At 34.3% G+C, this 72,089-nt stretch overlaps 2 protein-coding genes and 3 pseudogenes across 2 annotated transcripts; 4 read left to right on the top strand and 1 right to left on the bottom strand.

Annotated features, from left to right (window-relative positions):
• Positions 1-12,742: 12,742 nt before the first annotated feature.
• LOC120129258 lies at positions 12,743-14,542 on the bottom strand (annotated as a pseudogene).
• A 17,471-nt stretch (positions 14,543-32,013) lies between these two features.
• On the top strand, positions 32,014-38,120 carry LOC120129188. Its single transcript, XM_039146763.1, has 7 exons — positions 32,014-32,103; positions 32,185-32,405; positions 32,470-32,615; positions 37,276-37,340; positions 37,478-37,563; positions 37,639-37,727; positions 37,855-38,120. The coding sequence occupies exons 1-7, from the start codon at positions 32,014-32,016 to the stop codon at positions 38,094-38,096; spliced, it is 939 nt and encodes a 312-aa protein (XP_039002694.1). The 3' UTR covers positions 38,097-38,120.
• A 4,718-nt stretch (positions 38,121-42,838) lies between these two features.
• LOC120129279 lies at positions 42,839-44,672 on the top strand (annotated as a pseudogene).
• A 693-nt stretch (positions 44,673-45,365) lies between these two features.
• On the top strand, positions 45,366-47,775 carry LOC120129192 (probable polyol transporter 4). Its single transcript, XM_039146767.1, has 2 exons — positions 45,366-45,772; positions 46,102-47,775. Exons 1-2 carry the CDS (start codon positions 45,553-45,555, stop codon positions 47,463-47,465), a joined length of 1,584 nt encoding a protein of 527 aa, XP_039002698.1. The 5' UTR covers positions 45,366-45,552; the 3' UTR covers positions 47,466-47,775.
• Positions 47,776-48,176: 401 nt separating this feature from the next.
• Positions 48,177-55,442, top strand: LOC120129257 (annotated as a pseudogene).
• The last annotated feature ends 16,647 nt before the right edge of the window (positions 55,443-72,089 follow it).

Raw genomic sequence — 72,089 nt, 5'->3', positions numbered from 1 at the left:
TCTACTAATCTTAATAGTTCAGTAGGCACATCACATTCCAGTTCATCCTCACACCCATTGATTTCTTCCAGACATATGGGTTGCTCTAAATTTATCTCTTGATTAAATTTAGGAATAAACATGCTATTAACATGGTGACACCTGCAAATTTAAGTCGGACATATTTCCGAAAGAATATAGTAAATTTATGAAATAAATAAATGTAAAAACGTAAGAAAATGTAAATAATGATTGCTATCTGAAAGTTTTAAAGAAAACTTCTTATATTTAACCTAATTTCCTTTACAAGATAACAAAAAGTTTTCATACTTTTGAACTAAACATAAAGATTAGTTCTGAATATTACTCTGCGTTAATATTAAAAACTATAGGAAGATCTTCAGTAGTCCAATTGTTGAGTGTTTCTCCAGGAAAACATGGGCGAATCCTATCCAAGTATTTGCCAGTCTTGTTGTCATTCATGATCATGTTGATAAATAATCCATTCATAGCTTCTTCAACTATGTTTTGATCTTTCGTCAACTTTTTTTCTTTAAAGGCTTCAACAAGCTGCTGTTCTACATTAATTGTCCCCCCTGATCTGAATGTGGTCTTTAACTGTGGGAAAAACATGTGTTCCCAAAGGATTTCTTTCCCTTTCAACCTTGCCTTTCTGTCTTCACATCTTCTTTTCATCTCTTTGTTCTTTTGCTGAAAATTGGGCTTAAATCCAAGCCCAAAACGATCTTTCTTCATCTGTATATTTATAGGAACCGAAATCCCTTGAAGACTCTTTCCTAAACCTTTCCCAGATTTAGCTCCGATGCCTAAAGTTTGTCGTACCGTCATCTTGGTGCAATCAGATAATCTGGGATATGGAATTTTGCTTCCTTCTGCAATGAAGGTTGCATTGACAAATTCAAGAGCTCGGAAAGAGCATTCAAGTGCATCATCATTGGTTTCAATATATGGAACATCACTTGTTATAGACGCAATGATTTCTTCTTCAGCTCCTACGCATATTAGTTGTCCATCAACAACATATTTCAATTTATGATGTAATGAAGAAGGAACGGCTCGTGCTGAATGAATCCATGGCCTCCCTAATAAACAATTATATGTAGGGTGGATGTCCATCACCACAAAGTCAATATTGTACACGACTGGTCCAATTAACAACGGTATTTCCATTTTCCCGAGCACCTCTTTTTGAGTACCATCAAAGGCTCGCACTACATTCTGATAACTCTTCATATATGTGATTGATCCACAGGCATTCTTTGAAGTATGACTAGAGGCATCAAGTTGAGAGCGGATCCATTGTCAATCAATACTCCTGGCAACACATGACCATGACAATGTGTCGTGATATTCAAAGCTTTTACTGACCCCATTCCGCCTTCCGATATTTCATCATCCGTGAACGTTATGTAATTGTCAGTGGCTATATGTCCCACAATTCTGTCAAGTTTATTGAGGGATATATCTTCAGGGATAAATGTTTGATTGAGAATTTTCATCAAAGCATTTCTATGTGCTTCTGAATTCATCAATAGATCAAGAATAGAAATTCTCGCTTGTTGTTTGTGTAGTTGTTCAACCACACTATACTCACTATGTTTCAGGAATTTTAAAAATTCTTGAGCTTGTTTTTCTGTCACAGGCTCATTGAATGCTGAAGGGGATTCATCCTCAAATACCTTCTGAGGTATTACCATGGCTTTTCCTTTTGCTTTCACTTGTTCTGAAGCATTGGATGTTTCGGGAGAGTAGCATCTCCCACTTCTTGTAAAGAACCCGACTTCGCTCACTGCTTCAGACGTCGATGTTGTATCCAAACTCTGTATTTTCTCTTATGTTTTTCTAGAGAAACAAATCCTCCTACCATTGAAACATTGGTAGTATAATTCCAAGGTACCCTGCGGGTATCTTTGTATGGAAATGGTAGAGGAGTGGTGATAACTACTTTCGGCTTTATTGGTGAAGGAATCACCGTAAATGATTTCACATTAATGATCACAAGATCATTTATTCTTTGACTAGGTTTAGAATCCTCTGATGAGCAAACATCATCTTCTTTTTTCCCTGGTTCTTCTTCAAAGAATTCTATTTCTCTGTTGTTCATCAATTTTTGCACCAAATCCCTAAACTCAGGACATAGTTGAATTTTATGCCCCTTCTCTTGATGATATTCACAATAATTCTTGCCTTCATTCTGCTTTGGCCCGAATTGTCGTGGAATTATACCGGCTAAAGAGAGTTGTTGGAATATCCAAACAAAAGGGGATTTAATTTCAGAAATGTCAGCTTTTGCTTTCTTTCTGTTCTCTTCCTGAATTGCATTCACGTTTTTATCTCCATGATTTGACAATGGATGATTTGATGCAGATGGTGTATTGAATTCCAACTTTCCAGTGTTGATCAAATTTTGAACCACCCTTTGAATGCCAAACAGTTTTCAATAGAATGACCCGTAATTCCTTCATGGTAAACACAGTGTGCCTTTGTATCATACCAAGGAGGGAATGGTGGTTGCATGGGAACCAAAGGATAGGGCCGTATGACATCTGCTTTTAACAGCGAATCATAGATCTCCGCATATGGTACTGGTAAAGGTGTAAAAGATAAAATTTCATTTTCCTTTCGAGATCCTCTGGACTCTACTCGATTAGTGTTTGTTTCCTCTTTCTTAACCCTTGGCTGGGTTATTGTAACACTTTTCGATGAATCCTTGTTGTAAGAGTTTGCATTGTTAACTTCATTCTCTTTTTTTGGGTACATAGGTATTTTGGAACTAGACCCCTCATTTGATTCAATTTTGCCACTTTTCAAGACATTTTCAATGAGTTCTCCAGAAATGACCAAATCTGCAAAATTTCTGGTTGCATTCCCCCATTAAATGATTTAAATAAGGAGCTTTCAATGTATGGACAAATATTACTGTGGCCTCTTTTTCTGACAAAGGTGGTTGAACTTGGGCTGCTGTGTCACGCCATCTCTGGGCATACTGTCTGAACGTTTCGTTATTCTTTTTCTCCAAATTTTGGAGAGTCCATCTATCAGGGACCATGTCTGTTACATGGCGGTATTGCTCTAGGAATGCTTTAGCCAGATCTTTCCAAGATCTAATGTTGGCTTTGGTCAATTGAGTATACCATTTTAAGGCTGGTCCTGTCAAACTATCCTGAAAGCAGTGAATTAACAATTTCTCGTCCTTCACATATCCTGCCATTCTTCGACAAAACATAGTAATGTGGGATGAAGGGCATGTAGTACCGTCATATTTATCAAATTCGGGAGCTTTGAACTTGATGGGGAGGATTAAGTCTGGAACCAAACTCAACTCACTAGCGTCAAACCCATAGAATGATTCAGTTATTTCCACGGATTTCATTCGTTCTTCTAAGCTCTTGATCTGTCTGGTCAATTCTTTATTTACTTTTTGTTTCTCATTCAGCTCATTCAAATATGGGATTAGATGCTCAGCATTAAAATCCCCTATTTTCACATCTGATATAAGTGGATTTTTGCTTGAAGATGCAGGATCTTCTTGTCGATTTTCATGTGGTTTGGCTTCTTGAAATGCTGATGTACGAGCATTGATTTGTATAGGTGTAGTACCAGAGTGATAAATTGGTTCTGGTGGAAAACCTAGAGGATACATAGGTTCTTGGTCGAAAGATACAGGATTTTCATGCATTTTTCCAATGATAGCCTGTCTTTTAAACATGTCCTCTATTTTCTGCATCATGCTGTCTTGTGAATTTGCAATGTCTTCAATTTTTTCCAGCTTCATTCTCATTTCTGCTTGTTCTTTATTATGCTGTTCCTCAATACGCTGTATTTTATCCTCCATAATTCTCTTAGTAGCTTGTCTAGTACCGTAGTGATGTGTTATTTCTCTTTTGGCCATAATAACTGCGATTAAAAAATCTTTTGATATTATTTTTTCCAAATTTTAATTAATGAATTTTATCTTAATAATAAAAATTATACATAAAGAAAATCATGAAATGAATAATGAATGTATGCAAAATGCATGTATGCAAAAAGGTATTGATCCCAAAAAGTTAACTGTCATAGAACAACTTTCATCGGCATACAAAAGTTTCTTTATAATAGTTCATAACTACAGATAAGGCGTAGCTTTCCTATTAAGCTCTATAATTTCTTTCATTAACCATGACACCTTCTTTCCGAACTTAGAAAATGGATCAACGTGATGCTCAATTATTTTAGCTTCAAGAGCTAGTTCCCCAACATATCTAGCAACTTCGCTCATTTGTACCATGGCCTCGAACACCATATTACTTCTTTCTTCACTTCTTTCAACATAGAAATCAGTTGACTTTTGCCATTGTTCATTCGTTCCTTCAAGAGTTTGCTCTAACTCAGTGATTCTGACTTGACAATTGTGCAGAATTTTTTCAAGATCTCTAATGCGTCTTCGCAGTGAAGCACTTTCCTCATTACTTTCTTTGAGGTCATTAGGTCCTAGACGAACCTTTTCTTGAAATAATGATTCTTCAAGTTGCAAAATGTAAGCGTTAAACTCTGAGTTTTTGTTTCTAGACTGATTCAGATCTTCTTCAAGTTTTGTTCGTGCTTCTTGCGTTCTTTGATTAATCTTCTGGATTTGAACATTCTTGTTTCTGCATCTTTGCATCCAATTACTAGCCACTTCTTGTTCTATTTCAAGTTTGGTGTTGAAATTCTTTCTTTCCAGCTCCCATTTTTCTTTTTCAACATTGAATTCTTCAATCTTTTGGCCCCTGACTTCAAGTTCAGCAATCAGCTGGTTCATTTCAGATTCAAATCCCTGGAACATGATATTTTTCTCACCTTCAAATTTATCAAGGATGTCATTCTTCATTTCTTCTAAATCTTTGACTCGATCCCTTTCTCTTTGCATTTCATTCATGATCTCGCGGTGTTCAGCCTTGTGTTTTATAATTCGCTCTCTTCTGTCGACCTCAAAATCTTCCATTTTTTGCTTTCCTTTCTCAAGGCTTTTGAGTAGACGGCTATTCTTTCCTTTCAGATCTTCAACTCGACTTTTCTCGATGTTCAATTCTCTGGTCATCTATACCGTCGATTGGCTTGGTCCTGATGCTTTCCGGGATTTATATAACTCTTGGTAATTTTTCTTTAATGCTCTAAATTCACTATCAACTGTTTCTTTGTTTTCTCTCAACATTGCACATTGTGATGATTGTGATGAATGAAAGTCAATATCAACACCCAACATAGCTTTATCTCGTCTCATTTGCTCTAATTCTTTCGACCAGCCTTCTCTTTCTGCTTTAAACTCAGCTCTCAGGATTTCAATCTCTGATGGAACCACCTTAATGCGATCTTCCATAGAGATATCCTCTTTTTGATCTGGTAGAGGAATATTTTCATTTTTCCTGATAGATCTCCATTCCTCATAATCAGGAGTTAGCATTTCTTTTACTGCTTTAGCTCGGATACAAAAAGTTGTTTTCCAAGCTGTAACGGCTTCCATGATATTTCTTTTATAATTTTTGCTGTGGAATGCGAACTCAGATGACTGTAATCCAGCGGTGAGAGGTACAAATTGACGACCTTCATACTGTCTTATGACCAGAAGTGGTGCATATCCAATTCCTCCCCATAATCCGAACAACATTATCCAATTGTAATCTCCACATTTGTAAAAGAATTCCCTTTGGATTTGCCACGGGGCTCGCCAAACAATGTCATTGCTTTGCAGATTTCGAAAGGCATTAATCCACATATCTTTCTTAATTTCTTTCGGCCATTCCTGCTCCAGAAATTCTTTTAATGGTGAGTAATCCGTATTAAAGCGTCGGTATGAAACCTTTTCTGTTCTCCAGAAATGACTACGGATCCAAACATATAACAACTGGGTACACCCTGAGAATCGTCCACCTCCTAGCTTTCTACAAGCATTTAACGATCTGAAAGTCTCCGCTAGGATTGCAGAAGCAGGATTAATCTTTTTCGGTAGCTGTTCAAACAAATCTACCACTGCCGCTTCAACATATCCCAATACTTTTGGGAAGATGACCATATCATACATACCCAGAGCAAATAGATCGAATCGTACTTTAGTATCTGGATGATCTGAATAAGTTCTTTAATGTTGGTCCAAGCAATGCCTTCACTTTCGCCTTTTTGTTTTGTACGGGATGCCACCCATTCTTCTCGTACCCCGACAATCTTTGCTAATTTAACTCGAAAGGGTTGAGTTTTAATTGACTTTGAATAGATTCGATTCTCCAAAGACCCTTCGATATGTAACAAAGTTGTGTACTCTTCAATAGTAGGGACCAAGTCCTCTTTATTGAGAGTGAAGCAATTGTACCATGGATTCCAGAATTGAATTAGGGCTCTGAGTAATTCATCATCAACTTCGACAGAGAGCAAATATGGGATGTCTCCGTAAGTCTGATAAAACTGCAATTTTTTGTTTGAATCCCAACTTTCCCAAATATTTCGCAAATCTTGCATATCATTTCTTTTTAGCGAAACTGGAGCATAACTGGACAAGTCAGATACATAATCATCCTGCAGACTGTCTCCTTCATGTCTTTGTAAGTCCTCAGCCCACTGTCTTACTTCTGAGTTTAGAATTACTTGATTTGAACACTTTTTATCCATGGATGAAGGCTTTCCAATGAGACAATTAACACAAGGATCAATGCCTTTTATCCTGTATGATGCTATGCAAACAGAAAAGATAAAGAACACACACACACAAAAAATGAATTAGTTTACATAATAAAGAAATTTAATAATAACATTTACCTAAATATTATTATTTAAACATACTTTTTCATAATTTAAATAATTTAAATATACATGTAATTTAATCAGTAAAAAAATAAATTAACAGGAAAATTAGAATTCATTTCTCCTGTGTGTACACCTATTTTGGACAAAATTTCGGCATGACTTCAGATCGGAAGAGTTTCTAGGGTTTATTATATGTAAGGTTTCAGATCTAAGAATAAAGGTACCCGAATTGTCCTTGTTAGTGCCCCTTGGGTTGCTAACCCTCAATCCTAGTCCATCACAGACTAAAATGGATCGAGTTCAATTCGAGGGGATATATTTCTCTATGCCTGACACGGAGAATAAATTCTCACGAAGACATAGAGCATATGAACCCCGAAAGTTACTTGCTAGGTCTGACACGGAGAATAAATTCTCACGAAGACGTCGCTTTCACTCCCACTTAAAAAGGACAACTCAATTATAGAGCTTTATGTTATGCAATGCAAGTGTTGTGTGAGGAGAAATGTTCAACCTCTGACAGAAAAATAAATAATGAAATAAAATACTTGCAAATAAAAATGAAATATTAATAAGAAAATATATACATACTATGAAAATAATAAATAAATAAAAATTTTGAAAAGGAAAAATCATAAATTAAATATATAAATTTTAATTTATAATTAATAGAGACAATTTATAATTGATTTTAAAAGTTTGACCGGTCCCCAGCAGAGTCGCCAAGCTGTCGTAACCCGTTTTCGCCCGGGCACGAAATATTTATTTGGCGGAAAAATTGATGTGAATAAATGGTTTTTGAAAATAATTTGAGAGTCGCCATCGGCCTTTTGGGTCAGGTAGGTCGAATACCTAAAAATTATTTTTTAAAAGAGTTTTAAGAAAACATCAATTAAAAAATGAACTGATCTGCGTTTATAACCAAAAATTCGTTCTTTTTAATAATAAAAAGGGATTCGTGGTCGGTTACGTTTAGGGAATGATTAGCACCCCTACAACGCCCAAAATTGGTACTTTTTAATTATAAATTGTCTCTATTAAAAAATTTCAAAATATATTTAATTTATAATCCTATTATTTCAAAATTATATAAAATATATTTTATTTAAAAATATCGGAAAAGGACTTCTAGGTGCCTTAAGACAGTTCTTTTCTTTGATATTAATAAATATTAATTAAATAATATTTTTTATAATATTTAATTTTAAAATACTAGAATAGGACATCCAGTTGTATTAAGACTGCCCTTTTCTTCGATATTGAAAAATAAATATTTATTTAAAAAAAAATTTATTATTTATTATATATATTTATGACTTCATAATAAAAATATATAAACAAGTAAAATTAAAACAATTAGAACAATATATTTAAAAGCAGTAAAACATTTAAAATTAGTGACTAAATTATAGTAAAATTAAAATTAAAAACCTAATTCATAATTAATCAAAATTATAGGGATTAAACATGCTATTTTCTTATTTTATTAATTTAATGACTAAAATAAAACTATATAAAATTCGGATATTAGAATAAAATAAATTAAAACATACTATTCAGATTAAAATATTAATTATTAAAATTATAGGACTAAATCTGTTATTTATCCTAAATATATTATTTTAATAAAAAGGACTAAAATAAATAAAACTAAAATTTAAAGATCAAATTAAAAGGATTATAAATTCGATTTAGTGACTAAATTATAAGAGTTACAAGTTGGAATGGCTTCGGACGGGGTTTACCCTTTATGAAATTACAGAAATACCCTCCCCAAAACGACGTCGTTTGGGAGAGGGTATTAATACCCGAAACCGGCTGGCCCTACGGGCCAGCCTCTCATTTCTTCCTTTCTGTTCTCTCTCTAACAGAGAGAGACAAATTTCTCTCTGGCTTCTCTCTAGCTGAGGGAAGCCGGTCGTCGGCCGGCAGTCGTTTGCCGCCGCAATCTACGCCGCCGGCCACCGCATCCGGTGGCCGGAAAATTTTTTTTTACACCTAAACGTAGATCGGACCATCCTATTGATGGTTCCGATGATCGTTTTCTTTAAAACAATCCCTATCAGAGCAAATCTACAAAAATACCTTCGGTTTCGAAGGTTTCCGATGATGTATGAGGGCTTCGGTAAGTATTTCTCCGTCTTCTCCTTGCTTATTTTTGGGTTTTGGGTTTGCTGGTTGTTGTGAGTTGGTCACTATTTTTGTATCTTTGCTCTCGGGTTTTCTTTGTTTTTGCTGGTTATTGGTTGCTGTCTCTCCGTTCTTCCTCTTCTTTTTTCTTTGCAGGTTGGGTGATGGCTTTATAGCCATCACTGGTGCTCGTTTCGGACCGGTCCGAAGGGTAAAGTTCAGTGAGTCACCGGACTCCTAATGGTGACTCACCGTTGGGAAAGACGTGTGCGGCTACGGCCGGCCTTCTGGAGCCTTCGGTAGACGTGGTGGCAACAGCTGGTGGGAAAGAGTGTCGGCAGCGGTGATTGGAAACTGGGGCGGCGCCGCGTGGCCCTAGGGTAATGATACCCTAGGGTTTCATCTGGAACCTTTCTGTGGACCGTTGGATCAAAATCAGATCCAACTGTCATGAGGAGCTGACGGCTGCTGGTGATGATAGAAACCCTAAATTGGGTTTAGGGTTTAGCTGGGCCATTTAGTCGGGCCTAGTTGTAATCGGGCCAGAGTTGGGCCTTAGGTTGTATCTGTAATAAAATAATAATATTAACAATAATAATATTAATAACAAAACTAATAATAATAATAATAAAAATAAAAATAATAAATATAATAATAAAACCAAATGTAAAAAAAACTAGTGTCTTCAATAAGTAACAGAAATCTTCATCTTGTTTTAATTAAATCACTAGTTGTAATTTTTAACGATATACAGTGACATATTAGGTGTAACTTAACGGGAAACAAACAAACAATATTCACCAAATAAATGTCATATACAATGAATATAATCTTTATGTAACAGAAACATAATTGATTTATCTTGTCCTTCTAAGACAAAACCACCATGCCATTGTCACACCATATCAATTTGTCTACGTTTGAAAAGTAAATCTTTCAAAAATGACATTGTTAGTTTCTTCCAAATCGTTGCTTCTATGCTCAATGAAGGAGAAGAAGAGCTACATTATTGAAAACAACAAATCCTATAACGAAATCTATTAATTCTAACGTAAATAATTCCAACTGGAAGCTGAAATGAAACAGATCAAGATATTTAGTCAATGAGTCACCAAAATCCAACAAAACCTTTCAAAAACGACTTTATCAGTTTCTTCCAAATCGTTCCTTCTATGCTCAATGAAGGAGAAGAAGAGATACATTATTGAAAACAAGAAATCCTATCTCGAAATCGATTAATTGTAACGTAAATAATTCCAACTGGCAGCTGAAATGAAACGGGTCAAGATATTTAATCAATTAGTCACCTAAATCAGACAAAACCTGACAATCAAATATGGAGAAAAAAGGATGGAAAGTCTGATAGGAGGAGGAAAGGAACTTACGGCGAAAGGATTGACCTCTTCCTCGGAAAAAGGGTTGGTATCGACGTGACTCATTGAATGACGAAAAACGAAGCTCCAAACACTAGAAGAATGCGAAATGGAGACGCTGAGGAAGCGAAGATTTGGTGAAAAAAAATTAGTTCTGACGCGGAAACAAAGGAACGAAAAGATGGAATTGGAGAAAACAGAGAGAGAATAGCAACGGGTGGATGTAGTTAATTTCTGGTATGAGCGGTGTTTGTTCGTTTGGTTGTAGAGAAAATGCAGAAGGAGAGGCAAATACAAGAGCGAAACACTTTCGCGGGCTGCGGACGGGATTTGAGTACCTCTCTCTAGTCATTAAAAAAATGTACTTTTACATTCATTTTCAATTTAGAGTATTATAGATCTTTTGGAGAAAAAAAATAATATGACATGTCAACATTTCTAAATGAAAGTTAACGACCTTGACCATAATGAAAGAAATTAAAGTTCGTGAGTTAAATTTTATAATATTAAAATAAAATTGATATAATGTATAAAGATTACGAATTAGACATTTTAAAATTAAGATTCAATTAATATAATAGGTAAATATTAAATATTAAATTTATTATTTATACTAATTCTAAGAAGCAACATGTCATCTTCTCATATGAAGTTAACAACAGGTGAATAGAAAATAAATTTACTAGTAGGATGACCAGTTTGTAATATTGTAGAATTGAGTGTTCAAAAAAGAAACGTACTCATAGTTAAAAATTACTACTACCAGTCCACGTCAATTAAATCCGACTTTAAATTTAGATTAAACCATTAAGAACGCACAAAAAAGCGAAGCCCAGATCCCTAATTTTAGTGGCAGTGAAATCCGAAGATCATCCGTCAGCTCAATGGCGAAACTGGAAGAATTAGATGAATCGAAATCGAAGATGAATAAGCAACAGAAAAGAAATCATGGTTCAACGAAGTTTTTCGTAATGGTGGACTTCCTTTTCCTCCTCGTCTTCTTCGGTTTCCTCGCTTTCATTCTCTTTAAGATACTGCATTTCTTCTGATTTTTCTTCCAGTTTCTGCCAATCAGGTCACTCTTTCCTTCCTTTTATTGAATACCCATTTCCTCATTTCAATTTAGAAAACGTATCGTAGTTTCTCTTTTCGTGGTCTTTGCCTGCACATTTAATTTTTCAGAAATTGCTTTGTTCCGGAGATTGTGTTCTTAGGTATTCTGAATCAATTGCTAATATTATGTTATCTTCATTAATTATCCCCGGTTAGATTCAATTCTTCATTCAATTATGGTTAATTTAATCATATTGATGGCGTTGTTGTTATTGATGATGACGATAATGATGATGAGTCGATGTGATTATCTGATTAAATGCACTTTTATTTATATATATACAAATGCAACACACAATTTTCAAATCATCCCTAAACTTTAAGATAACCAAATAAACATTTATTTTAGTTGTACAAGTTTTTCAAGAAATAGTACATGCTAAAGGAACATGACTCGTATATTCTTTTGTTTTTCTTCATGATGTTCCCTTTTAATCATATTTCTTTTTGCTGCATGGAGGGTCTGATAGTTTCTTTTGATTTGGGTTTGGTCGCCCTTCCCTCCCAAATGAATGTTTTAGGGCTATAATTATTTTGGTATGCCCAGTTAATGGATGAAGGGTGAGTAGTAGAGCACATAGCACACTTGTAGGCAGTGGTGGATCCACCCTTAGCCTAGGTGGGGACTTGTTGACTCTAAAATTCGAATTTTCTTCAGTTCCTTGTTTATTTTATTGATTGTGCACACCCTGAAATTTTATGTGTACATCTCATATAAAGAGTGAACCCCTCCTCAAACTTTTGGTCTAATAGTATTTTATGTCTTTATCTGTTTAAATTTAAATAAAATTATACTTTTGTCCCCTCCAATTTTTAAATTAAATATGTAATAAGTTTCTATTATTTTGAATTTAAATATTTTATCCCTCCGAATATTTGATCCTAGTTCTGTTCCCGATTATTAATGCATGTGTCCATCCGCCAGTTCTTGTAGGGAATGTTTGAGTTGCTTCTCTTTCAGTGATGGTGGCCATTTCAAATGACCAAAATCATTTTGGACCCTTCTCCAAATTTATCATCCGTTTCTTATTTGTGGATGAAATATGGCAAAGCTATTTGACTTCATGAGCTTATTATCCATGAATATTAATGATGAAAAAAAATATAAATATACTTTATTGTATAAATATTGGTAAATCAGATCTGTATAATTTATAGATCAAAATTTAAAACTTATTTTTGAATTTTAATATGTTTGTTGTGTGAGTATTAATTTTTTACTTAAGTAAAATTATTTATTGAATATTGGAGACTAAATCAATTACTTTTTGAATATGTTCTGAGATTAATATAGAAAAAAAACTCAATGACCAAGTTGAAAAGGCTATAAAATTCAAGGACTAAAAGTTGCTTTATACCTAAACACAAAATCTATTGGTTTGGCCTTTCCTCGGAAAATCTAGGAAGTTGTATGAGCGAGTTCACTCGAGTAACACCTTCCAAACCTGACCAATTTTGATCTTCACCTGAAACCCTATTCCCATTCCCTTACAACTCCTCAGGACATAGTCTTCCAGTTCCGAAACTCTCGCTTTCTTCCGATGATTTAACCGTACAATTCCTCTGCAAAGAAAGCTCCGAATTGTTTCCACCATCATCGGATTCACCTGCATTACCGGAGTGATAACTCTGAAGGGTTGCAGAAGAATAGCCTTGTTCCTCGAAATCGGATTCCGAGTCCATTTTCCCGTCCAAAAATAAGCAAATGCTGCACAATCATCCATCTTTGAAGTAGGGTATTTCAGTTTCCATTCCCGAGCAGCTGAGTCTACCAAGATCCTGGCAGCAAACGATCGGGACGGAGCCAATGATACAATCTCAACTACTTCGTTGTTCAACACACCCCATACATGTGATAACAATTTAAATGCAAAGGGAAAGTTTCCAGTTAACACATAAAATCATAAGCAATGCAGGTAAACTCGGTGTTCAGCGATTCGGAGGTGAAAAAAATTACCCCATCCGAAGCTAAGACGATAAATTGATCTCTCTCCGTAAGTATGCGATGGGAAAATTCGGGCATGGAGATGACGCCATATTCCTTCAGACAGAAATCTCCAAAAGCTCAAGCAATTGCTAGCCCTGGTGCATCATCAAATGGCAACCATACTCGACATACTTCAGGTTCTTCTTGCAATGCAAACACCCTTCCTTTGCACTTTTTAATCCTCTCAGCTTCCCCTGTCGCATAATTTCAATGTTATTTACATCCCATTCAAGCATTCCAACAAGAGAAAAGAAAATGGTATGGGAGGTTGTACTTGGTAAATCAGGCTTGAGATCAACTGTCAATTGGACCGTCACGATCAAATCGTTGCTGTCTTTTGATCCCATTACTGCTCGAGAATCCCCGACGTATCCCATGAAAAGATTGGAGCCCTGAAGTAGTATAAATCAACCCAAATGAGTTATAGATGAACACAAAAACCGACTGAAAGATGAAAAGATGCAAGCAGGGCTTGTGTTCATTAACCTGTTTCACTATACTGACTACAGTGCTACCACTGCAGAAGCAGTCCAAATTAGAATGGGACCTTAGCTCTTTATCCATGACCTTGTATGACTTCATGAATGCTTCCCTCCATAAAGATGTTAACCTCTCCTCGGCCGAGACATCCTTCTCCGAATCCCCACCGTCCACTTTCTTCTTCGAACTCCCTTTGAAACATGTCTGTCCTGTCCCATTCTGCCTTGACTGACAAGAATGCAAGGAGGACAGCAACTTAAGGGGAAGGGCGTCTCTCACTTTGCGAGCAATGAGATGACCGTATGGACCGTGGCCGTCAAATACACCACAAAAAGTCGCATCTTCCGGCATGAAATCCTATAGGAAAATTTCGAGTTCATCACAGTTCACCTGAAAACATAAATGAATACCAGAACCGAAGCAACATCTAAAAACTTACTTCCCATACAATAATGGCATACTGGTTTATTCCCTAGCGACCTTGCTGAGCGAATATGCAGGAACTGCTACTCTTTCCATTTGTGAAAATCCTGTTGGGGGCCGAGGGTAAATGCTGCAATCCGATAACATGATCCGAGAACGTTCTCGTAGTTCTCTTTGACTTGCAACATCCGACATCAAAACACGTAGGAAAATCCACTTCCCCGTGGCTCCTGGTGTTGCAATTACTCCGGCTACTTGTGGAGACACAACCCCCATTTCGTCAACTCCGAAAGATAATAAATAGACGAAGTTAAAAAGGACCAAACACTATAACACCAAAGATTCCTCCATACGTCAGACCACACATGCCAATTTACACCTCAATGTAATAAAACTGGGAATCTTTTAACACTTGGTCATACGAAATCCACTGATGGTTGACAAAACCAGCTGAAAAAAAAAACAATGTATTACTTATTGATTTGTTTTTTATTACATAGTTTCATTTAGGGGTTTCATGTAAGAAAATGTAGAAAATTGAACAAAAATGCATATACACTATCTTTCCAAGTGACATCAGAATAGAATATACTTAAAAGTCTGTCCTGATAAATTATCTTTCCAACTGAAGGAGAAGATGAACATATAATAAACCAGGAAACAAGAACTAAGCTTTAGCTTGTTTGCTCAGAAACAAAGCTCAAAAGAGAGATCAATGGGAAATTTACACATCAGATCCAAATATATTGCATCAATGGAAAGTTTACATAAACAAGACCAAAAAGAACTAAGCTTAATGAAGTTTGAACTAAAGTTGGAAACTTTGGGGAGGAAAAAGAAGAAGAATCTGGTTTTAGTTTTATCAGACAAAAACAAAGCATGCGATTTTTGACAGAGAAAAGGGAAAGAAACAGTGAATTGGGGGAAACAAAACAGAATAGAGATCAAATTAAAATAAAAAATAGAAGGAACAAAACCCAAATTCACTATGTTGTTAAATAAAAAAAAAGAAATAATGTAAAGATTAAGCAGAGTTGAAAGTTTTTGGAAGAGGGGAAAAGGAACATCCAACAAAAGGTAGAAGCTTTGGTGTTTGCATGGTTAATGGTGTAGTTTATAGATAAAGAAAGAATTAGCTTAGCTGACAGAAGAAATATGGTGAATGAGAAGTGATTGAGATTATCATTGAGCACAGGAATAAAAAACCCAGAATCAAAGAAAAGAACCTGTGTCTGTGTGTTGTTTGCAGAATTTTAGGCCTTGTAGAAGAAGCAGAAGCAAAATGCACCAGACTTGAGAAAACCAGAGAGAGAGAGAGAGATAATAATTTACAAGGCCAGCAGTAGGGGAGATGGGTGCATTCATTAATGGCAAAAGAATACCATAACATTGTAATTATAATCACTAACCATGTCCTTTTTCTAATTTGTATTTCTATATTTTTTAGGATAAAGTATAGTAATGATCATTGAACTTTTTTGATATTTGCATTTAGGTCCTTCAACTTTTAAAATTTGCAATACAATCCTCCAACATTTAGTTCATTTGCAATATAGTCCCCGACGTAACCGACCTTTTGACACCGTTACACTGCCATTAGAAGAAGATGACATGGCAGTCTTCCAACATTTAGTTTGTTTGCAATATGGTCACTGAACTTTTCAGGCGCTTGTATTTAGGTTCCCCAACTTTTAAACTTGTAACACAATCCTCAATTTTATTCTAAACCCCAAACTTCAAAATAATTCAATTATATTTTAAACCCTAAATTCTAAAATACTTCAATTTAGTATTTAGAATGTAATTGAAGTATTTTGGAATTTGGGGTTTAGAATGTAATTGAAGTGTTTTGGAATTTTGAACATGAATTTGCTATTTGATAATGTTTAATTCAATATAAAATTGAGCTTTGTTGCATGCACATCCAACGGCTGTTGCACTTTGAACTTGAAAAGTGCACCTATCACGTTTATTGCATAAATCGTTGAAGTAAAAGTAACAAGGCCAATTTGTCTTGTTCGCAGCTACCGCACTTTGGTATGAAAATCCAGTACGTTTTGATGGAACTTGAGCATGCACATCCAACGACTGTGAAAATAGTAAAGAGTTTTAGTTTATAGGACTACAACATACAACCAAACAATAACTAAAATAAACCAAGAATATAAATTAATAACTCATTCGAAAGGAGGACTTAATAAATAAAGGGAAAGAGGTTCGGTCAAAGTCATTACAAAAGCTAAGGCGTCAAGTGGGTTGTTAATATAGACATTAGATGCCAAATACAACATTACTAGTTGCGAATGCATTAATGGCCTACCCTTTTAACATATAATTGCTTCTAATGGTCCATGTTTAATGTTCCTCAATAACCAAACATGATGAGAATCTAAAGCAGATAGCGAAACTAAAATCGTAGGACCCCATAATTCCTGTAAATTCATGGCTTGTCAGCAATAAAAGACATTGTAAAACATAGAGGATATTGCAACAAACATATATATTCCAGAAATGAAGATGCAAATGTGCAATGATCGGGCAGCATATCAAGTAGTTGTTCTAAATATACTACCATGTCATGATGCCTTTCGAGTTGCGTGCATGCATAATTGTCTTCTAAAGCCTGTAAAATTTCAAAACATGTAAAAAAAATCAAGTTCTTTCACGATATATCAATCCCATAATCAACATGAACTTATTAAAAAAGAATACGAGTTCACAAGACGTCAAAAACCAAAGGTCGAATCAATACAATTCCAAGCAAACTAGTACCAGTAATCTCTTGGATTGAGCCTGACGATTTCACTATATCGATACTCACAACCAATCCTTGATTTAAAGAAAAACCAAACAAGAATGCCAAAAAAATTTAGCCTAAGACGCTCTTTCACTTCTATTCTGATGGACTAAATATCTTTCATAAGGAGTACTAAAAGCTTTGATTAAGAAGAAAGAAAGAAAATTAGATGGTTTTGGTTCAAAATTAACACTGAATATCCAGATCCTTGACATGCAGTTCCATAAACATAAAAATTTCAACAAAAAAACACAATTCTTCCTCCATTTTTCTTTGTAAAAAAAAAGTTGAAAGACAGAGCACTGCTTTGGTTTACAATTTTACATGGTAGAAAATTGAAGAACAAAAACCAAACGAGAGTGCAAGTGAGTGAAAGAGACAAAGAGCTGAAGACATTGTTTGGAATTTTATTATATTTGGTCATCTATTGGAAAATCTTTAACCACAAGGATTAAACGAAGAAATTATTATAAGTCATTTATACAAAATAATTCCAGTTTTGTTGGTGACTTTCAATAATGATACTTAGTTCATCTTAGTAGTATTTATCAACTCTGCATTTCTAACCCCATTTTTTCTCACAAGCATTTTATCGAACATATATGCTTTACCCGAGATGACATGTATCTATCATTACACCTTGAATCGTTGATGGTCCCGATAGTCCCTTGGTATGGTCTTATCTAAATGGACCCTTATTCAAGTCAACACCTCCACATAATTCAAAGTTAGATTAGAATTTTCCATGCATCCCCGACTGAAAAGTTGCACAGGAAATGAGAAGAGAGAAGCGAAAAAGGAAATTTGAGATCGAAAAGGAATTTGGGGTTTAAAATGAAATTGAGAAATATGTTGTAAGTTTTAAAAGTTGGGGGGGACCTAAATGCAAGCGCCTGAAAAGTTCAGTGACCATATTACAAACGGACTAAATGTTGAAGGACTACCCACATCATCTTCTTCTAATGGCAGTGTAACGACGTCAAACGGCCGATTATGACAGTGACCATATTGCAAACGGACTAAATATTGGAGGGTTGAATTGCAAGTTTTAAAAGTTAGGGGACCTAAATGCAAGTTTCAAAAAAGTTTAATGACCATTACTATACTTTACCCTTAATTTATAACTATATTTGTCAAATATTACATATTTGGTATCTGAATTTACCAAATAAATGTAAAATATTTGAAAGTACAGAGTTGATTTCATATTTCAATTTATTATCATTTAAAATTAATTAATTATTAGTCTAAGTTATTTAATAGGGTAAAGTATAGTAATGGTCATTAAACTTTTTTAAAACTTGCATTTAGGTCCTTTAACTTTTAAAACTTACAATACAATCCTCTAACATTTATTCCGTTTGCAATATGGTCCCTGTCGTAACCGGCCGTTTGACGTCGTTATACTACCGTTAGAAGAAGATGACGTGGTAGTCCTCCAACATTTAGTCCGTTTGCAATATGATCACTGAACTTTTCAGACGCTTGCATTTAGGTCCCCCAATTTTTAAAACTTACAACACATTTCTTAATTTTATTTTAAACCCCAAATTTATTTTCGATCTCAAATTTCCTTTTTCGCTTCTTTATTCTCATTTCCAGTGCAACTTTTCAATCAGGGATGCATGGGAAATTCTAATCTAACTTTGAATTATGTGGAGGTGTTGACTTGAATAAGGGTCAATTGAGAGAAGACCCGACCAAGGGACTATCGGGACCATCAAAGATTCAAGGTGTAATGTTAGATACAGATCATCTCGGGTGAAGCATAGATGTTCGATGAACTGCTTGTGAGAAAAAATGGGTTTAGAAATGCAGAGTTGACAAATACTACTAAGATGAACTAAGTATCATTGTTGAAAGTCGCCAACAAAGCTGAAATTATTATGTATAAATGAAATATAATAATTTCTTCATTTAATCCTTTTGGTTAAATATTTTCCAACGTATGACCAAATATAATAAATTGTCAAACAGCGCCTTCACCTCTCTGTCTCTTTCACTCACATGCACTCTCGTTTGGTTTTTGTTCTTCAGTTTTCTGCCATGTAAAATTGTAAACCAAATCAATGCTCTGTCTTTCAGTTTTTTTACAAAGAAAAATGAAGGAAAAATTGTGTGTTTTTGTTGAAATTTTTATGTTTATGGAACTGCATGTCAAGGATCTGGATATTCATTATTAGTTTTGAACCAAAACCATCTAATTTTCTTTCTTTCTTCTTAATCAAAACTTTTAGTACTCCTTATGAAAGATATTTAGTCCATCAGAATAGAAGTGAAAGAGGGTCCTAGGCTAATTTTTTTGACCTTCTTGTTTGGTTTTTCTTTAAATCAAGGAATTCGTTGTGAGTATCGATATAGTGAAATTTTCAGGTTCAATCCAAGAGATTGATGGTACTAGTTTGCTTAGAATTTTATTGATTCGACCTGTGGTTTTTGGCGTCCTGTGAGCTCGTATTCTTTTTTAATAAGTTCATGTTGATTATGGGACTGATATATCGTGAACGAACTTGATTTTTTTACATGTTTTGGAAATTTTACAGTTGATTCTGTATTGAATTATAGCTTTAGAAGACAATTATGCATGCACTCAACTCGAAAGGCATCATGAAAGGGTAGTATATTTGGAGCAACTACTTGATATGTTGCCCAATCATTGCACATTTTCACCTTCATTTATGGAATATATATGTTTGTTGCATTGTCCTTTATGTTTTACGATGTCTTTTATTGCCGACATGCCATGAATTTACAAGAATTATGGGGTCCTATGATTTTATTTTCGCTATCTGCTTTAGATTCTCATCATGTTTGGTTATTGAGGAACATTAAACATGGACCATCAGAAGAAATTATATGTTAAAAAGGTAGGCCATTAATGCATTCGCAACTGGCAATGTTGTATTTGGCATCTAATGTCTATATTAAACAACCCATTTGACGTCTTAGCTTTTGGAGTGACTATGACCGAACCTCTTTCCCTTTATTTATTAAGTCCTCCTTTCGAATGCGTTATTAATTTATATTCTTGGTTTATTTTAGTTATTGTTTGGTTGTATGTTGTAGTCCTAAGAACTAAAACTCTTTACTATTTTCGCAGTTGTTGAATATGCATGCTCAAGTTCCATCAAAACGTATTAGATTGTCATACCAAAGTGCGACAGCTGCGAACAAGACAAATTGACCTTGTTACTTTTACTTCAATGGTTTATGCAATAAACGTGATAGGTGCACTTTTCATGTTCAAAGTGCAACAACTGTTGGATGTGCATGCAATAAACCTCAAATTTATATTAAAGTAAACACTGTCAAATAACAAATTCATATTCAAAATTCCAAAACACTTCAATTACATTCTAAACCTCAAATTTCAAAATACTTCAATTACATTCTAAACACTAAATTGAAGTATTTTAGAATTTGGGGTTTAAAATGTAATTGAATTATTTTGGAATTTAGTGTTTAAAATGAAATTGAGGATTGTGTTGCAAGTTTTAAAAGTTGGGGGCCTAAATGCAAGCGCCTGAAAAGTTCAGTGACCATATTGCAAATGGACTAAATTTTGGAGGACTGCCACGTCATCTTCTTCTAACGGCAGTGTAACAACGTCAAACGGTCGGTTACGTCGGAGACCATATTACAAACGAACTAAATGTTAGAGGACTGTATTACAAGTTTTAAAAGTTGAGGGACCTAAATGTAAGTATCAGAAAAGTTGAGTAACCATTACTATACTTTACCCTATTTAATATGAATCATTTGATTTTTTTAGAGTTAAATTTATTAGAACTTTAGAACCTAATGCGTGTGAACCTATGTAAGGCCATATTTTAGGCCCATTGAAGGACCCCTTTTAAGAATCCAGCTTTGAAGTAAAAAAGATTTTAGGTGAATATGTCGAGAAAGCCCAAATTGATCTTTGATTTTTGGGTAAAGTCATTCCCCTAGTTTTTTTCCTAATAGGGCAAATATTTTAATTAATTAGTGTAAAAGGATACGTTAAAGTTTATTTTGAGATCTAAGATATTCGTTACACTATTCTTAGAATTCGTCATGTCGATGTGATGAGTTCTAATGAAAATTATTTTTTAATCAGCATATCTATATTTAATTATTTTGCTTGAAACTCGTCGCCTCAACATGACGAGTTTCATTAAAATAATATATTTTTTAACTTCGAGTATTTTGTTTTTTTTAATAAAAAAGTGGAACTTATCGTGTTGAAGTGACAAGTTCTATTAAAATAATATTTCTTTTAAAATTAATAATTGTTTATAGTCGTTGGCAAACCAACAACATGATTTTTTTTAATTAATAGAACTTGTCACCTCGACATAATAAATTTCAACGGCCGTTTTCACAAAATTTTGATTATAAATACGAGTGGGTGAGTTGATAGAGTGTATATGAGATTGAAATCATGCATTTGTGAGAATAATATTATAAAAAAATTTCAAATAGTATATTTAGGTCTGATTACTTAGACATCGATGATTCAGATTCGAGCTCGTCTTCAAATGAGGAATGGGCAAAGGAGGCTATGAAGTTGATACTTGATCAACATAAGGAAAGAAGAAAACTTGGAGAAGATAATAAGGAGATGAAAATCGAGGAGGAGGATGAGGAGGAGAAGAAAAAAGTATGAAGAGTTACTGATCCGACGTAGCAAAGGACTTATAGACAAGAATAAAAAATAGTTGTGTAGTTGTTTTGTATATTGCTTTTTATGTTGAAGAAATGTTCTAAATATATGTATGAATTTAAGTTTAGTTAAAAGTTATATATAATTAGTTTGTAATTATGTATGAAAAATTAAAAATGAAGAATGATAATGATGTTCATAAATTATCCAACGATTGATACAACAAAATAACATGAGAATAGAATAACGAAAGTTTTATTAGCCCACTCGATATTTACGAAGATGTGGACAATGTTTCATATTGTGACATTCACCTCTGTAGTCACCTATACATGACGAGTTCTAAGAACATTGTAATAAATGTCATATCCCAAAACAAACTTTAACATGTCCTATTGGGCTAATTAATTAAAATATTTTCCTTATTGTGCCAAAAAAATACTCATTCCCCTGTCACTTTAATTATGTTTTGGTTATTTAATTAAATATGTTTTAAAATATATCTAATGTTATCATTGTGCCGATGGACCCATCTCTTATTAGTTTATGTGTGAACTTGTAACCATAAATTAAGTATCCATCTTTAATTTTTTTATTTAAACATGAATTTCAAATAATTATTTTTTTAAAATATTACGAGGGATTATAAAATAGTATTTATTTTAAATTTTGTTAATGTGTTGATAATCATACACACTCTATAGATTTAGTCGTTTTGAATTCAACATCTTTAAGAAAACAACATTATATTTTACCATGATTGTCACTTGATGAGTTTCAAATAATTAATTTTAGGTTTAATATAAAAATAAGTGCTCAAATTATACTCCTTTTTAATTTATGTGCCTAAATTAATTTTTGGTCAATTCAAGTGTCTAATGTTTCCAACATTACACTTTTAGGTGCTTGGACTATCATTGCCGCTAAATTCTACTATTAAATGACATATGTCGCCTTTATAAAATTTTAAGAGTTTTATTTTAAAAAATTGAAAATATTATTTTTTTTAAAAAACCTCATTTTCCCCCTAAAATTTCAAACTATACCCTTTGCCACCGTCGACCGTCGTCAATCAACCGAAATTTCAACAACGTATGACTGAACAAAAACCCAACGGGTAAAACTTCCTACACCAACCTCTAATTGTAGCAAAAATCGACAATAAAGGTGAAATCATCGATCGTAGAATGTTGCATTTGCACCGTCGTTGGGTGTTCGATCAGTTGCAAAATAAGGGGATTTTGGTTATGGGTGATAGGCCGATTGACGCAGCAGTGAGATCGACAGTGACAAAGAGATTGAAATTACGATTTTAAAAGTTTTTGGGATTTTTTATAGTTTTAAAATTTTTTGGATTTTTTCTTTAAAAAATTTATAATTTTAAGTTTTTTAATCAAAAATAAAATTTTATCCAAGCGACATATGTCCTTTCACGGTGAAATTTAACAACTGTGATCGTCCAAGCACCTAAAAGTATAATGTTGAAAAAATTAGGCACCTAAATTGATAAAAATAATAATTTAGACACCTAAATGAAAAATTAGTATAATTTGAGCACTTGTTTAATATATTAAGTCTTAATTTTAATAAGTTTTAAAAGATTAATTTATTTTCATATATATTACAATAGTAACAATATTAAATAAATAAAAGTAATTGATAATTTCTATTCTATTCTATTCTATTCTATATATATAATTAAATGAAATGGGTTGATATAAACAAGTTTAGTTCGTCAGTTGTGATCAATTACATTCGATGATAAGATGGTCATTGACTGATAAATTTTATTAGAGAGTGAAGAAGAAGGTTTCCTTTGAAGGAGGATTAATTTGAAAGGAAGAGAGAAGAGAAGGAGAGGAAATATCTTTCTGATTACAGTCGAAAGTATAAATACTCTGATCGTAGGGTCTTTGATGTAAGATCTAGGATCGTCATAATTGTCAGTAAGACAGTCGTAACTGTCAATAGACTGTTAAATTGCAATTATAACTTTCTTTAAATAATATAAAATTATTTCAAGATATATTTGTTCATAATTTTTCTTAATTATTGACAACGCATGTACGTCATGCAAACGCAATACCTCAAACTCATATTTCAAGGGTTAACTACACGGTTGATCACTTATCTTTGGATTTTGTCCACTTTTGGTCATTAATTTCAAAATACATAAGATATGGTCACTTACGTTTTTATTTAAACAAGATTTGGTCACCCGAGCTAACTGTCATTAACAACAGTTAAATATTTTGATATATTCACACATTTTGGTCTCTGTTAGTTATATATTCTCTCAATTTAGTCATACTTTTAATAAACTAAAATAAATTATATATTTTTAAATGAAAATAAAAATAACATATTTTTAAATTAAGCTAATAGTAAAAATATTTAATAAGTTAATATAAAAATATTTTAAGTTAGTATATAAAAAATTATATTATATAAAATTTGGGTCACGGGTACCCAGTTCATATTTTTTTTTATTTTTCTTTAAATTATATTATTTTTAAAAAAATATAAAAAAATATAAAATTTAAAATTTAAAGATCTATAATATATATAATCCACACATAAAGTTTAAAAATTACAATTACATAATTGAAATAAAATTTATTAAAATTAAAAAAAAAAAGAAATATAATTAAATTTAAAATGTTTTGATGTTAAAATAAATATTTTAAAAAATAATTTAGAACGTTAATGTGAAATAATTTAAGAAATTATGAATTTAGAACATTATAGTGTCAAATTTAAGAAATTAAGATTTCAAAATGTTATAGTAAAATAATTTGAGGATTATGAATAAAAATTTAATATAAAATAAAAATGAAAAATAAAAAATATGGTACTGGGTCGAAATGTACCCGATTAACTAACATTTTTTGACCCATGCTCGACTCAAAAACCCGGTAGGGTACCTGACCCAAAAAATCGGGTTTTTTATTATAAATACCCAATATTTTTAGCTGGATCAGTGGGTCGACGGATCAGCTCAATCGAGACTGGTATTTTTGAACTACCTTACTGCATGACATGTGGCATCATTCGATTGGAGGATTAATTTATTTTAATTTATTAAAAATGTGACCAAATTGAGAGAATATGTAATAACAGGGACCAAATATGTGATTATATAAAAAAATATTTAACTAATGTTAATGAAAGTTAACTCAGGGTGACCACATCTTAATTAAATAAAAACGAAAGTGACCATATCTTTTATTTTTTAAAATCAGTGACTAAAAGTGGACAAAACACAAAGAAAAATTATCATCATGTAGTTAACCCTAATTTTAAAGAAAAACAACTCCTTTAGCTAATCAATTGATCAAATAATTATTTTTTATCAACTTTTTAGGAAATATTCACTTAATAATTTGTTACTTTAAACTATTAATTTTGGTAAAAAGAATGTACCAAGTTGGTGTTTTAGTGAGTAAAAAAGAAACACCATTTTACTCAAGAGGGATGTAAATTATAATTTAATCTCAATTTTTGATTAATTGAAAAAAGTCAATTTTTTTTTTACTAAATGCAAATTAAGATCTCTTATAAAGTAATAAATTAAAAATAATATAAGAATATAAATTTATAGTGCTTAAAATTTGATAAAATTTTCATTAAAATATTTAATTCAAAATTTTAAATATATATATAAATTAAAATATTAAATTTAAAAATGTATCAAATTCAAAGTCCTTAGAAAATATTGAATTTTTATGGATCCCCTCAACAGTGTAATAATTTATTTGGCTTAATGCCCAAACTATGCCTTTTTTTTTACAGATAAAAGCCTACGATTTTTTGACACATTCGGGTGCCTAACGTTACAAACGTTATCATTTTAGGTTTCCAAATCGTCAACGCTATTAGTTTTCCCCGTTAAGTGTCATGTGTCAACACCTGGTAATTTTGAAATTTATTTTTATAAAAAAATATTAAAAATATTATTATAATTATAAAAAAATCCTAAATTTTTTTATATTACGAAAAAACCCCAAAATACTAAATCATAACTTTAATCTGCCGTCGGCACCTTCTCCGACTACTACCACCTTCGCCGACCTAGTCCTTGATATCATCCTAGTTATATGTCGTCGTAGTTGTCGGCGATTCACCGTCAAAATCGCTTGGGATCACGATTTTCATCCTAGGATTCGTGAGATTTAAAATATCGATTTTATGGTCGATTTATCGTCAACCAATCACGATTTCATAGGGGTTATGGTCGCCTGGCAGAGGGGAGGTCAGGTGGAGCTTCTTTGATGGTAAAGGGTGGCGATCGATATGAGTTTAGGGGTTGAAATGAAAGTTTTTAAAGTTTAGGGGTTATTTTGAAATTTATGTTTTCTCTTTTTTAAAAATATATAATTTTATTTTTTTAATTTTATGTGAAATTTTTAAAATTACCAGGTGTTGACACGTGTCACTTAACATGGAAAACTAACAGCGTTGATGATATGGGCACCTAAAAGAGTAACATTTGTAAAGTTAGGTATCCAAATGGGAAAAAATTATAGGCACTTATTTGACACAAAAGAGATAGTTTGGGCACTTATTTTAGAATTAAGCCAATTTATTTCGATAGCTTAGATCGACATAAATTATAAAAGTGAAACGAAATTCGTAAATTATTATCGTCTTCAATATATACACTGTAATCATTTTCTTATTCCTTTGTCTTTGTTGAAGTATAGCTGCACATGTACATGCTGTGTGCATGGTTGGTTACTGCAGCCAATGTGTGTGTGAGTTGTGTGAGTTAGTTTGTGATTAGTCAAGATTAGTTGAGGCTGTTAGAGATTAGTTATGAGTCTGTTAAGTGAGTTAGTTGAGTTTGGTATACAAGCTGTTGTGTATAAAAGGCTGGTGTAATTTCTTGATGAATAACAAGTTCAGTTGCTTTCTTTAGTGTGCTGTTACGTTTCAGTATAAACTACAACATGGTATCAGATGCTGGTGATCTGGTGGCGTGGTGAAGGTCTGCTCGTCGATTAGCTGAACGCACGTTGCTGATATGACGCCTCCGGTGTCTCTACTCCCTAGTGGTGTTGTTAGAAGCTCTGACTGCTTGGGGTTTTCTTTGAAAGGATTCACCAACAAACGGTTAAGCGTTGTTCTAGACGAACATAATTTTCTGTTATGGAAATGACAAGTGTTGTTAACAGTCAGAAGTCATCGTCTTGAGAAGTAGTTGTCTGGTTCGATTGCTCTTCTGCCTGCGATGGTTGCACTGGATGATGGAACGACTGTTGAGAATGAAGATTATGAGGTCTTTGTCGCTCAAGAAAATGCATTGGCCTTGTGGTTGTTATCTATAGTTAACCCTTCCTTGCTGCCGCATCTAGTGGGGGCAGAAACGACTGCGCATGTATGAAACACTATAAACAAGATTTTTGCTTGCAAATCAACCATGGCAGTGATGAATTTACACTATCAACTTAAAGTAGTTCATCAGGGTAACTTAGGCATGCGCGTATACATATCTCAAGTTAAAGAGATATGTGATGCGTTAGCATTGTGTGGCAGCCCAATGTTTGATTTTGAGCATATTGCCACGATTTTGAATGGCTTGTCAGCAGAATACAGGTCGGTTGTAACGGTGATGTCGTCTAGTCGTGATGCCCTTATATTGGAAAACATAGTCTCGGTGCTTATTGATGCTGAGACTCAACAGAAGAATTTCACTCGCTTTGACAATGTAGTTGTTGCTGCTGATGTAGCACAGGTGAAGAACGTTGTGGGCGATAGGTTTGATCGGTACACTCGTCAAGATCATGTTAAGACAAACATACACACGACCTATAATAATCAGGCTGGCCGTGGTCGAGGGTGTGCCAAGGTTCAGTGCCAGTTGTGTGGGAAAAATGGTCATCTAGTCAATCGATGTTGGTACAGATTTGACAAGTCATTTTTTGGTGTAGATGAATTAGATGTGAGAAGCTCGTACAAGGAGCGATTACCTACAGCTAATGTGTGCCACTACAACTCCAGTGTTTGTCCCTGTACAAGTAAATCGAGTGTGAATGCACCAGGCTTGGAGAGTCAAGATCGATTCATACCACTTGTAAATGTAGATGCAACAAGCTCTTCTCCTGTTTCATGGTTTGTAGATTCAGGAGCTACTCACCACATTATCTCTGATGATACTGAAGTTGTAGGTGGTTCAGATTACACATGCGCTGGTAAGCTGGTTATAGGCAATGGTACTGGTCTTTCAATTGCTAAGATTGGTCGAACTTCTGTTCATACTGCATCTCGATCTTTAATAATAAGTGATTTACTACATGTACCCTCTATAACTAAAAAGTTGATATCGGTGTCCAAGCTTGCTAAGGATAATAAAGTGTTTTTGGAATTTCATGTTGATCATTGTGTGGTTCGAGATGAAATATCTAGTGCTGTAATTTTGCGAGGAAGAGAAGTTGGTGGCCTGTACGAGTTTGGAAATTGTCTGGATGATCGTGATCGAGGTGCCGAAGCGAATTTGGCTCATAAGTCTAGTAGTAGTAGTTATGTACTATGGCATGATTGTTTAGGTCATCCATCCTATAAAGTGTTGTTGCAAGTTTGTAAACGATGTAATGTTTCTCTGCCAAGTGATATGAATAAAGAATGACTTCTAACGTGTGTTCCATGCCATATGGGTAAAAGCCACAGGCTTCCATTTAGTGTGTTTAAAACTCAGTATGAATATCCATTTCAGCTATTCTTTACTGATCTATGGGGCTCGGGGCATATTGTGTCGAACGGGTTCAGATACTATGTGTCGTTTGTAGACGCATGTTCGAGACACACTTGGGTTTACTTGTTGAAATAGAAAGGGCAAGCAATTCGAGCGTTTCAATTATTCCAGTAGTTAGTGCGTACATAGTTTGGCCAGGAAGTTAAGGCCGTGCAGAGTGACTGGGGAGGTGAGTTTTGTTCTCTCTCAGCTGTGCTTGCACGATGTGGGATTCAACATCGGGTTAAGTGTCCACATATGTCCCAGTAAAATGAGGTTGTAGAAAAGAAACATAGACACGTGTTTGAGATGGCGTTGACACTACTAGCTCGAGCCTCTCCACCCTTGAAGTTCTAGTCATTTGTAGTTGTAACAACAACTCATCTAATTAATAGGCTGCCAACTAAGGTACTTCAAGGGCATACTCCTTTTGAGAAGTTATTTGGGAAACCTCTAACATATGATCACCTAAGGGTGTTTGGTTGTAGGTGTTTCCCTCATTTACGAGTATTTCAGCCTTACAAGCTTGCATACAAGTCACAACCATGTGTTTTCCTAGGTTACAGTGTAAATCATCATAGATATCAGTGTTTAGCACCTGATGGACGAGTCTATATGTCTCGTCATGTAGTCTTTGATGAGTAGGTGTTCCCGTTTGTTGAACAAGTGGACAATAAAGGGTTGGCAGTTTTAACAAACTCGGGTGCTGGGGTGTTACTGATGGTGGTTCCCGGAGCTCAACGTGTATGTGGCAATTCCTCGCAGGTGCATGCTCGACGAGAAACTGAGCGTACACCTGTATGCAGTGGGGTGGTGCTTGAGGCTACTGAGGTTAGAGCTTCCAGCAGCAGTGTAGATCAGTCTACTGAAAGTGTTAGTACTGGTGCAGGTGAGAGTGTGGCAAATGTAGTGCCAGAACAGGCATAGCAGCCTGGTGAGTTGCTAGTCGATGAACCGGTTTAGGCTGGTATGCCTAGGCAGTGTGAAGGTGATGTCACAGCATGCTCATTGGCTAATAATAGGCATCCAATGGTCACCCGCAATAAACAAGGTATTTTTAAACCAAAAGCGTTTGCTACACAAGTTGAAGACAATACTAGCGAGCCATGCACGATTGGCAGGCTCTAAGAGAACCAAAATGGAAAGAGGCTGTGCTTGCTGAGTTCAATACGTTGGTGAGGAATGATACACGGGTGCTCGAACCGTTACTAGAAGGAAGAGTAGCGGTTGGATGTAAGTGGCTATTCAAGGTCAAGTACAATGCTGACGGGTCTTTGCTAAGGCACAAAGCCCGGCTGGTGGCTCAAGGGTATTCATAGGTGCCTGGTCATGACTTCAATGACACGTACAACCCGGTAGTGAAAGCGACCACAGTTAATGTTGTGTTGTCACTGGCAGTGACTCGTTGATGTAATTTAAGACAGGTGGACGTTAATAACTCATTTTTTAATGGTGAGCTTGGTGAAGAAGTTTATATGGTGCAGCCACCAGGCTTTGAACAAGTGGCGAGTGATGGCACTCGACTGGTTTGTAGGCTAAAAAATGCGATTTATGGCTGCGTCAAGCACCATGCATGTGGTATGCCAAGCTATGCCATTTTTTTTAGAGTTGGGGTTCTGTGGTACAGCAGCTGACGCGTCCTTGTTTGTAAGACGGGTCGGTGAAGTTCGTACATTGGTCCTGGTATATGCAGACGATATTATAATTACAGGAGAATCTAGTGATGCTGTTGATGAGGTGGTTCGGCTACTTGGTAAGAAGTTCTCTTTGAAGGACTTGGGTGAACTCGGTTACTTTCTGGGTGTTGAGGTGAGCAGGTCGTCTGATCAATTGGTTTTAAGTCAACGAAAGTTTGTTCGTGGGTTACTGGAGCAGACAAGTATGCTTAACGCTAAGCCAGTACCGACGCCAATGGTGGTATCACCCAAGTTGACATGTGATGCTTGGAAGTTGCTTACAGATGCGTGCATGTGTAGAAGCGTTGTTGGCTCCTTGCTGTACTTGAGTCATACGAGGCCATATATAGCGTTCAACGTTAATCGAGTGGCCCAGTATATGCATCGGCCTTGTGATGGTCATTGGCTTGCTGTTAAAAGAATCTTACGTTATTTGAGTGGGATAGTTGATTATGGCTTGGTTTTTAGGTCGGCCCCTGTGTTTGAGTCGTGCTGCTTGATTGTGTTTGCTGATGCTGATTGGGCTAGCAATGTTGATGATCGTAGGTCAGTCTCGGGTTCGTGTGTGTTCCTTGGGTGTAACATGGTTTTGTGGAGTGCTAGGAGGTAGAGGACTGTGGCTCGCTCGACAACAGAGGCTAAGTATCGTAACATTACTGATACAGTGGCTGAAGTAGTCTGGATTCGTTCGTTATTGTCTGATGTGGGTGAAGTGGTTGTTGTAGTGCCCGTCATTTGGAGTGACAACACAAGTGTTGTTGCCATGAGTGCTAATCCGGTGTTCCACGCTAGATCGAAGCATAAAGAGTTGGATATACTTTTTGTGCGTGAAAAGGTGGCTTGTGGAGCAGTTCAAGTGAACTATGTACCTGCAGAACACCAGGTTGCTGATGGGTTAACGAAACCCTTGGCAAAATCCACTCATCTGATGTTTTGACAGCAAGTGCAGATGGTAGAGAAGGAGAGAACTGAGAAGGACGGGGATAATGTTGAAGTATAGTTGCACGTGTACATGCTGTGTGCATGGTTGGTTGCTGCAGCCAATGTGTGTGTGAGGTTTGTGAGTAAGTTTGTGATTAGTCAAGATTAATTAAGGCTGTTAGAGGTTAGTTATGAGTCTGTTAAGTGAGTTAGTTGAGTCTGATATACAAGCTGTTGTGTATAAAAGGGTGGTGTAATTTCTTGATGAATAACAAGTTCAGTTGCTTTCTTTAGTGTGCTGTTACGTTTCAGTATAAACTACAACAGTCTTATAAATGTTCTGTTCCAAAAGATCAAATAAGCTTTTCGTATAGGTTTCTGCTCTGCTCTGTTTTTCATTCATTTTCGGTTATACAAATCTTCTGCGTCCAAGGGAAAAGACCCATAATTCATGAGTTTCAGTTGAAACAAAGGAAACTCTAGAATTTTCTGGCATTTTTTTCGTAGGAAAAAAAGGAAAAACTTTCTCCTCGTTTTCTCGGACTTCCCTTTGCATTTCTTTGTAAGTTACCGCGTAAACTGGGTTTTTGGATTTAACTTAAAGGATTAAACGTTGAATGGGAACATAATTAGTTTCTTCGTTGTTGATCAAAGCAGAGAAGCCTTGAGTTTTCTTTAAGTTGAAACAAAAAGGAAAAACAGAGTTGAATCCTATAAATCAGAATAAGGGTTGAAATTAAACAAACATTTTCAACTACCAACAAGACTAGGTTGAACCCATAACTCCATATATGTATATATATATACATTTTTTGTTTCCTTAAATTTAGCTTTTTCAATCATCAAAATTCGTAAATCATCATTATGCACGAGTTTTTGCATTTATTCAACGAAATCGAGGCAATCTCTCCCCCTATTTGCTCTCCTCTATTTTTTTCCTTCATTTTCCCACTCGTTTGAGTTAGAGAGAAACCTAATCATCATGATTTTCGAATCTGGGTCAACACAATTGAACCTCGATAGTTTCCTTCACTGCACAACACCCACAGTCAAATCCCAATTCCTCCCCAAGGTTTGAGAATTCACCAGAATCATCTCTGATTAAGTTCCCCCCCTTTTTTCCAGTTTCTTAATGTATGATTTTCATTTGCAGAGTGAGATTAGGAATCTCAGCGTATTATGGCACCCTTGCGAAAGAGAAAACATCGAGTATTTCACGTTGGGTGATCTTTGGAACTGTTACGATGAATGGAGTGCGTACGGTGCCGGCGTTCCCATCGGATTGGACAACAACGAAACATTAGTCCAGTACTACGTTCCTTATCTCTCCGTCATTCAAATATTCACCTTCGATTCTTCCGTCAGTGGATTAAGGTAACAAATTGCTTGGATTCCATGACCGGGACGTGAGCGAAATTTGATGAATTGTTTTTGACAGGGAAGAGATTGAGTCGGGTGATGGCGAGAGGGATTCATTTAGTGATTCGTTCAGTGATGAAAGTGAGTTATGGAGATCGGACGGATGCTCATCGGAGGACGGTGGCTCCGATCAAGACAGCCTCTGGCACGTGAATAACAGGTTGGGTTTGAAAAAATAGAAAACAAATTAACCCACAACTACTATACTATTTTCCAAGTGATTTTGTATTTCTTTTTGTTGTATATAAATGAAATCAACAAGGTCCTTTATATAGGCACTAGGCACTACTCTTCCAAAAAAAAAAAAATTCTATTAAAACTCATAAAAGACAATTAACTCCTATATCACCCCTTGGCCTTTCACCTACTAAAACTCATAGACCTTTTATTTTCCCATTAACTTCTAAATTTAAAGAAAAACATTAAGGATTACATTTAAGTTTATTCAACAAAACTCCCCCTTAAACTTAAATGTTTCTACCATCCATCATGCCAATCATCTTCTTGCATTTGTCAAGAAGTACTTTCGGTAGCGGTTTTGTGAAGATATCCGCAACTTGATCCTGACTTGCCACATGCACCAATTCCACACTTCCTTCCTTCACATGATCTCGGATAAAGTGAAAACGAACATTGATGTGTTTGCTTCTTTCATGGTTCACTGGGTTCTTTGCCAACTCAATTGCTGATTTGTTGTCAACATGAATCATAGTTACACCTAGTTGCTTTAGCTCCATCTTGCTCAACAAATTTCTAAGCCATATCGCATGACATACACACCAAGATGCTGCCACATATTCTGCTTCACACGTCGAGAACGTCACGATCGGCTGCTTCTTTGAAAGCCAAGTAAACGCATTATCTCCCATAAAAAACACATATCCCGATGTGCTTTTCCGATCGTCTATGTCTCCGCACCAATCGCTGTCGGAGTACCCAACCAATTTGTAATCTTCTGCTTTCGAGTAGAACAACCCGAGTGACACTGTTCCTTGGATGTATCGTAGGATTCGCTTCAACGCCTTCCAATGTGAATAAACTGGCTCCTCCATGAACCGACTTACAATGCCGACACTTAACGAAAGATCCGGCCTTGTACATGTGAGATATCGAAGGCTTCCTACCAAACTCCGGTATCTACTTGCATCGACACGTTCCCCTCCATCGAACTTTGATAATTTTGCACCTGGTTCCATTGGTGTTGATACCGGGTTGCAATTTTCCATATTGTATTTCTTCAAAATCTCTTTTGCATATGTCTCCTGCGATACAAAAATACCTGTCTCTACTTGTCTAACCTCCAAACCAAGAAAAAACTTCATTAAGCCCAAATCTGTCATCTCAAATTCCCGTGTCATTGTGCCCTTAAACTCTTCTATCATCTCATCATTGTTACCCATAAAAATGAGATCATCAACATAAAGAGCAACAAATAACACGTTACCTCCATTCTTCTTTGCGTAAAGGGCATGCTCGTAGGGACATTTCTTGAACCCGTTCTCCATGAAATATGTATCGATACGTGTATTCCATGCCCGTGGTGCTTGCTTCAACCCGTAAAGAGCCTTCTTCAATTTTAACACCTTTTTATCTTCTTCGACTTTTACGTACCCGGGTGGTTGTTCGATGTAGATATCTTCTTCAAGCACACCATTCAAGAATGCCGACTTGACATCCATTTGAAATATCGGCCATTTGAATTGAGCAGCTTGTGAAATGAGTAATCGAATTGTCTCCATTCTTGCAACAGGAGCAAACACCTCGTCATAGTCGATTCCTGCCTTTTGCTTGTATCCTTTCGCAACAAGTCGCGCTTTGTATCGTTCTATCTCGCCTTGAGCATTCATCTTTTTCTTGAACACCCACTTCACACCAATAGGTTGACTTCCTTTCGGCAATTCTGCTAGCTCCCATGTGTTGTTACGGTCAATCGCTTCAATCTCCTCGTTCATGGCAGTTCTCCACTTCTTGTCTCGCAACGCCTCTTCAAAGCTGATATTTTCAGCATCTGCCAAAAGACATACAAGGTTTACTTCATTTGTCGAATCATACAAATCTTGTAAACTTCGTATTTTGGGTTGTCTTGGTTCATCTTCATCATCGGTAGTTTCAGAGTTTGTTGGTATGTTTTTTGGTGAAACGATTGATGATTCTCCAACTTCGATGATAGCCTCTGTTGAATTGTTCCAGTCCCACTCGCTTGCTTCGTTTATTCGCACATCACGACTCACCATCACCTTCTTGCTTATCGGATCGAATAGCTTGTACCCTTTTATCTTCTCATCATACCCAATAAAAATATACTTTTTACTTTTGTCTTCGAGCTTCGTTCTTCGTTGATCCAGTACGTGTGCATAAGCAATACTACCGAACACTTTGAGATGAGAAACTGTCGGCTTTTGTCCGCTCCATGTCTCTTGTGGTGTTTGATCATCTAACTTTATATGTGGACATCGATTTTGTACATAGATGGCACATTGCACGGCTTCTGTCCAGAATTCCTTCGGCATCTTCTTGCTCTTGAGCATTGATCGAACCATGTCGAGAATGGTCCGGTTCTTCCTCTCGGCCACACCGTTTTGTTGAGGAGAGTATGGTGCAGTTAGAAATCTCCTTATGCCTTGCTCCTCGCAATACTCCATGAAAGCTGTCGAAGTATACTCGCCACCTCTATCGGATCGTACGGCTTTGATGTGTCTACCAGTTGCCTTCTCCACCATCACTTTGAACTTTTTGAACACCTCAAATGCCTCGGATTTTTCTTTCAAAAAATAAACCCAAGTTTTTCGTGAGAAATCATCGATAAAGGAAATGAAATACCTTTTACTGCTGAAAGATTCGGGGGTGATTGGTCCACATATGTCGGTATGAATCAACTCGAGAGGGTGTTTAGCTCGATATTCTGCCTTCTTTTGAAACGAGGTTCTTGATTGCTTGCCAAGCACACATTCTTCACAAAATTTGCCCTCATAATCTATATCCGGCAGCCCGTGCACCATGTTCTTCTTTGCTAACTCTTTTAGACCACCATGATGTAAGTGACCAAAGCGAAGATGCCACAGTGATGCTTTGTCTTCTACGTCGATTCGCAAACATTTTTCTCGCACGCTTCTCAAATTTAGTTTGTACATCCGATTTTTGCCCATCTCGACTCGAGCAACTATACGCCCTTGCTTGTCCTTCAAGTGTAGTATCCGATCTTTCAAAAGTGCCGAGTAACCTTTCTCTGTGAGTTGCCCCATACTCAAAATGTTTGTCTTGAGATCTGGTACATAAAAAACATCTTGGATTGACCCTATCAAGCCATCCTTTTGTAAGTAACAAATCGTACCTCGGCCTTTGACCTGCACTTTTGATGCATCTCCAAAAGTCACATGACCATCTTCAATCTTTTTCATCTCTTTGAATAGGTACTTGTGACCACACATATGGTTGCTTGCGCCCGATTCGAGGTACCACAGAGTGTCATTGTTGATGTTGAATTCATTTTGAGCCATCAAGAGAAAGCCTTCATTCGCTTCATCTTCCAAGGCTAGGTTGATTGTTTCTTCCACCTTTTTATCGGCTCGACAATCTTTTGCAAAATGCCCCACTTTACCACAGTTATAACATTTGTCAGAGTTGCAATCCTTCGCGTAGTGACCATACTTGTAACACTTGTAGCACTCGATATTGGAATAATTTGATCGGCCGCCTCTTCCTCGTTCGCGTCCTCTTCCACGCCAATTTGGTTGGCTTGACTGTCCATTCTCCTTATAGTACCCTTCATGACTGTCGCCTTGACCACCGCGACCATATCCACGACCTCCACGGCCACGACCTTTACCTCGAAAATTTTGAGAATAAAATACCTTTTCGTCTTTGATTAACGCCTTGGTTTGAAGTGCTTGCTCAAGTGTCTCCTCCTTCTTTTTCTTTTTACGTTGTTCGTGTGCCTCGAGTGAACCAGTAAGCTCGTTGACTGTGAGTGTCGCAAGGTCTTTTGACTCTTCTATTGCGCACACAACATTCTCAAAATTGTCGGTTAATGATCTCAAAATCTTCTCCACAACTCGTGCCTCGGTTAACGCTTCGCCATTACGATTGAGTTGGTTCACCACGGTTTGTACACGTGTGATGTAGTCGGATACACTTTCCAACTCCTTCAACTTTATGCTTTCCAACTCGCCACGAAGAGTTTGGAGACGCACTTGCTTGACTCGGTTGGCTCCTTTGAACACTTTTCCTAAAATGTCCCACGCTTCTTTTGAAGTAGCTGCACCAGCAATCTTCTCAAAGCCCGACTCGTCAACGGCTCGGAATAACATGTATAGTGCCGCCTTATCCTTCGATCGTGCCTCTTTCAACGCCTTGGTTTGAGCCGTCGTATATCCCGTGGTTGTTGTTGGTTCTTCGAAACCTTCTTCGACCACCTCCCATGCATCTTGAGATCCGAGAAGAGCTTTCATTTGAATGCTCCAGTTCTCGTAGTTCGCCTTCGTTAGTCGTGGTAGCAACATTTGACCCGTCATATTTGCCATTGGCTCTGATACCAATTTGAAAAAATAGAAAACAAATTAACCCACAACTACTATACTATTTTCCAAGTGATTTTGTATTTCTTTTTGTTGTATATAAATGAAATCAACAAGGTCCTTTATATAGGCACTAGGTACTACTCTTCCAAAAACAAAAAATAAATTCTATTAAAACTCATAAAAGACAATTAACTCCTATATCACCCCTTGGCCTTTCACCTACTAAAACTCATAAACCTTTTATTTTCCCATTAACTTCTAAATTTAAAGAAAAACATTAAGGATTACATTTAAGTTTATTCAACAGGGTTACCTTTATTTCCAGTATTTCGAGAGAACTACCCCTTATGGAAGAGTTCCACTCAAGGATAAGGTTGCCCCTTTTTTCATCATTTTTCCATCGACGTGCTTTTTTAAATATTTAAGTATAGTAAAGGGATCGAAACCATAGTTTAACCACTTTTTCAGTATGAGATGAACGTGACTAATTATTTTTCAAATCCCTTACAGATTAATGGATTATCACGAAGATACCCTGGTTTGATGTCCTTGAGGAGCGTAGATCTCTCTCCAGCTAGTTGGATGGCGGTTGCATGGTATATTTCTTATTATATCTATCTATTTTATAATTTTATTAATAAATAATTATTATTCCATTCGGATAATTATAGGTACCCAATTTATCACATTCCCATCGGAAGGACCATAAAGGACCTGTCCGCATGCTTCCTTACATACCACACTTTATCTTCTTTCCAAGGTGCCTTTGTTGTCTCCTTTTCTTTCATCTCTTTCTACTTTTGATTAAGGATAGGGCAGGGTTACATGATAATCGAATCCGGATTAGTGTCGATTCTTATATGTTTATGTCTATCCTATATGTGTAGATATGAATCCTGAGGACAACGTCGAGTGTCCCGAGAGGAAGCGAAAGGAAGGAGACAACATCGGTCTTTTTCCGTTCGGTTTGGCCACATACAAGATGCATGGAGACGTGTGGGTGATGGGAAATTACGGGCAAGACCAAGAGAGATTGGTGTCGCTTTCCAGTGTCGCGGACTCGTGGCTGAAGCAACTTAGGGTCGAGCACCACGACTTCAATTACTTCACCGGAACTCGACGTGGCTAAACAACCTTTTGTGATTTTGTTTTCTGGTTTTGTGTTTTGTGAAGTAATAGCGGCCTTGAAAGCTTGTGGTCGGCACTTGTTATCGAAAACCCTTTCCAAAGTCTAGTGTGAGACCAGCCATTACAAGATTCCGGCATGTGGAATTAGAGCTGTTTTAAGCCAAGTTTGATGGCTTGTTGTAAACAAAATGGGTTAAGATCTGAGTGGTAAACATAAATCAGTGATGCTGTTTTGAAACTCGGCATTCAATTGCATGCAATGTTTCTTTTTCACCATTATAGAGCTAATAAAAGAGTTTGAAAATGTTTTATCCAATCTAACCTCGGAATCAAACTCAAAAAAAATACTAATCAAAATTAAGATAATACTTTTTTAGTGTTACATTAAAATTATGTAGTTTATGTCCCATCTTGGAGAGGAGTGTGTTAGCCTGATGAGTATAAAAAAGTTGCTGCATGTTGCCGATTGATTTGGCTTAAGATGGTATTGCTGTTGAATTATGGACACTTTTACTATATAGATTTAGGTTGCTCGATTACCTTCAGTTTGCATTTCTTTGTTACCTGTTTGTTTCTCTCACAAGGTGATCATGAAACTTTGAGGCTTAACAACCAAGTTTACTTGGAAAGAAAATTATCTGGGGAGGATTAAGTGTTTAACAGCCTTGTCGTCCTTAACCAGACAAAATATGGTGTTTTCTTGCCCAAGAGAGGCTTCAGATTACACCCGGATGCTCGTAGCTTAACCGCCTTGCTTCCAACAAAAAGAAAGTTCGAATAAGTGAGGAAGGACAGAAGAACAGAAGAACAGAAGAAGAAGTAGAGGGAATGTTAGCATGATGAGTCATCAACAATGCTTCTCATGCTTAGTCTGCATGGTGATGTTAGTTAAGTAGTTAGCAGCTTCTTGAAGTTGTTAGTAGCAGTTAAGATTGTTAACATCAGTTGTAAAAACTGTTAGGCTTATAATATTCATTAGAAGCTGTATATAAACAGCTGAAGTTTTGTAATCCGTTTGCAGTTTTGCAATGATCAATATACTAATACTATTCTTTCTTTACTGCATTCTTAACAGAGTGGACATGAATCCCACATTTAAATAAAAAATGAATGTTTTAGGGTTTATAAGCGGTGGAATTGAATGTCTTATTAAAAATGTTTTTTGAGAAGAGATAAATGGTCTTATTACAAATGATATTATTGTGATCTTTTTTACGTCTAATTTCACGTTGAATGTCCCATTGGAGAGAGTAGGCAAGAAGGACAATCGTGATAATAGTTCATAACGAAGATATCATGAAATTAAGTGAGAGAGAGAATATAATGTCTTAGAGAAACAAAGAAAGAGAATCGTTACTATATAAAAATATCTTAAAATTTATAACCGGTGATGAAACACATTCTATCATATATATATTTTTTGGAAGAGAATAATTACGTGTAACATGTGCAATCTACATGCACATTATATTTCTAAATTAAAATTTGTTTTTTTTATAACTTGCAAACATTGGATTATTTGACTTAAAAGGTTAGGCAAAGTTGAACGTGTGAAACTCATCAAGGCACTTAAAGAAGCACCGGCTGACTGACGGGCAGATCATAGGCTTTATATTCATTAGGGGAACGTTAATTACCTTGCCAACTACGCATTATTAGCATTAATAACAATGTTTTGGCACTTGTTTAATCTCAGCCTATGGCCGTCAAACTTGAGTAACTAAACTAATTGATTCAATTTTGTGTTGAAATAGAAAGGTACCGCAAATTTTTAATGTGTTTAGTGGTATTAGATGTTAGTGTTTTGAACCATATTTATAATTCAAATTTTAATGTTACGAATATAATAGACATATAATTTTTCTTAAAATTTTAAAGTATACCAATTCATTTGATCTTTGAAATTACATATTTTATTAATTCAACACTTGATTATTTAAATTAAATTTGACATTTAATTAAAAATAGATGAATGCTATTTTTTAGAAAATTAATTGTTGAAATATTAAATGATTAACATTATTGATACGGCTTCTATATGATAATTGATGTGTACTTTGTATATCTTTTAATTTTTAAAATATTTTGAAATTAAAACTATTTATTAATGTAACATAAGACTAAAAATATCAAGTAATCATTGTTTAAGATTTAAAACTAATATGCATGTTGTTTTTTAAAAAATAATATGAAAGTATGAATAAGCGACTTTAACGATTAAAAGATAATTGTTATTTTTGAAACTCTCGAATTCAAACACAAAGTGTATAAAGATATTTAAGTATTCATTATCAAATGATAGATAATATTTTGAATATATATTATTTTATAATTATTTGATACCGATAGAAAATAAATTAATATGCATTTTATGTGTTTTCAGTGTAGAGTTTAATGATGAAATTCAGACCCCCATAGCCATAAGCGTTCCAACATAAAAAGCTTTGCTATAAAGTGCATTAAATCTTCACATCTCTTCTGACGTTGACAAAGAAAATGTATCCCACTTACTTTGTAATAATTTCAATCCACCGACATGTTTTAAGAATATTTTTTTATATAAAATTAAAATTCTATTTATGAAATTTATTTTGTATTATGAGTCATGTGAGTTCAAATTAAATATTTGATATTGTCTAAATTTTTTATTTTTACGTAAATTTCATTATAAATATTTAAGAATAATATTATATATCTGATAATTTCGTTATCAGTCATCATAGCCCTACCATAATCGTACATCAATGGACATTTTTAATCATGGCCAGACCATGATAGTACAACAATGGGAAGCCCCATGCATTCCACAACTTATATAGACACATAACATAAATCATTTGTGGGTTGATCTTAAATGTGCAACACCAACCTAGTGTTATAAATTACTTGGACTTGCATAGTGCAATATAACATGGGGATTTTTTTTAAAGTCAACGTGGGTAGATGGGAAATGATGTGCAGCACTATCATTTCCTACGACCAGCCAACTACTGGGTTGAATTTAAGAAACCATGTTGTGAGAGGAAGAAAAGAAAACGAAATGCATTAATTGAGATCCGCTCGAACTGTGAAGAAGATCAAGGCGGCAAAACTTTATTGTATTTGTTATCTATTTAAGTTCGAACATAAAGCCATATATAATTATTATTCTTAGAGATTTAATATTCTAGTACGTTGTTTATCGAATGATCAAATTTTTTTTAAACACGTAACTTTATTTCATATTAATAAAAAGAGTAAATTATGTGTTTAGTACTTAAATTATCTATTTTGATATATTTTAGTATTTAAACTAGTTTTTGTTTCATTTTAGTACAATCGTTCAAAATTTGACGTTAAGTTTTGAAAAAAGTTGAAAGTTCATGTACTAAAACGGACCAAAATTGATAGTTTATGTACTAAACGCGTTAGGTTTTTAACGACATAATTGATTGTGTGACTAGGGCAGTAAACGAACCGAGTCGAGTTCGAGTATTGCTGAATTCGACTCGACTCGATTTTTAAAGTTGTGAAGCTCAAATCGAATTCGAAATGAAAAAATTGAAGCTCGGCTCGGTTCGAAAACTCGCTAGCTTAAAATTTTTAAGTTCCACTTGAAATAAAAAATTGAAGTTCGACTCAAATTCGAACCCGAACTTTAAGTATATGAAAGCCTTATATTGTATTTTTTATATAAAAATAACATATAAATGATATATTATTATTATTTTTAATTTCAAAAATCTAAAATTTTAATACATTAAATTTTCGAGTAGTTCGCGAGCTTTTAGAGTCGAGTATCAAATACCTCATTTTGGCTCGTTAATAATTCCAGTCGAGTCCATTCGATTTGAGTGTTGACCGATCTTTGATCGAGTCGATCTCGAGTAGCTCACGATTTTTCTCGTATCATTTACAACCCTAATTGTATCGAGTCAAATCAAATAAAAAATAGTTAATTTAATTAATACATTTAAATTTTATTTAATTTTTAATATTAATTAAATTTAAATTTATAATATTATGATATGGATTGATTCAAATTTGAATGAATTTTTCATTATATATATTTCTTTATACTTTTATGACATAAATAAATAAAATTTATAATATTATTTAATAAATTAAATATCATACAAAATTATTAGTGAGAAAAGTGAAGTTGTAGGTAATTTGTTCATTCTAATTTGAGCGAAGAGTTTCAATCAATGATTCCATGAATGATCGCATGAGTAAGTAACAAACATGATATGTGTAACTATATTAAATTTTTTAAATATCACATCACATTTGAATGGTTTGATTAACATTATTTAAATAATTTAATTAAAAAAATTAAAAATTTCAATGATCATATCAATAAATCATTTTATAATTAAGTGTTTATGAGTCTAATTTACCATATTAAATAACGTTTAGAAAGTGAAAATAAAAATGAGGTTAAATGATTTAGATATGATATCTAAAGCGTAATATTTGATTTAAAATAAAAAAATTCTTAATGAATTTAAGTTGAATATAAAATAATATTTATTTAAAAATTCTTACCGACAATAAACATTGATATCCACAAGACACATATTATCCGTTTGGACAGGATTGTTGCAGGCCGAAAGGCCCAGAGAATCACTGTTTATGGAGAAGTGGAAGAGAAATCAAAGCAAATCCCATTGGATAATGAAAGCTGACATGGCGTATTGCCATCAAGATGCTCAAAAACCAACCTTATCTGCCTCCGCCTCCGTTCTCCCTTCAACCAATTATAACAATTATTACACTAAAAAAAATCTCATCAAAAGCCAGCAGCTTCATGGCTCTCCGAGCAGCCTCATTGCTACCGCCGCCCACCATCTCCGTTCATCCTCAGCCCAAATCCAAGGACACAACTCTCTTTGGCGTTCCATTCTCCACCCATTTCAGCTTCCCTCTGCCTTTAACTCAGGTGAACCATCCAATGTCATAGTTTTCATACTGAAAATTGAAAATGGTAGATAAAAAGTTAGATTTTTTCTCTAAAGATTGCGACTTTGTCATAGTTTTTCATATCTGGTACGCTGAATGAACTATAGGACTTAGGAAAAAGGAAGCCCTTGCTGAAACATCCAAATATCTTTCTATTTTATGGTTTTCATACTGAAAATGATAGATAAAATGTTTTTTTTTGGTAAAGATTGTGACTTGTCAATAGTTTTTCATATTCGGTACGTCGAATGAACTATAGGAACTTAGGAAAAAGGAAGTCCCTGCTGGAATTGTTCGAGCACAAACGGCTGCCACAACTCCAGCAGTTGATCAGGCAGCACCACAAGGGAAGAAGACCCTGAGAAAGGGTAATGTGGTAATAACCGGTGCTTCGTCCGGATTAGGCCTAGCGACGGCCAAGGCTCTTGCCGAGACGAGGGAATGGCATGTAATCATGGCGTGTAGGAACTTTCTCAAGGCTGAGAAAGCAGCTAAATCGGTTGGGATTAATAAGGAGAATTATTCAGTAATGCATCTCGACCTCGCCTCGCTCAATAGCGTGAGGCAATTCGCCGATAACTTCCGCCGTTCGGGAAGGCCGCTTGATGCTTTGGTTTGCAATGCTGCTGTTTACTTGCCTACTGCAAAGGAAGCGACGTATACCGCCGAAGGGTTCGAACTAATCATCTCGGTCACTTCCTACTTGCAAGGCTACTCCTAGATGATCTCAAGAAATCCGATTACCCTTATAATCGTCTCATTATTGTTGGTTCCATTACAGGTAGCAGCCTAAATGCAATTTCAGGTTTGCACATACTTTGCGAACTGATGAATTGTAATCTTCCTCTCAATGCAATTGCAGGAAACACTAACACATTGGCCGGAAACGTGCCACCGAAAGCTAACCTCGGGGATCTCAGAGGACTTGCTGGAGGCTTGAATGGAGTACAGAGTTCACCTATGATAGATGGAGGAGATTTCGATGGTGCCAAGGCATATAAAGACAGCAAAGTTTGTAACATGCTCACCATGCAAGAGTTCCACAGGCGGTACCACGAGGAAACCGGAATCACCTTCGCGTCCCTTTACCCCGGTTGCATTGCAACGACAGGTCTGTTCCGGGAGCACGTTCCATTGTTCCGGATTCTTTTCCCCCCGTTTCAGAAATACATTACGAAAGGCTATGTTTCGGAAGAAGAAGCCGGGAGCAGACTTGCACAGGTCAATTAGAACAATATATGCTTACATGATGCACATTTGTTTAGTGTTGCATTGCATATGAACCAAACAAGCCTTCTATGTTGCAGGTTGTGAGTGATCCGAATCTTACGAAATCGGGTGTTTACTGGAGTTGGAACAAAGATTCGAAATCGTTTGAAAACCAGCTTTCGAAAGAGGCGAGTGATGCAGAGAAGGCAAAGAAGTTGTGGGAGATAAGTGAGAAGTTAGTTGCTTTGGCATAAATAGACACCCGGACGAGAACAAACAAACTAAAAACATAATTCACCATGGTTTCCACCTTTGTAAATGTAAAAGGTTTTGTGCTTAATGAATTACAAAATACAAAATGGCACCCTATTATTTGTCATTTCTATCAACCAAACATATGGGAATTGAAGCTTTTGTCAATTATTAACTTCAGCTTCAACAGAAGCTCTATTGGAAATGATCTCCAACATGAATGGTTAAAAGTACAAGACACTGAATTTAAATTTTTTTATAAGCTAAAGTGATTATAAAGTATATCTATGATCTCTATGGAGAGAAAAAAATGTAATTTTTATTATTAATTAATTATCTTTAATTAACGAATAAATCTATAAAATATAATTTCATGAAATTATTGAAAAATAAATATTCTGATAGGAGACCCATTCCATCACAATTAAAGGCGAAATTCAACTTTACGCGTATTCAAAACACCAGTGGCCTAAATGGAATTAAAACAATCATGATATTTTGCCTTGTATGATTTGAAACAAATGAACCGACTTTTTGTTACGTTATTAGTAGTAATTAAAGGAGAGAGATGTCTTTGTCTGTTCTCGTTGGTGAAAATTATCTCAACAGACATGGATTCCATATGTTAGATTCCAAATCAAGGAATCAAAATTCAGACAATTCAAAGGCATTTATGCCAGAAAAACCACAGGATTGCTTCGAAAACGCCTACCATAAATTTTTGGCAGAAATGTTAACTTTGCACATTTTACACTCTTTAGACCTGTGCTGTTTATATACAAGAGCTTGTGATGTTGACTATATATATATATATATATATATATATATTTATGTTCATTTGCATATGTAATTAAGCTTTGGACTTTGGAGAAAACCACTTGGCTTGCTTGCCTGATAAAAAGAAAGGAGAGGACCCGCCTTTACTTGGACTTTCCTAATCTTCCTTCCTTTCTAGCTTTTAGATCTGAAAACCCAATTCATTGCATAATTGACCTTATAGGAACTTCTGTTTCTGGGTCTGTTTTTTGTGAGTTCAAACAGGCAAGGTGAGCGCTATGGGGTTGGTGGGTGTCCAAGAAAACGGGGGAGGGGAAATGGGTTTGGTTTTGGGGAACAAGAAAAACTACAGGAGGATGGATTCTGAGCCATCGGATGATGTTGACGATGATGCTTTGAATCTTCATCATCAACAGCTTGAGAGGAAGAGAAGTATCAGGAAATATGTTCTTGCTTGTGCCGTATTTGCTTCTCTCAACAATGTTCTTCTTGGCTATGGTAGATTTTTTTCTCTCTTCATCCATCATATTTTTTCTATTTGCTTTGGTTGCTTCATGAGTCAAGCCTGCACTTTTTTCTTTCTGCGTATTTTGTAATTAGGTAAATGGTTAAAATTCACCATTTTGGCTCAAAATCTGTTTCTTTTTATTCTATCATCATAAGCAAATCTTAGTTTTTTTGTAGCTTGTGTATGTTCTTATTGCTCATCGATGTCTTCGTTGAGGATTGTATTGGAAATCCATTTTGAACATATTTGCTTTGATTGTGTTGCAGCTGTTAGCAGTTTTTGTGTACTTTGAAGCTAAGAGTTTATCTTTTATGAACAGATGTAGGTGTAATGAGTGGAGCCATTATATTCATACAGGAAGATCTGAAGATAACCGAGGTACAAGAAGAAGTTCTAGTTGGGATTTTGAGTATCATTTCGCTTCTGGGTAGCTTAGCAGGCGGCAGGACATCTGATATTATTGGTAGAAAGTGGACAATGGCATTTGCAGCTGTTGTGTTTCAAATCGGTGCTGCTATCATGACGCTTGCACCTTCGTTCGAAATACTAATGATCGGACGGATTTTGGCTGGTGTTGGTATAGGCTTTGGAGTCATGATTTCTCCTGTCTATATCGCCGAGATATCACCTACTGTTGATAGAGGCTCTCTTACCTCCTTCCCTGAGATTTTCATAAATCTAGGAATTTTGCTTGGTTATGTCTCGAATTATGCATTTTCAGGTCTCTCAGTTCATACAAACTGGAGGGTGATGCTGGCTGTTGGAATTTTGCCTTCAGTGTTCATAGGGGTTGCACTTTTTATCATACCGGAATCGCCGAGGTGGTTAGTCATGCAGAACCGAGTCGAAGAAGCAAGATCTGTGCTACTAAAAACAATTGAAAACGAGAAAGAGGTGGATGACAGGCTCTCAGAAATAGTTGCTGCCGCTGGAATTTCTAATGGAGAGAAGAGTGAAGAGAAAGCTGTGTGGCGTGAACTGCTAAGTCCTTCTCCTCCAGTTCGTCGGATGCTGATCACTGGATTTGGAATCCAGTGTTTCCAACAAATCACCGGAATAGATGCAACTGTTTATTACAGTCCCGAAATCTTCAAGGAGGCCGGGATTAAGAACAACTCTAAACTTCTTGCTGCAACTGTTGCTGTGGGTGTTACAAAGACTGCTTTTATATTGATTGCTACATTTCTTGTTGATAGAGTAGGGAGGAAGCCCTTGCTCTATGTGAGCACAATTGGGATGACCGTCTGTTTATTGACCTTAAGCCTTACCCTTGGCTTAGTGGGGAACGGGCAGCTCGGAATTGCGCTGGTGATCTTGTGTGTTTGCGGTAATGTAGCTTTCTTTTCAGTGGGAATGGGTCCTATTTGCTGGATTTTGACTTCCGAGATCTTTCCCTTGAGGTTGCGAGCTCAAGCGTCTGCTCTCGGTGCTGTAGGTAACAGGGTATGCAGTGGCCTTGTCGCCATGTCGTTCCTCTCCCTCTCTCGTTCAATTACAATTGCCGGAATATTCTTCCTCTTTGCATTGTTTTCAGTCCTTTCTGTTCTTTTTGCTTACAAATGTGTTCCCGAGACCAAGGGAAAATCATTGGAACAGATTGAGTTGCTTTTCCAAAATCATAATGAATGGCAAGGAAGTGAAGTCGAGATGGGAGACTCCGAACATTTAGTACAGAAAGCTTGAGTAATTGAGGGTTCTACTTCATTTTTCAAGGTAGAATCTAAGTGGAAAAAGCAGGAATCATATGAAAATTTACACCATTCAAAGAGCTATCCTCGGTCACCGGCCTGCAAGTGTCGGATTTTATAAAGAGAACGTTTAGTAGCTCCCTGGATGTCTGTGAAGCTCAATGAGTTGGTTTCCCAAAGGAGGAACCATAGTGTCATTTGAGGTGCATCATTACTGCAAGAAGCATGTTTGAAGTAATTTTTTCTCTCTGCACTTCGTATACAGTTTTGTTTCTCTCTAAATCCATGAGAATTTAGTAGTATTAATGTTAGACATAGATTGGATTCTAGTCGAATACTTCACTGTATCTATATTCAATTTCTGCAGACCAATCGTAAACGGTTAGAAAGTAACATGTTTGTGTCGATTCATGTTCATACAAATCTTCAATATATAATGTTAAAGATTGTGTTCACTTTCTATTGTGTTGCTTGGTTAAGATTTGCTTTCTGGATCATAGAATCAATGTTAGATTCAACTTACTTGGTTCAAATGATTTGGCATTTGTCTGAATTCCGAGACATGATTTGGCTTTCGTGGCGGCATCAAATGATGCCGGTGACCAATGGTTATTGGAATGTCAGTTCAGTTCTCGCAGAAGATGGTATTAGTTTTCATCTCAGTCCATGAATAAACGAGAAACCAGTATCCTTTGACCAATAAAAAATGGAAAAGATTGAGCATAGCCATGTAAGTTCGAGGATTAAAGCTTCACGTTGCACGGATTGGAACAAGCTACAACACATTGAACATCGAGTTTTGAAGTAAACTAGAATCGATGTTCTGTGTTAAGGATCGATTCAGTTCCATTTTCTGACAATAATGTGCAGGTCCTAAGGTGGTTCTTTTCCTGCATGGCTTCTCTGAAATTTGGTACACATGGAGGCACCAGATGATTGCCGTCGTTAATGCTGGCTTCCGAACTGGTGCTTTTGATTTCAGGGGGCTATGGGCTCTCGGACCATCCACTGGAGCCGGAAAAAGCTAACTTCAACGACCTTGTCGATGATATTTTTCCTCTTGTGCATATTATTATTAATCTATAGTTTGAAAACCATGTTGTATTTATACATTATGCAATTTAGCTTCAACTATAAGGAAAAACATGCAGGCTTTTCTCGTAGGGAAGGACTTTGGTTCCGTGCCTGCATTCATGGTATCTGTTATCCACCCTGAAAGAGTGTTGGGTGTGACACTCGGCATTCCTTTCCTCATACCCGGTCCCGTTGGCATCCAATTCGATTTCCTTCCCCAAAGGCTTCTACATCTTAAAATGGGCGGTATTATTTGGATGACCATATTATTTGTTATCGACATATGATCGATTAGCTTCTTTGGATGACCATATTATTTGTTATCGACATATGATCGATGTTGATGAGAATTCGATGAACAACTGAAAGTCGAGCATGTCGAGACGGTATTTCGCCCGGCGAAAACAACTGTCGTTGCTTTCTAAATCTCGTCTCGAAAAAATGAGTGTTTTTCTTCTGGTATAAGATAAAACACAATTTTTAGAGTCGCTACCAATCATTTTATTAAGGTGTGATTGGTCACCAAAAATATTATGTTATTTTAATAAAATTTATAAAAATAATATTAAAATAACACAAAAAAGGTTTGTTTACCAGAAAATGAGTTCGAGAGTCGGTTACGTGTGGGGAAGAATTAGCACCCCACAACACCCAAAATTAGTACATTGTTTATTAATTAATGCCTTTGCAATAAATTAACAAATTTGTATTTAATTTCAATTTATGATCCCATAAAAATATTAAAGATATTTTTTATACCAACAAATTATTTAAAATAAATTCCTAATAAATTAAGAAAATATTTTATAATTTATTGTATAAAATAAAATAACCCCAAAACACATAATAACTTTAATGATTAAAAATAATAAAATTTTAGGTTACTATTAATAAATACTTAATATGCAAAGTACTATAATAGTAAATAATTCTAAAAATAATATTTAAAATTATTATTTTAAAACTAAAGGATTAAAATTGTAAAATATCAAAATTAAAAATCCTAATTCTAAATATCATGAAATCTAGGTATTATTAGTGTAAATAATCCTAAAATATTATTTAAAATTAAAATATTAAACTTCAGTGATTAAATTGTATAAATATATAAATTAATGGTCTTAATTCAAAATATTATAAAATATAATTACTAATAGTGTAATTTAACCCTAAATGACTATTCGGGATTAAAATATAAATAATTAAAACATCAGAGACTAAAATATGTTATTTACCCTAAAATATATGTAAATATGCGATTAATGATTAAAATAAAATAAAATAAAATAAAATCTAAAAACCAAATTATAGTGCACAAAAATCAATTCTAGTGACTAAATTGTAATGCATACAAAGTACATGGACCATAGACATGATTTGTGCATTTAAGAAATTACGCAGAAACCCTTCCCCCAAAACGACGTAGTTTTGAGGAAGATATAAATATGCCTTAAATGGTCTAAAATCCTCATTTTCTCTCATTTCTTTATTTTGCTTCTCTCCAAAGAGAGAGAAGCTCTCCAAAGAGAGAGAAACTCTCCCTTCTCTCTAAACTCCCTCACCGGAGGGAGAGTTGGTCACCGGTCGGTCACCTTCCGACCACCGTCGAACACTATTTCAATCACTATTTCGGTCATCGGTCACTATTCATAGTGGCCGAAAAAAAATAAAAATACCTCAAAACGTAGATCGACTTTCCCTCGACCCGAATCTAAGCTTCTTTTCGCTAAAAGCTAGTCAATCGGACTAGATCTGAGATTTTACCTTCGGTAAAATCACTTTTTTGATGATGTTTGAGCTTCAACGGTGGTAAGATCTCTTCTTCTTTCTTTTGCTTCCTTTGTTCGTTTCTCTCAGTCGTCCGTTGCTTCTCTTCTCGTTCTTGTTGTTGTTATTTTTTATAGGTTTTCAATGCTTTTTATAGGCCTCGGAAAGCTTCAAACAACCGTTCATTTTGGTGAGTCACCGGATCTACAATGGTGACTCACCATAGGGAGTGAGGTGTGCGGTTCTCCTTGCTTCTTCTGGAGTCTTCTACTGAGGCGGCGGCATGGCAGTGTTGGAGTGGAACACTTGGACGGTTGGAGTAAAAGTGTGGGAAACCTTTGCTACTAGGTTTTGGATCGGGTCAAATGGGTTCCGGTTTGTAAATATCTATTGTAATAAAATTTATTATTTAATAATAATAATAATAATAATAATAATATAAAAAGGACGGGACGAAAATGACTGTCGACATTTACCCCTCTTTACTCATTTTTGTGTTAACAAGAATAGAACAAAGATAAAAAGAAAATGAATTTTCGTCCAGTTGACTTAATGTTTTGATGGGAAATCCGTTCCATTTTTCATGGGAGAGATCCAACTGGTGTATGACATTGTTCCTTCATGATGAGGACATTTGGTCATGTTTAGAGATAAATTGAGATAGCATGGTTCCTTTGTGATAAGGACTTTTGGCTATCAAAGAATGACACGACTCCTTCGTGATGAGAAGTTCTGATTGGTAGATGACATTGTTCTTTCGTGATGAGGACATTTGGCCATCTTTGAAGATATTTGAGATAACACAGTTCCTTCGTGATGAGGACGTCTGGTTATCTAAGGATGACACGACTCCTTCGTGATGAGGAGTTCTGATTGGTAGATGATATTGTTCCTTCGTGATGAGGACATCTGGTCATCTTTAAAGATATTTGAGATAACATAGTTCCTTCATGATGAGGACATCTAGTCATCTTTAAAGATATTTGAGATAACATACTTCTTTCGTGATGAGGATGTCTAGTTATTTAAGGATGACACGACTCATTCGTGATGAGGAGTTCTGATTGGTAGATGACATTGTTCCTTCGTGATGAGGCCATCTGGCCATCTTTGAAGATATTTGAGGTAACACGGTTCTTTCGTGATGAGGACGTCTGGTTATTTAAGGATGACACGATTCCTTCGTGATGAGGTTTTGGACCTTTAAATTCATAACCCTACAATTCTCCGTAGAGTGACTAAACTCTCCAGAATGATAATTGCATGAATTCTTGACACCCTGCCAATCTGGACGCAAATAAGTATTAGGCCTTGGAGGAATTGGTGTTATGAGGTCATTTTCAAAACAAAATGGTAATAAATCTGAATATGAGATTGGAATTGGAATGAGATGTATTATTTTCTTTTTGCTTTTCTTAGCTTTCTTCAATAGCCTTTTAACCTCTTCTATACTTCGCTTCAACTTGATCTTTGTCGCCTTTTCTAGGATCATACCTGATTTTTGGAGACTTATTGGATTTCCACATTTCTTGACAAGTTCTTGGTCATTTGTTTCCATTGCATTGGTTATACCACTAACATTCATAAACCCATTCAAATCTGTTACAACGAGATCCTCTAAGATTTTCTCTCCATGGATCACAATATTCACCATATCCATTTGTTTTGTCATTTTCTCTTTTGAATCGTCCTGAAACCTCTTTGCTTGATCATTCATTTTTTGTTGAATCTTGATAATTTGCTCTTGGAGTTTCTTGATTCTACCAACCCTTGATAAAATCTTATTCATAACTCTTATCCTTCTCTAGGAAGATCAAGTTAGCTCCAATTTGATTTTGGAAATTCTTCATGGAATCCTCCACAAATTATTCCCATATTTTTATGATTAAATGTATGTAAAATAATTTGAAACAAAATGTAATTATGCAAAGATGCGAATGCAAAAAATGAAAATATAAATACAAACGTAAAGATGCGAATGCAAATGCAAAGATATGAATGTAAAAAAAAACAGAAATGCAAAAATAAGAATGTGAATTGTGCAATGCAAATGCACGTATGCAAAAAGGTGTTGATACTGAACTGATTCCTTAGAACAACTTTTATACTAAAACGAAGTTTTAAACATATTACAGATACATCTACATTATTTTCTACTTCATGTAGGACTATTCGTTCTATATTTCTAGCCTTCTATATGAACATCAATCATGAATCAACACCCTTGAATATGTCATGATTATGCAAATGCAAACAGAACAATTAATATATGCATTTTCAGAATATATACAAAAACTGGTTTGTAAGAAAAACCACATCCTAACCTCATGCTTTCTAATTACATGCTTTGTTTGGAAAAATAACCTAAACCGCATGATTTCTAGTTCACATGCATTTATTCAGAAAATAAAGTAATAATGTGTAAATTGAAAGACACAACATGCTTTTCCTTGTGTACTTAATCTTATAAAACTTAATCAGGTTAGGCTCCACCTAGACTTCAGTTCTAGGCTTTATTATATGCTGGGTTTTGGCTCTAGGGTAAAAAAAAGTCAATGAATTGTCCTTTGTTGGTATCCTCTTGGACTGTCAAACCCTCAATCCTGGTCCATTACAGACTTTCGGATTAAGTTCAATTCAAAGGAACACACTTCCTTAAGTCCAAACGGAGGTGAAAACCACAGGAGGAATATAAGGTGTGAGCTTAAAAAATGGTCCCCTATCCCATACGGAGGTGAAAACCACACGAGGGAGTAGTTTCTCATTCAAGCTAAATGGTATAGAGCGGAGTTTTAGCTCATGTTATACAAATGTAGTTGTGCAATGTGTGAGGAAAAGCGAAAACAAAGCAAACAACACCGAACATAAAACTCAAGACCCTGAACAATTATTTAATCTGAAAACATTAGCAAACAGATTAGTACAACTATTTAGTGGTTAAGCAAATTAAGAGTCAAAATGCAAACAAAACTTATTTAAAACCAAACAAGGGATCAAAAACCAAATTAGAACGAACTTGTAATTTTATTTGTAAAGACAATTTATTAATTGACTAATGGCCTGACTCTCTAAAAGTCCCCAGCAGAGTCACCAAGTTGTCGAGACGGTATTTCGCCTGGCGAAAACAAGTGTTGTTGCTTTCTAAATCTCGTCTCGAAAAAGTGAGTGTTTTTCTTCTGGTATAAGATAAAACACAATTTATAGAGTCGCCACCAATCATTTTATTAAGATGTGATTGGTCACAAAAAATGTTATGTTATTTTAATAAAATTTATAAAAATAATATTAAAATAACACAAAAAGGGTCTGCTTACCAGAAAATGAGTTCGGGAGTCGGTTACGTGTGAGGAAAGATTAGTATTCCCACAACGCCCAAAATTGGTACCTTGTTTATTAATTAATGTCTTTGCAACAAATTAACAAATTTGTATTTAATTTCAATTTATGATCCCATAAAAATATTAAGGATATTATTTTATACCAACAAATTATTTAAAATAAATTCCTAATAAGTTAAGAAAATATTTTATAATTTATTGTATAAAATAAAATAACCCAAACACAAATAATAAATTTAATGATTAAAAATAATGAAAATTTAGGTTACTATTAATAAATACTTAATATGCAAAGTATTATAATAGTAAATAATTCTAAAAATAATATTTAAAATTATTATTTTAAAACTAAAGGATTAAAATTGTAAAATATCAAAATTAAAAATCCTAATTCTAAATATCATGAAATCTAGATATTATTAGTGTAAATAATCCTAAAATATTATTTAAAATTAAAAATATTAAACCTCAGTGATTAAATTATAAAAATATATAAATTAATGGTCTTAATTCAAAATATTATAAAATATAATTATTAATAGTGTAATTTAACCCTAAATGACTATTTGAGATTAAAATATAAATAATTAAAGCATCAGAGACTAAATATATTATTTACCCTAAATATATGTAAATATGCGATTAATGATTAAAATAAAATAAAATAAAATAAAATCTAAAAACCAAATTATAGTGCACAAAAATCAATTCTAGTGATTAAATTGTAATGCATACAAAGTACATGGACCACAGACATGATTTGCGTATTTAAGAAATTACGCATAAACCCTTCCCCAAAACGATATAGTTTGCTTCTCTCTAAAGAGAGAGAAGCTCCCCTTCTCTCTAAACTCCCTCACCGGAGGGAGAGCCGGTCACCGGCCGGCCACCTTTCGACCACCACTGAACACTATTCCGGTCGTCGGTCACTATTCACGATAGCCCAAAAAAAATAAAAAATACCTCAAAACGTAGATCGGCTTTCCTTCGACCCGAATCTAAGTTTCTTTTTCGCTAAAAGCTAGTCAATCAGACTAGATCTGAGATTTTACCTTTGGTAAAATCACTTTTCCGATGATGTTTGAGCTTCAACGGTGGTAAGATCTCTTCTCCTTTCTTTTGCTTCCTGTGTTCGTTTCTCTCAGTCGTCTGTTGCTTCTCTTCGCGTTCTTGTTGTTGTTATTTTTTTTTGTAGGTTTTCAAGGCTTTTTATAGGCCTCGGAAAGCTTCAAACAACTGTTCATTTTGGTGAGTCACCGGATCTACAATGGTGACTCACTATAGGGAGTGAGGTGTGCGATTCTCCTTGCTTCTTCTGGAGTCTTCTACTGAGGCGGCGGCATGGCAGTGTTGGAGTGGAACACTTGGACGGTTGGAGGAAAAGTGTGGGAAACCCTTGCTACTAGGTTCTGGATCGGGTCAAATGGGTTCCGGTTTGTAAATATCTATTGTAATAAAATTTATTATTTATTAATAATAATAATAATAATAATATAAAAAGGACTGGACGAAAATGACTGTCAACAGAGCAGAAGCAGACTTCGGCCGATTAGATGTTAAGGCCGTCATAAGAAAAAATTTACACCCTCTTTTGAAGAAGTGATGTACAAGTAGCTGGCGATGATGAAGAGATAATGGACTTGGTCGATGCACCGACTCTATTGCTGCCATGGTTCACCGAGGATGATCTCGATGTCTCTGCAACTTTGCATGAGAATTCTGGTTTCGGAACTGCTTTGCAGGTTCCCTACAGGTGCTCTCAAATGGATTATGGCCTAGGAATGGAGGACTAAATGATAAAAGGTGTAACTGATCCGAAACTTTGTAGGTCCTAGGAATGGAGGACTCCTTTAGACCCCTGAACTTGGCTTTAGGTCCCCAACTGATGTTAGAACTCTAATAAATCTGATATAAAACAAATTAATACAGGATATATCACGCTAAATTATCAAGAATAATAAATAAATGTGTTGAATCTGCACATTACCCTTAATTTTTAGTCTGTTCATCATTATTTAAAAATCAATTATTTGTATATTTAAACCTCTTTGACCCATACTTTATTTAGGTACGGAAACTCAATTAATTTTAATCATAGTATATCACTTTTAGTTTGAGTTATTTTTTTAAGATTGCAATAATATAATATATTTTTTTATTAAGTTAATGTGATTATAAATTAGTATTTATTCTATTTAATATTCTTAACCATTTGACAATGAACGTCCAATCACCCTGCTGCAGCTGCTGGTGCTCGAAATATATATATATTATTTATCATACACGTCATATTTATATATTGAGTTAATGACATCATACGTCCTCAATTTATGATCACAAACTCTCTCGAAATTCCCTTATAAATACTGATAAAATCTCTCAGTTTTTTCACAACTCATAATTTAAGAAGTTTATTCTCTTGAAAATATTTTCTCTCATTCTCAGAAAATATCCCTTTTCCCTTAGGTTTTACGGTGATAGTCGAAGGTAAGGAAAGTTCGTGATATCTACTGTTGTGCTACTATAGGTGATCATCTAATTGTTGTATTTTGGGAGACAGACAACCAAAAATCACGAGCACCAAGGAGTGACTGAAAAATCTATTTTAAGAAAATTGTGCAGCGACAGACCTCAACTAATTCCTATCATAGGATCAAAATACATAGTATTTTATTTCCAATAATTCTCTTTTATTTTTAAAAGAATTTGATTCTTTCTTTTACTTTTTTCAAGTTCCAACTTCGTCTCGGATTGTTACTCTTGGAAAACAATTACATCTAAGGCCACTTAATTATAGGTCCAAATTATTGTTAAGTTGTCATTATACCAAAATTAGACGCATAATTAAATAACTTTGACCTATTCTAGAATACCAGAACCTAAACCACTGGCAAAATAAGAAAAATTACAGCAAAGAGAAAAGAAAATGGTGGGTCAAAAGAGGAGGACAACCGAAGCCTAAGTAAAAACGAAGTTGGCCAGTGACGGCGTTTTCCTTTTCCAAGTAAAAAGGCACGAGCTTGATAATCAAACCAAGTTTTTCTAGAATATATATATATATATATATATATATATATATATATATATATATATATATATATATATATATAAATCTTAAATTACAAACAAAACTTCTATGACATAATTCTACGTAAAATTTCAACCTTAAACATTTACTTATTTCTCATCAAATCGATAATTTATTTCAAATAACATTATAGATTAACAGAACATTTGAAGTAACAGTTTTGAGATTTAATTAACAGTCATAGTTTATTATAGGTTGGTTTCAATTCCACGCTATCATAATTCTTTTTGAACTCATTGTTATAATGGGAGGATATTTACTAGAAAAGAATAAAGACCAAATTTAATATATATTTTCATTCTTCCAATCAATCTTAAACTTATGTAAAACTAAAAAAAAATTATATTGTGTAAATAAATCATAATCCTCTCGGCTTAGACGTAAATTGCATTGTCTACTATTTTCTATTTTCGACTTGTCTTAAAATTCCTCCATATCCTATTTCTGGAACATATGTTTCAACTATATTTAGGCTTATAGGATTTGCTAAATGTAAGCAAGGTAGTTATGTGATTTGTTTTTAATTTAAGATATAATAATATTATAAATATTCGTCCAATCATAACCCTAAATTGAGAGATAAAAGAAAAAGGAAAACGCAAGAAGCACCATGCAAAAAAAAATCAATTTTAGCAAAACCAATTAAATCCTGGTTTGAAATTTTCTAAAAAGAAACAAAGAAGAAACTTCTTCATCAAAATCTTCAACTAGTGCATCACTCCAAGATGTTCAAGATCCAAATGAGATGTCATCTCAAGTCAAAAATTGGATTAAATTTCTTTCTCAATCTCCATAAGCTGCAATGGATTTTGCACAAAAGAAGGACGAAAGTCCTCCCCAAAAAATTGTTGCTGAAAGAGTAAAGATTTAAAAAATAGAGAGATTATTTTACATAAGCCAAAGTCTCTCACAAATGTTTCAAAACAAACATCTCTTCAAGAATTGTTTTCAAAATAAGAAGTAGTTTCACAAAACTTTGCTAAAAAATCTTCAGAGTAATTTTTTTTCAAATAACAATGTTGAACAAATTCTTCCGTTAGATGATGATTTTGATTTTTCTAGTAATTCTCCACACATTTTGGTTAAACAAATTTTTAACAGATGACATTTTATGCCAATAAATATGAGGAAAACCTATGAATACTATATGAATAAATTAATCCAAATAGGATTTGTGATGTTTAAATATTACATTGATCTAAAAGATTCAAATTTTATTATCCATTTTACAGCCCAAATCATCAAAGTTTCCAACATCATTTTCTAAATTTCTTTCATTGTACCCATTTTTCTTATTGGGATTACCGTGCAACTTGATTTGTAGCATGATGAATAATAAGCATATATTCATAGCTCATATATTTCAAATATGGATCATACTATAAATTTCTAACTGGTTTCAAGAGTGGTGAATTAGTATGAGCCATCTTTTGAAATATTATCCTAAAAAATCCAAGACCTTTGGTCCAAGTTCTTTAACAAACACAAACCTGAATTCTACCAAAAACACATCTATCCTATCTTTTTTTCTCTCAAAATTATGCATTCCTGGATTGTTTCCCGCAGTTATGAATATGAACGTGATGCTTACTTAAGGATTCCATATTTGATCCAAGTTTTCAAGATCAAATAGTGGGACAAATTCAATGATGAAAAATATGACTCCAAATATTTGAATAATTTCTTTGTTAAAAATTTAAGTATCTACAAATCAACCTCTCTAGAAAAAGGTGCAATAAAATTTTTACAAGCAAAATCGAATGCTAGGACGATATTAGCTCAAGCGAAAAGCAAGAAGGAATACAATAAATTGATGACAAAAATACTAAGTTCAATGAGTTTTGAATTTGAATCAGAAAATGAAGAGGAAACTAACAAACATCATCAATTAAACAATGGATCTCACAAAAGACACCACCACCGTCGAAATTATCAAGACCAAAAATAAAAAAAATGAAAAACATGCAAGATTCCCTACAACACCAAGACAAGGATAAATAATAAGCCATGATAATTTAAAGAATTGAAGCAAAGCATTATTGTTCATGAAGACAAGGATGAATAGTAAGTTATGATGGCTCAAAGAACTCAAGCATCAAGTAGTCAAAGGTGTTCATATTATAATGCAAAAGGACGGACATTAGATAAAATTATTGTTCAACATTTCGTCATTTTAAATTATGAATTATCTTTTGAATTCTTGTACAACTTTAGTCATTTCCATCGACTGGAACTAAATTGTAAAAAGAGGATGAAGCTCTTTATAAAAAACGCTCTAATTTTAAGTTGGAAGGTGCAATCTCATTTCTCTCATTCAAAGAATAAAATTCTCTCTAAATCAAAATATCTCTAAGTTTTTTATTTCAGTTTTTTATATTTTTTCAAAACAAATTTTATTAAATCAAACCACCAATTGATTTTTCTATCAAAACAAATTTTATTAAATCAAACCACCAATTGATTTTTCTATCAAAACAAATTTTATTAAATCAAACCACCAATTTTAATACTCATCTTCAAATCAATGGGACATCATGTATTCGAGCTAAGAAAGAACACATAATTCTAAGATTTTCAAAAGATTTCTGAGTTCTGGTTTAACTATCTTTGTTAAAATAATACTATAATTGTTGTAACACCCCAAATATTGTACTAATAGTTTTGAGATTACCTGAGATGTATGTGAACCTCGTGGAGTTCGTAATTAAATTGCGGGCTTAATTGGTTGTGAATTGAGCTTAAAAAGTCATAATTTTTTTTCATAAAATGAAAAATATGAAGGACCAAAAGTGCAATTAGATTATTTTTAAAAAATAAAGAGGTATTTAGGGGTTTTATACCAAGTTTGGGTGTGGGTTCTCCCATCATTATTCTATTCATTCATTCTTCTCTCTTAGTTTCATCTTTCTCATCTATAGTAAGGGCCAAACTCAAGGTAAGTAATTGGGGTTTCTCCAATACATCTTTAAGCTTCAAATTCATCCTTAATCTTACTCATTTCCATCTTGTGTTAAGAAATCATTGTCTTCATGCTTGGCTAAAGAAAAGGGTGAAAAATCAACAAAGTTTTAAGATGAGAGTGATAGCTAGCTAAAGGAACTTTATTTTGGGATTCTAACAACAATGTAGTGTATTTCTAATCCTTTGTGACGTTAAGGGTTTCATAAGCATGCTGCTTTGTTAAGATTTGAGTATTTGAGCAGTTTAGAGTTTATGCTTGATTTCATGATTAAATGAAGGTTTTTTTATGTGAAACATGTGTTTTATGACACTTTATACTCTAAGTAACTTCCTAAATATTTAGCACATGATTAGGTGCCAAACTAAGATATTTGGATGATTTTAGGATGTTTTCCGAGCTTAAACAATGCATTTCTAGGTTTGAGCATCGATACTGAATGAACTAGGACAAAATATGGGCATCTATAGTAGGGAGTCTCGATATTAAGGGGGAGAGTATCGATATTTCCACCACAGTATCATATTTAGGGTACTTGGTATCGATACTAGGCCAATTTTTAGCAAATAGATGCCATTTTTATATTGGTACTCATAGGGGTATCGATACTTGACCCTAGGGTATTGATACTACAAGTAAAGTATCAATACTACATACTTTGGATAGTTAGATTTGACCTCTTTAAGGTCAGTACGAGTTGAGGATGATTCATAATGGTGGAACTTAGTCCGTGAGAGACATAAATAACCAAGAGGGCCTAAAAACTCTCGTATGAGCGGGTTAGAACTAAAGTAACCATATTAAGTGTAATACATCCAAGTATATTAAATTGAGCATGTATCGAATAATTAAGAATGAGGATAATTTTTGAGGATGTACCGAGAAGCGGTACGATAAGTAAGTCAGATTATGTAATAACAGAATCGTGTATTTTGAGTACATTAGTGAACTGAGGATGTATAAATCATCCTTCATATTCAAGGGGTATTTAAGAGAAATAAGATAAGAGTGACTAGATTGTCGCTACCCAGTAATGAACCTGAGTCAAGTATCGATATTAAAGTCAGTGAACAACAAACATAATAATCATCGTAAAATCATGAAACACATAGAGACCTCTTTAGAGACAAAAATGATTGAAATACCTTTGAGCAAAGAATGACCATAATAGAGAAGCTTAACAAACTAATAAACATTTGCATAAGGTTCTAAATGAGAGAATGAGCGGGATAACAATTAGGGAGGGCTGGCCTCACTTTAGTATGAAAATTAAAAGGTGCTACAAATCCTGTAGAACTAATTCCTATTAAAAATAATTCATTAACAGAAAATTTTCAACATCAAGATGACAATATCGAATTAATATTTAATAAATCAAATAGATTGCCCCCATGATATTCTTTTGATATAGCTAGTTTAAGTTCAGACTTTCAAAAATTAAACAAATACAAAGAATCAATAATAAATACCGAACAACAAGATTTTATAATAACTAGAACATTTATCTTTTTTGTTCTAATATCATTTACAAAAATCAACACCATAGCTTTAGAACTTCTACCTCTTCTATACATTCATTTAGAACTAATTTACAATGAATAGATAATTCCTCAAGAACAGTCCAATCTATATATACTAGGCAAACAGAAAGTTCATCAAATGCTAGACATATTGAGATCCCCATAACTCGTCAATAATGTCACCAACATAATCTTCAATAAAAAATGGTGTTGAAAATATTTATATTCCAATAAAAATAAACAATTAAAAGAAAAATATTTAAAAATTATAAAAATAAAAAGGAAGAGATCCTTCAAGAATATTCCGAGTTTATGAATACTCATAAAATTTATATAGAATTTTTTAAGTGGTTTGAAGAATACTTTTTAGACTTTGTAAATAAAATAAAAATTATACTAAAGGACAAACTAATAAAGGAGAAGTTGAGTCGCAACATCCTCCTTTAACAAAAGTCCAATATACTCATAAAAATGTTGGAATAAGAGTAAGGGGCTCTTTATTAAATCAGAATTATTAAGTGCTGAATGATTCAATGGCTCTGTATGAATTAGCTCTGAATGTGACATGATGTTTGATAATGGTTCTGAATCATTCAGAATGTACTTTAATGCTAAATCATTCAGAATGTACTTTAATACTGAATCATTCAGAATGTACTTAAATGCTGAATAATTCAGCAGTGTTTTTGTAACAACCCCGAAAATTTGAAAAAAAAATTAAATCAGTGTAATTTGGTAAAATTTGCCATTTTAGAAGTAAAGGAAATTCAGGAACCAAGCCCTGAATTTACCCAAGAAGTGTCGACAGATTATATGTTATATGTGTGTTTTCTTCAATTTCCCTTCTCCTTCTCCCTTCTTTCAAGTCCGATTCCGACGTCGTCCGACTTCCGATCGTAAAATTGAAACCACCGTCGTGTTCATCTTCGACCCGTGATCAAAACCCAGTAAACCAATTATGGCGAAACGTTGCCAAACGACGTGAATTTCGAGTCAAAGTCTCGACGTTTTTTTAGCACCACCGCCGAGAAAATCTTAAATTCATCTCCGATCATTGATCGGTTTTCGACACCTCCCGCACCATCGTGTTCCTGGTGTCATTCAGAGTCTGACGGTGTCGTCCTTGTCTCCATAGGCGGCGGCGCGTGTGGGAGGTGGAGCGGTCAAAGATTCGGCCGAGTTGAAATCGAGTTCTCCACCGTTCAAAAATTTGAACCAAGGTTGGTAAGTAACTCAAAATCACTTAAAATAATTTATGGAAATTTTTGCAGGAATTTTTGTAGACCGGAGGAGGTCTGGGGAAATATGCGAACGGCTGGGTGATGTTGTGACCGGCTTGACCGGTCCAAACCGGTCTGAACCGGGTTGACCGGTCTGACCCGACCCGACCCAGTAACATTTTCGGAATTATTTTGAAAAAGGTGACATTTTAAAAATTATTTTGAAAAAGGTCACATTTTGGGAATTATTTTGAAAAAAGGTGACTTTTGGGAATTTTTTAAAAACAATGACATTCTGGTAATTAATTTTAAAACGATGACATTTTGGGAATTATTTGTAAAATGATGATATTTTGGTAATTATTTTTTAATAAAGGTGATATTTTTGTAATTTCAAATGTGGACTATTGAACCCCTTTGACCATAACTTTGACCGGCTTTAAATGGCCATTAAACGACCTTTGATTTTGTTTGAGTATACCTATTCTGACGTTTTTCGACGTGTCAAATCCGTTTCCGAAGTTCGTTTTGCCAAATTCAAACCCAAAGGCCTCCAAATCATCAGTCAAACCCGTTGACTTTGATTTTGACCAAGAATTTGAATTTTTGAAAAATCATACTTTACGTTGCTCGACGCCCTGATTCCGATTCCGCACTCCGTTTGGTCAAATTCAGACTCGAAAGCCTTCAAATTGATAGTCAAACCCAAAAAATTCTTATGTACTAAAGAGTTTAAGATTTAAATAGTTGAGTAAGACTAGGGACTGATAAATTATTAATGTTTGAAGGTACAAGAGACTCTCCTGACCGTTCGACAGCTCGACCCAGCTCCTCTAGATCAGTTAAGCCGCGTGTGCCAGTATTCACCCGTAAGACCCGTAAATTTTATGATTTCAGAAATTAATTTTGTTACCCATTAGTAATATAGTGTTATTATGGATTAGATTCGAAAACAGTAGCAGAGCGTGGCGAAGCCAGCAATCACTAGATCTACTATTTGAATCTATTGTCGAGGTGTGTTCCCTATGTACTATTTTATTGTTTTATATGTTTTGAAATATGGTACATTGAAAGCTATAGTTTAATGTTTTATTAATCTACCTATTTACTGGTGATGGTTTATGAAATATGACTGATATATGATTGGTTTTCATTGGTATATGATAATATTGATGATGAAATTATGGAAATTATGCTTACTGCATAAATAGTATTTTTTGAAATACTGATTTTGCGTTGGATTGCATTACGGAGTTATAGCTTTGATCAAGCTGGTAAACTTTATGGACCTAATGTGACTCTTGGGTAGGCCCACGGGCCTCAAGATGCTTTATTAGGTCGGCTCCCTTTGCTGTGTGTTTATGGTAAGCCCTACGGACTTAAGGATACAGACCCTAAAGCCTATTCTTAGGTTGGCTTCCTTTCTGCTGAGTGCTTAAGGTAAGCCCTATGGACGCAGTTCTGGGGAATTGCGGATGGTGTACAGGTGAAGGGTTTTAAATTACGAGTTCAAAAGTTAAACTTCATTATGGTTAGATGATGAATTTTTGAACTATTACTCATTTACTGTACCTACTATGATTTTATTATACTATTGGGACACACTGAGCCTAGCTCACTTTTCGAAAATATTTTTCCCTTTCAGATACTGTTGGTTAGATACTCGGATAAAGCACTTGGAGGATCAACATATCTCTTGAAGTATATCGTATTGTAATGTTTTATCTTTTAAGTTGACTCTATTATGGTAACATGAGCCTTATTTTAAAAGTATTGGATTTTATAATGAATACTCCTTTTGCTAATTTATATTGGTTTATTGAAATTTGAATTTTAAGACATGTTTTAATTAATTTGTTATTTTTCTCACAATTATGAGTTGGTTTTTTATAGTATAATCTATTATAATTTCATAAATGTCATTTATAAATATGATTTTTTTTCGTTGATAGAACAACGGTTTCGGAAAAATGTCTTTAAGAATTATTAATGTGATCCACTAGACTTAGTCGAAACGCATAGGCCGGGTCTAGGGGGTTACAGTTTTGCTGAATCATTCAGCACAGTCTTCATTCAGAGGTGAGAATCAAACACGTTGAATGCTGAACGGTTCAACATTCAGCGCTGAATAGTTCCATTCAGCGCTGAATAGTTCCATTCAGTAGTAAACAAACAACCCCTAAGTCCTTTAAAAATGAGTAGTCCTGATGCAAGAGAATAAATCTCATTAAAAGATATTAAAATAACTGATGAAAAAATAATTTTGCGAATATAAATCTTCATTCCATAGAAAAACAATTATATTATATTGAATGTTTAGTTGAAGCACACTCCAAAAAATAATACAACGAAAGAAAATATTAAAGAAAACTTGATAGAACCAATATTTACGCCTTATGAAATTCTTAAAAATTTTCAAAAAAAATATTTTTAACAAAAATACCAAATAAACTTAATGCCTTAAAATCTGAGCTTATAGCTCCAAGTACTCCTACACCAACTCAACATTCGATAAATACTTTGAACCAAAACTTCTTAATCTGATACATAACTGTAACACCCTAATTTAGGGGTTAAATTTTAAGAAATTATAAAATGGTGAATTTAATTGGTATTTTGAAAGAAACGGTGGATTAAATTGTAAAGTTTTAAAGTTGGCAGACTGTTTTATAAAGTGCAGGAAATTCAGTGGCTAAACTCATGGTTTACCCATTTTTATTATGAGTTGAATTATAAACCCCCTCCCCGTGCGCAGGTTCTCATTTTTCCAGTTTTCCCTTCTCCAACAACCCTCCTTTCAACTCCGATCTACTCGCCGTCTGACCTCCGATCAACGAGCCGAAACCACCATCGTGTTCGTTGTCGAGCGAGGAACAAAACCCCTCAAACTTTTCGTCGTGAATCGTTGCCGTTCGTCGTTAATTTCAGTCGGAAGTATCGTCGGTAATAACTCGATTTCAATTGGTTTTTCGTCGATTCACGACGATCCGATGATCCGTTTACGACACCTCCCGCACCATCGTGTTCCTTGCATCGTTCCGAGTCCGCCGGTGTCATCCTTGATCTCTGTCGATGGCGGCGCGTGAGGAGGTGAAGCGGTCAAAGTTTCTGATTCATTGAAATCGAGCTCTCCGCCGTTCAAAAATTTGAACCAAGCTTTGTAAGTATCTCGAAATCTCTTAAAATAATTTTTAGAAATTTTTTGGGAATTTTTTGACTTCAGGGTACTGTTCACGCACCCCCACTGCGTGTGGGAAAGAAAAAAATGACTGGTTTTGCTCCCGGTTTGACCGGTTATAACCCGACCCGACCCGTTTACTCGACCCGTTGACCGACGTTGACCACTGTTGACCAAAATTTTGACCGGCTTTGACCGGGAATTAAATGACCTTTAACTTTGACCGAGTATACCAATCCTGACATTTTTCGACATTCCAAATCCGATTCCGCAGTCCGTTTTTTGAAATTCGGACCCGAAGGCCTCGAAATTGGCAGTCAAACCCGTTGACTTTGATTTTGACTGAAAATTTCAAATTTCTGAAAAGTCATATTTTATGCATTTGACGTCCTGAATCCGAAGTCCGTTTCGCCAAATTCGAACCCGGTAAGCTGTTTTTCATTGATTTATCACCCGATTCGATCCGTTTATCGTAATTAAGCTCCGTTTTTTATATAATTTATGTTGATATGTATCTGAGGAATTATTGGACGTTGATTTGAAGATCAAAGGTGTTCGAATGGAATTTTATGGTCGATCAGTATTGCACGAAAATCGAGGTAATATTTTCCTACATCTTTATGCTTTATGGAACATGTGAATATTGGTAAATGCATAATTAAGATAATGTTGGTCTCATTTGTGTAGTTAATTAGTTTCTACACTCGATCTGAATACGGTAAAAGGGTTCAGTAATTAATTATGGTTCAGATGATTTTTATAAGAAATTAAGGGATTGTTAGAATTAAATTACAAGTTCTGTGCTTAGTGATAAAGAAATCAACATGGATTTGTAACTTATAATTTATTTCATCAAAGGTTAAATGTTAAAGGTACTTGGATGGGAAATTATGATAATACTCCGGTAGGGTAAAATTACGAAAATACCCTTAAGTTGTAAGATGTCAAGAATTGTCCCTGGAAGTTGATTAATAACTCTGAAAGGATATATTGATATGATAAAACTACAGATGTGCTTAAGAAATGCTAGATTTTGCTTACGAAATACGGATAACCGATTTTTAAACCATAGAGGGTTTGTGCAAGATATTAGAATTCTATTAAGGAATCATTTCAAGATAAGAGAATGTTCGGGAAAGCAATTGATCATAGGATCTCTAAATTATAATTATTTTCATTAAGAGCTAATATTGAAATTATCTGGTTAAGAAATTACAAAAATGCCCTTGAGAGGTAAAATAGTCTGAGTTGACCCTGAATGAGAAAGTACTTTGAGGATTTGTACTTAACTCAATTAAGTACGAATTTAATTGTTAAGATCCTGTCTTTGTACAGAAAAATTCATGATATTCCGTTTGTAAAATCTGAGAAAGCACTTGACCCGGAAATATTCGAGTAATGAGTAAATACCTGAAGAATAATTTATCGGGGGTATTCTGCTGTTAGAATTGTTCGAAAGGACTGAAATAAATGATAATATTAAATTTAATAGTAAGATCGGACGGAAGAAAAAAGATTAAAATACATTGAATCAGTAAAATGACCAAAATACCCCTATAATGAAAATGACCCAAGTATACCACCAAGCTCAGGAATAATGGGATATCCTCGAGCTTTGAAATGAATAGAATAAAACTGAACACCAAAATTACCAAAATACCCTTATGGCCTATATTAAGTAAATGTCTTGGATTAATTAAGGAATCCAAATAAGCATAGGTGTTGGAACACCTTTAAAAGTAATGGAACACAATTTAAGTGAATAGATCAACCCTAAAGCTATGGCAATACTTGAATGACATAGATATTACTTGAATGCGTGTTCGTCTTCTCAAGTTTGGCTCGATGATAATTTTGGAAGTACTCAGCCCAGCCCAACTCTATATCGCCTTCGGTACTAAGAAATATATATTCATTAGACAAATAAACTACGAAGACCAAATTGAATTAAACGGAAGTACAATATGTATACGAATTTCAGAAACGTCTGGATTACCCTAGAAAAACCCGAAATCACTGGAATGGACTTGAATGCTAAATGAACTAAGTAACCTCAAGGATTAAGGATTAAGTAAGTGATGTGGATGAGTCTGGAAACGTTAATGAACATACATGATGTAATGTTCTTATGGATCTTGAACTACAAATCAAGCACGTCAGCATTTCATGATATAGTGGAAGCGTGAACATGAAATAAAGACATTGGAAGATTTATTCAGCGATGATTCCGAAGATTATATATGGACTAGAATTTGTGGTATTAAAGAGTAAATACCCTGGAAAGTTAATGTATTGACAAGTTGACAAGTATTAGTTCTTGGGGCTATTTATCTGGAGTTGTTAGATAATCCGATTAATCGACATAGACTGTAAATGTCTTGAATCTTCATTTCTTTTTTACCAGTTTAAGTCATATTCTGAATAACTGATGATTCCGTCAGTTATTGAACTCTTCCAATAGTGATTCTGAATTCAGATATTCTATCGGTATACTGAAGATCCGTGTTCCTCTACCTGTTAAGATTATCCAATATCTTTGAATAATATCTGTAAATTCTGGTGTGTTCCCCACTCACATGAAAATTTTATCTGATTTTTAATTTGAATTCTGATCTGATACTTGACATGGATTCTGATATGATATCTGACATGGATTCTGATCTGATACTTGACTTAGATTCTGATCTGATACTTGACCTGGATTTTGATATGATACTTGACATGAATTATATTTTGATTTTTGATATATCCGTTTACAGATGGAACATGTTTTATTTGGGGGTATTGTTGGAGGAAGTATACCTGGAGGCTCCTCGGCTGTGTGCTCAGGGCCTTACTTACCGATTCCTCGGCTGTGTGCTCAGGGTCTTACTGGACGTGACAGGGTTGTATGGTTCTGGGAAACCTACACATTTTGTACGTGATGGATGGGTGTATATATATATATATATATATATGTTTTAAAAGATCTGTATCTTTTTACTGGTTTTATGGGAACACACTAGATAACCTATTCTGATCTCCTGAACTCAGTAATTCGAAATATTTATTTGAACTGAAAGCTCATTGTCCGTTACCCCGAAATATCTGTAGGATCTTCGCTCAGCATAAAGATCTGTAGATGTCTAAACCGAAAAGGAAATATATGTTTATTTGTATCTGCATGTTCTTCAGCATCATTTGGTAGTTCTGTATTGCTGAGCTTTCCAAAGCTCACTCTATTACTCACTTTTTCAGGTTAAAAGAATTGTACCAGTGCATCTATCGACTTCAGTAAGGGAGTTCTTCCGGTGTTGTTGCAGAGTATGGTACATGTGATTAGGGGGCATGTAATTGTATTTTGATTTACATACGAGTCTGGAAATATGTTTTATTTTTAAATAGTGACAACTGATTTTATAAGTTACACGTTTCAATAAAAGTTTTAAATTTTCCACTATTTTTATAGTGGGTCACTCCGGTGGCCCTAATGTGACAACCCAGATCAGATCGGGTTATCCGCATCGGTCTGGGGGTTACAATAACAATATAAAAATTATCAAATTAATATAATGAATTGGAGAGAACCTACAAAATTACATTCCAAAAATAACTGCACCAGACCTTAATATTAAAAAATCAATTTTTTAAAACAAATACATGCCAATTCTATCTATGAATGAAATATATATGATTTGTCTGAATATAACATTCTTAGTTTATTACAATAAATGAAAATGATTTTAAATGTTTATAAAACATAGAACCAAAATGGTTTAATTAGTGAGCAAGTTATAGTTAATCTTTCAATTATCAGTTTTACTGGTCAGTTAAAAGGATGGTAGGATCATGCACTAACCAAAGAATAACATTAATAAATATTAAAAGCCATTAAAAAATATGAACAAAGAATAATTATATTAGATGATTAGAGAAGATGCAGTTACAACTTTAATTTTTTTTATCTCCAAACCTTTTATGGGTGGTCCATTTCACCTTAAAGATAGAAATCAAGAATTATTATCAAACTTAAAATGTAAAAAGTTAATAGATTTTAAATGGTATAAGAGTGTCTTTATGACTAGAGTAATGTAAAGATATGATAATCGACAACCCTTTTGAAAAGAAATTTTTTTAACAAGACTTCCTAATTTCTTAGGAGAAAAAAATTAGAAATCAAATTAAAAAAATTAAAAATGAGTAATCCCATATGAGAAATTCATATATGGTGAATTGATTAACTTCACCCAAAAGGAAGGATTAAAAGTATGTCAAGATGTAAAACTTCAGAAACAACTTAAAAGAAAAAGATATATTTGTAAAACAAAATTTGGATATTTTGTTTTCAATTTGACATAAGGGATGGACACTCATTTTCAAAAACATGTTGTCCCACTAAGCCAAAATGAAGAAAGAAAATTCCTGAACACTATAAGAAACCAAGATATAAAAAGTACAGAAAAGAAAAGAAGCAACAAAAGTTAAAAAATAAATCGTATAAAATAATAAAATATTATAGATGTAAAAAAGCATGACACATTTCAAAATATTGTAGAATAAAAAAAATTAAAAACTTAAAATTTATATGAAGATATTGAACAAAAACTTAATAAAATTTTGTTATGATCAACGTCTTCTGAACAAAATACATCAACAAAATCAGAAGATTTACAAAACGATGAGTTACATTTAACGTCTTAATTCAATAAAGAAGATGAATCTGCAATAAATATGTTAACTAAAGATCAAGAATTTATAATAGAAGTTATTGATAAAATTCAAGATCCAGACCTTAAAAGAGAATATTTATAAAAATTAACACATTCTTTAAAGAATAAAGAAAAAAAATATTATTTCTAATATTTCACAAATGTATAATATATCAGATATAATTTTTAATATATATACAAATACATAATCTAAGCAAATTACAAGTTCATAATTAGAAACGAAAATATTTTTTTAAAATCACATTAAAGCAAGAGTAACAAAAGATGAAAAGACATATCCAAGATTTAAAACATAAAGATTGACATTAAATTTTTCCTGTAAAAGAACTTTAAAAGATACAAGAATATATGATGATTGTTAATGAAGAATCAATCTAAAGATACTTAATAAAAATTATATTAATAATAAAAAAATTCTCTGTACAAATGTTAATCCTTTTTGATACAAGGACTAACCAAAATTGTATAGGAGAATGTACAATTCCAACAAAATATTATGATAAAACATCTAAAGCTTTAAGGAAACAAATGGTAAAAACTTAAAAATTACTTATAAAATTCCAAATGCTGAAATTTGTAATAAATGAATTAATATCAAACATGTTTTTTTAATGGAAAAAGATTACTCAAGATGTTATCTTAAGAACACCATTCATTTGATTACTCAAGCATTATAAAGTTACAAAACATTCGGTTACTTCTAAAATTTGAAAAATTAAAGTCGAATTTACTTTCATAGAAAAACTTAACATAAAAAATCTTAATTTATTAAAATCCTTATCTGTAACACTCGATACTCAATTGGGTCTAAAGTATCACATTGGGCTACTAAGGTAATCCTTGATTTAAAAAAAACTATTCATTTTCATTTCAAAACATACTGAATGGTATCAAATTAGACATACATGACAGTTATAAAATCACTTTTATAAATCAAAGCTCTGTGACAATAGTTTAAAACCAAAATAATACGACTTGGAGTTATAAATTTGAATACAATAATAAGGGTAATATGAATACATATATATACTAAAGTTACAATACAATGCTCTGAAAGAGATGCTGAAAGTCCTGTAGAAAAGGTGCTCATTGAATAGCTCAAGCTAATAACATAAGAACGAAAAACATCCAAACATTGAGCTTATAAATCCCAACATTATAATAACTAATCTAAAGCAACATTATGAGTCTTATAAACATAAGCATGCTAAAGACATGGTACTAAGCAGTAGGTACATGTATGATCTTAATCAAATGTTACTTACTTAAGGTTCAAGTATTCTATCGCTGAAGTAGGAGTCTCGCACTTCCCTTAATCATTTTCTAAGGTTCTTGCCATGAGTACACCTCTATTGGGTTTTAACCACAATGATTGTAACTTGTGTATATTATCTCAATGCAACACTAACACTACTATGCATTATCTGAATCCAAAACTGACACTGTTGTGCATTATTTGATTATGAAACTAACACTACTGTGTATTATCTGAATATGACACTGACATTACTTTGCATTATCTGAATGTGACAGTGCCATTATTGTGCATTTTCTGAATGCGACACTGACAATACGACACTCTACTAGTATCTGGTCTCACATATCATCAAATACTAAAATATTGAAATGGGGTACCAGTATCACATAACATCAGTAAAGTCCCCGTTAAGTTGTTAAATTATCTCTCGGTATCACATTGCATCATGTAGATCATGAATGGGGAATCTGATATCACATAGCATTGATAATTCCTATTTAGCTAAAGC

This window comes from Hibiscus syriacus, unplaced genomic scaffold, assembly GCF_006381635.1.
Source record: "Hibiscus syriacus cultivar Baekdansim isolate YM2019G1 unplaced genomic scaffold, ASM638163v2 tig00110483_pilon, whole genome shotgun sequence".
NCBI lineage: Eukaryota > Viridiplantae > Streptophyta > Magnoliopsida > Malvales > Malvaceae > Hibiscus > Hibiscus syriacus.
This window is presented reverse-complemented; position numbering and strand designations above follow the sequence as displayed.

Coding starts and splice junctions, on each gene's coding strand:
- LOC120129188 (XM_039146763.1), top strand. CDS start 32,014: ATGATTTTCGAATCTGGGTCAACACAATTGAACCTCGATAGTTTCCTT. Junction 37,341..37,477: donor GAGTTCCACTCAAGGATAAG/GTTGCCCCTTTT, acceptor AATCCCTTACAG/ATTAATGGATTATCACGAAG. Junction 37,564..37,638: donor AGTTGGATGGCGGTTGCATG/GTATATTTCTTA, acceptor GGATAATTATAG/GTACCCAATTTATCACATTC.
- LOC120129192 (XM_039146767.1), top strand. CDS start 45,553: ATGGGGTTGGTGGGTGTCCAAGAAAACGGGGGAGGGGAAATGGGTTTG. Junction 45,773..46,101: donor CAATGTTCTTCTTGGCTATG/GTAGATTTTTTT, acceptor TTTTATGAACAG/ATGTAGGTGTAATGAGTGGA.